Genomic DNA, 72,089 nt, shown 5'->3' with positions numbered 1-72,089 from the left:
AGTCCATCATCACCCAGCAAAAATCTGCTATCAGAATAATATCAAATTCTGCTTTCAGACAACACACAGCCCCCTTGTTTAACTCCCTAAACATGCTAAACATAATCTCACTCCACAAATTCTCTTGTGTCAACTACATTTACAAAACCCTGTTCTTAAATGCAAATCCTTGTCTGAAACTCTTCCTGGACAGATGTAATAGGACCCATTATCACCACACCAGAAATAAATATCTCTTTGATATCCCCAGAGTTAAACTTAATCTGTGTAAGCACTCTATGCAAATAAAGGGACCCAGTTTATGGAACTCACTCCCTACTGAATTGAAAAGCTGTCCAACTTTTACATCATTCAAAATCAATACTAAAAAGTACCTAATTTCATCTTCATAGTTTTTCACTTTTTGCCTTAAAATTGCACTGTATCAATTGCTACCCAATCTCCCAACCTTTATGTTCCCAATTTGAACATCTTTGCCATTGTGATCATTGCTGTTTTCTTATATGTGCTGCCAATCTGCTGTATGGTGTTTATAAATCTTGTTTATCAGTATCTTTTGCTACCCAGTCTCCCAATCTTTATGTACCCAATCTGAACATCTTTACCATTGTGATCATTGCTGTCTTATATGTGCTGTCAATCTGCTGTATGGTGTCTATTAATCTTGTTTAAATTACTAATCAAGCTGTCAATGTAATCAATCAGAGCTTTAACATAACAATGTGCTTTAATATACTTACTTATCTCTCTCATCTCATTTTTCTCTTGTAATGTATCTTTATCATTTATCAATTTTGATTGAAATTACCTACTTAAAATTATCTGCTAGATTAAGGACCTGCCCGAAACGCTGCGCGTACTAGTGGCTTTACAAGAATGTAAATACTGTACTATCCAATGTATTCTCACTAACCCAATGTACCTTCTTGTATATATATAAATAAATAAATAAATATTATACATATATAAAACGCTGAACTGTAATGCCAATCCTGACCTCAAAAGCTTCATAGAAGGTTGTAACAGAACCCATGAGCACCACACCAGAAATAAATACAGTTTTGATATTCCTAGAGTACGACTTAATCAAACTAGAAATGCTCTACAAATCAAGGGGCCCAGAATGTGGAATGACCTTCCCAACCATGTTAAAGACTGTACCTCTCTCAACCAGTTTAAGATAAAAACGAAGCTATACCTAATAAATTCCCTGTAACCTACCTTACCCCTCTATTGTCAACTAATGTCTGTTTTTTTTTTTAATGGCGCTGTTTGTCGTGCTGCTGTTTCAGCCATGTTCCCCCCTTTTTTATTTCTTTTTTTACTTGTTCTCAACTCATTTTATTCTTTATGCTCAATTAGTATTAAGCTTTAGTCATTTAAGTTTTTCATGCCTGAAACGCTTTGCGTAATAGTGGCTTTAGGCATTGTATGTACTAGCTCTATCTATAAATCCATCACTCTTTGTAAAATCTCTTGTATGTATGTACCTTACCTAAATAAACATTTGATTTGATTTGATTTTGATTTGATATAAATAAAAATGGAAATGTTCGTTTGTGCATAACGTCAAAAATTGTTATTTGCTTAGCTAAACGAACTAGAGGGTTCAGTTCCTGAACCGATTATGTGCCTCTGTAATCCTTTACACCACCCCCCACGGGATGGGTATGGGGTGCATAATAAAGAAAGAAATTGAATTGCATAACCGCTAATCTCTGAAAGTTCTTCACCGATTGCTTTGAAATGTTCACACAACGTTCCATTCGCTTCCTCGCAGGTTTTTATATACATACTATTTATTTATTTATTGAAATTGAAATAAGTTTATTGAGGTAAAATACACACAAAGGGATGAGGTATTCAATTTCTTTCTTTATTATGCACCCCATACCCATCCCGTGGGCGGTGGTGTAAAGGATTACAGAGGCACATAATCGGTTCAGGAACTGAACCCTCTAGTTCGTTTAGCTAAGCAAATAACAATGTTTGACGCTAGTTACAAAATTATCAATGTTGTATACACATGTACACACCCTCATACATACATGTACCTATATATATATACGTATACATATATACATACACATACATATCTAATCACCCACACAAATACACACATCAATAATGTTTGTGTCACAAGTGACATTACAAGAGGCTCACAACAGTCACTATACAAGGCACTTTACATCTATGGTGAGTCACACAGTTACTAGTCTTGCTGCACACCCACCCAACTGGGCGGCAGCTTTACAGTCATGTGCTCCACACCCACCCAACTGGGCGGCAGCTTTACAGTCATGTGCTCCACACCCACCCAACTGGGCGGCAGCTTTACAGTCATGTGCTCCACACCCACCCAACTGGGCGGCAGCTTTACAGTCATGTGCTCCACACCCACCCAACTGGGCGGCAGCTTTACAGTCATGTGCTCCACACCCACCCAACTGGGCGGCAGCTTTACAGTCATGTGCTCCACACCCACCCAACTGGGCGGCAGCTTTACAGTCATGTGCTCCACACCCACCCAACTGGGCGGCAGCTTTACAGTCATGTGCATGCATTACCATGCATTTTTTTTTTTTTTTTTTTTTTTTTTTTTCATTTTTGCTCAATTTGTTTTTTTTTTGTATTGCTTAGTCTTGCTTATATTTTTTGTTTTGTATTTCTATATCTTGTGTTTTGTATAGTCCATGTTTACATGTTTTTTCTTTAATCTCATTAATTGCCTAGGTTGCCTAGCCTAGCCATACTCCCTTACTCCATTGTACCCCTGTAAGCCCCTTTTGTGTTTGTTTGGTACAGTATTGTGTATATATTTTTCCCTATTTTATAGCTTATTTCTACTTATTTCTGATTCTACAATCAGCTTTTTTTATGCAGACAAGTATAGACCCAGAACTTAACCTCTTATCCACTATCTATGACAATAATCACTTTAATGATCTAAATTGCAGTTATTTTGCAGTACATGATGTAAACAATGTATTAACTCATAATCACAATATCTCTGTAATCAATTTGAACGTTAGATCCCTAGGTAAACACTTCGATGATGTTAGTGCCTTGATTGAAACTATTGGCAACAAATTCTCTTTTATTATACTTACTGAAACATGGTTGAAAGAGGATACTACTCAACTCTTTAACATGCCTAACTACTCAGCAATTCACAACTGTCGTCAACTTCAGAGAGGTGGTGGCACTGCTCTTTACTACCACCAAGAACTAACATGCTTAAAAGAAATTAGAACTAGAGACTGCTATGGGGAGTATATCTTCGCCAGCTTCAGAGTCAAGGGTGCCGAGTCTATCCTGTCTGTGGGTGCAGTTTATAGAATTCCCAACACTGATGTGTCTGAATTCAACTCAAACCTTAGAAATCTAATACTTGATAACAGACTGAACAAAAACCACCTAATTATCGCAGGGGACTTTAATATTGACCTCTGCGAGCCAGAACACCCTACTGCTGTTAGCTTCCTCAACTGTATGAATTCCTGCTTCCTCATACCCTTAATCACTAGACCTACTAGAATCACTGATAGCACTGCCACGACTCTAGATCACATCTGGACCAACATAACCTCTCCGCTTACTTCAGGTATAATCACCGATAGCACTACAGACCACTACCCCACATTTCTCTTAACTAACATTAGCACACCACCTCTAGAAACAAGGGAGTTAAGCTTTAGGCTGCACAATGAAACTGCTATAAACAATTTTATAACTGCTGCTGATAATGTCAACTGGGAGTCCGAGTTAGGTAACATAGGGGACATCAACCTAGCAGTGCAATCTTTTCTACAAACAACTCTTAGCCTTTATAACACCCACTGTCCTAGGCTTACAAAACAAGTCACAAGCAAAAGGCTTAACAATCCCTGGCTTACAAAGGGAATACTGAAATCCATTAACAAAAAACACGACCTTGAGAAGAAGTATAGGTTAGGAATTGTCTCCAAAGAATTCTCAAAGAATTACTCATTATTGCTATCTAAGATAATTAGACGAGCCAAAACTAAATACTACGAAGATAAATTTACTCAAATAAAGAGCAACATTAAACAAACTTGGAGCACAATTTCACAAATATTGGGATCAAAGAAATCTTTAAATAACAAACCGACTCTCCTGTCTAATAACGATGGTCAGCTTTCAGCCTCTGATTCTGCTATTGAGTTCAATAGGTTCTTCTCTTCCATTGGTTCATCCCTTGCAAATGATATTCCATCTTCCAGTACTGACATTAAGGACTATCTTACAGGTAACTATCCACAGTCTCTGTACCTAAAGCCTATTAACTCCACTGACGTCAATGAGATAATCCTTTCCCTTAAAACCAAGTCTGGTGCCCTTGAGGAGATACCAACTTTAATTTACAAAAAAGCCTCCAGATCTTTAGCCCCTGCTATTGCTTTGCTCTTCAACAAGTCACTTGAACTCCAAACCTTTCCAGATATTCTAAAAAAAGCGAGAGTACGCCTGTCCACAAATGTGGTGATCTCACAGATGTTAACAACTACAGACCTATATCAATCCTGCCAAACTTGTCAAAAATTTTTGAAAAACTTATATATAAGCAGCTTTACTCATATCTAGCCAAACTCAATATACTTAGCCCTTGCCAATATGGCTTCAGACCCAAAAAAAGCACTAACGATGCACTTATTAGTATGCTTAACTCGATTCATACAGCTCTTGATAAAAAGGAATTCCCTGTTGGGTTATTTGTGGACCTGCGTAAAGCTTTTGATACTGTCAACCACCATAACCTTCTTCTTAAATTACATCATTATGGAGTCAGAGGACACTCCCTACAATACCTCGAGTCCTACCTTACTGACAGGGTCCAATATGTTTCTGTGAATAATACAATTTCTCCCACCCTACCCATCAACATTGGTGTTCCTCAGGGCAGCATACTTGGCCCTCTCCTCTTTCTCATCTACATTAATGACCTTCCAAATGCCTCCCAACACCTCAAACCAATTCTATTTGCTGACGATACAACCTTCATTTACTCCAGTCCTGACCCTCTTGCTCTAAATGCCACAGTAAATACTGAGCTAAATAAAGTCCATCTTTGGCTAACTGCCAACAAACTCACCCTTAACATTGACAAAACTTTCTATATTCTGTTTGGCAATAAATCCTCTAATCAAATAAATCTCAAAATAAACAATACCCAAATTTGTAACAAATTAGATGGCAAATTCCTTGGCATTCTCATTGACCACAAGCTGAATTTCCAGGGACACATTCTAAATATATCAAAAAAAGTTTCAAAAACTGTGGGCATTCTTTCTAAGATCAGATATTATGTACCACGCCCTGCCCTGGTGACTCTCTATTACTCCCTTATCTATCCTTATCTCAACTATGGTATTTCTGCTTGGGGTTCTACTACCCAAAATCACTTACGTCCTCTAATTACCCAACACAAAGCTGTTATTAGAACAATATCCAACTCTGGCCCCAGACATCACTCGGTACCCCTACTCAAATCTCTGAATATGTTAGATATTAAGTCACTGCACATTCTCTCATGTGTATTATACATATATAAAACGCTAAACTATAATGCCAATCCTGATCTTAAAAGCTTCATAGAAGGTTGTAACAGAACCCATGAGCACCACACCAGAAATAAATACAGTTTTGATATTCCTAGAGTACGTCTTAATCAAACTAGAAATGCTCTACAAATCAAGGGGCCCAGAATGTGGAATGACCTTCCCAACCATGTTAAAGACTGTACCTCTCTCAACCAGTTTAAGATAAAAACGAAGCTATACCTAATAAATTCCTTGTAATCTACCTCACTCCTCTATTGTCAACCCATGTCTGTTATTTTCTTTTTTTTTTTAATCAACACTGTTTGTCAACCTATTGTATTTGTGCTGCTTTTTCAGTCATGTTCCCCCTTTTTTTATCTTTATTTGTATTTGTTCTCAACACTTTTTATTCTTTATGCTCAATTAGTATTAAGTTCTAGATATTAATGTTTTTCTTGCCCGAAACGCATTGCGTAATAGTGGCTTTAGGCATTGTATGTACTAGCTCTATCTATATATCAATCCATTAATGTAACATCACTTGTATGTATATACCTTACCTGAATAAACATCTGAATCTGAATCTACAGTAAGCAAATTTTGGATACTTCGCTAAGATTTCGGGCAGCACATCATTATGAATGAAGTTGTAACGTACGATTATACAATACAATACAATACAATACAATTTTATTTAGGTAAGGTACATACATACAATAAATATTTACAAGGATTGGTTGACTTATAGGTATGGCTAGTACATACAATGCCTAAAGCCACTATTACGCAAAGCGTTTCGGGCATGATAAACTTAAATGACAAGCTTAATACTAATTGAACATAATGAGTAGAATGAAAACAAGAAATGAAAACATAGATGAAAAAGCAGCACAAATACAATTATGTCGACAAACAGCGCTCTTTAAAGAAAAAAACAGACATTGGTTGACAATAGAGGAGTGAGGTGGGTTACAGGGAATTTATTAGGTAGTGTTTAGTTTTTATCTTAAACTGGTTGAGAGAGGTACAGTCTTTAACATGGTTGGGAAGGTCATTCCACATTCTGGGCCCCTTGATTTGTAGAGCATTTCTAGTTTGATTAAGTCGTACTCTAGGAATATCAAAACTGTATTTATTTCTGGTGTGGTGCTCATGGGTTCTGTTACAACCTTCTATGAAGCTTTTGAGATCAGGATTGGCATTATAGTTTAGCGTTTTATATATGTATAATACACATGAGAGAATGTACAGTGACTTAATGTCTAACATATTCAGAGATTTAAGTAGGGGTACCGAGTGATGTCTGGGGCCAGAGTTGGATATTGTCCTAATAGCAGCTTTGTGTTGAGTAATTAGAGGACGTAAGTGATTTTGGGACGTAAGTGATTTTGGGACGTAAGTGATTTTGGGTAGTTACGTTGTGTTACTTATGTTACGTTGTTGGGTTGATTAGATACACAGTGTTTAGTGAGTTTCATATTTATTTAGTAGTCCTGGATACAGCAGTGTCGTAGACGTTGAGACGAAGCCTGGAGCAGAGCAGAGAGCTGAGTGAGGCCGGAGTCGTGGAGCTCTATGTGGGAGAGCGTTGTAGCTCGATGAGGTCGTAGTCTGCTGTCAGCTCTGTGTCGAAGCTGTAGCGTCTTGGGTCGATTAGAACTGCCAACACCGAGTACTACATTCTTGACTGGAGATTGTACTGTTTTGCTATTCTCAGATCGCTGGCTTATATACGGTTACTACACCTCACAGTAAGATAGGAGGGGGGAAAAACCGTTACCTGTAAATAGGGATAGGATTGTAGTGTAGCGAGTAGATTATCCCAATAATATACTCGCTCCAAATATAGTGTTAATATTCCTGTCAACCTTTGGAGATGAATGAGGTGAGGCGTTGCCCGGACAACACGGTGAGGAGTTGCCCAAGCAATATAAGCAGCGGTGTAGCGAACATTGGACCCGTCCATTTGGTCACCACTTGGTCCGGGAGACATCTCCCGTCACGCAGGGTGCAGTCGCACCTCCACAGATCTCCAGTATCATCTATTGATACTGGTGATGGCTCAAAAGAGCCACCACTTACGGGCTATTCATGCCCGTGCCACCTTTTGGATGGCTTAATCGTCATCTTGGACACATTCATGGGAGACATCTCCCGTCACGCAGAGTGCACTTGCACCTCCACAGATCTCCAGTATCAGCTCTTGATACTGGTGATGGCTCAAAAGGGCCACCACTTACGGGCTATTCATGCCCGTGCCACCTTTTGGGTGGCTTCATCTTCATTTTAACACATTCACACGGGAGACATCTCCCGTCACGCAGGGTGCAGTCGCACCTCCACAGATCTGTAGTATCATCTATTGATACTGGTGATGGCTCAAAAGGGCCACCTCTTAGGGGCTATTCATGCCCGAGCCACCTTTTGGGTGGCTTCATCTTCATCTTCTGTTTAAAACACGGGAGACATCTCCCGTCACGCTGGGTGAAGTCGCACCTCCACAGATCTCCAGTATCATCTATTGATACTGGTGATGGCTCAAAAGGGCCACCACTTACCATTTCATGCCCGTGCCACCTTTTGGGTGGCTTCATCTTCATCTTAACACATTCACAAGGGAGACATCTCCCATCATGCAGGGTGCATTCGCACCTCCACAGATCTCCAGTGTCAGCTCTTGATACTGGGAATGGCTTAAAACCACTTACGGGCTATTCATGCCCGTGCCACCTTTTGGGTGGCTTAATCTTCATCAATCAATCAGTTCTATTCGCACGGAAGACATCTCCCGTCACGCAGGGTGCAGTCGCACCTCCACAGATCTCCAGTATCAGTTCTTGATACTGGTAATGGCTCAAAAGGGCCACCACTTACGGGCTATTCATGCCCGTGCCACCTTTTGGGTGGCTTAATCTTTATCAATCAATCGAACATTGGAGAGTCTACTTTCAAGTGTGGTCTAGAGCAGACACTTGCGAGATACTGTACCGACGCTCAGTGCGCTCAACTCACACCAAAGTATCACCGGTGTACTTCTGTATATTCGACCAAATATATATATAGTATCTTAGTGTCTGTGTTTATTTGTCACCATACTTTACGTAACAATAGTCGGCAGTCGTAACTGCCGACTTAGAGTCTCCGTGGTGTAGTGGTAAGACACTCGCCTGGCGTTCCGCGAGCGCTATGTCATGGGTTCGTATCCTGGCCGGGGAGGATTTACTGGGCGCAATTCCTTAACTGTAGCCTCTGTTTAACTCAACAGTAAAATGTGTACTTGGATGAAAAAACGATTCTTCGCGGCGGGGATCGTATTCCAGGGACCTGCCCGAAACGCTACGCGTACTAGTGGCTCTACAAGAATGTAACAACTCTTGTATATATCTCATCTCAAATAGAACCGTTACATTGGTGACCCCAGAGAGTTTCGACGATACCCAGCCCAGCGACGATACCCACGATGGACTACAACATGGACTCTCACTGGACCTCCACTGCTGCTGCTTGCTGTGGACCGCAGCCACCTGTCGTGGAACGTTGCCAACACTCTTGCCATAGCTATGATTTTCATCGCGATCATCTCTGCATTTTCATCTACTACGGCTTGCTGCTCCACGATCACTACTCACTCATCTGGCAGCTTCATCAGTAACTACATAATGTGGGATCTACAGCCTGCCCTGCCGACTCTCCGTCGCTGCCAGGGCACTGCTTGTTCTACAGGGGCGCCCACGAAAGCTGCTCTTTCGTCAGATTCATCTTCACGTTCACTGCATTCTGATACTCTGCCGACTCAAGCACTTTGCGCAGTACAGGACTTACAGCTTGCGTTTCCGACTCTTCGTCGCCTCCAGGACAATTCAGCTCTAGCAGTGATTCCCTCGTTGTCCTAACTACGTGCCTACATTACCTCCTAATGTCCTGGTGCCCGAGCCCATCCGCCCCGGATCTAAATGCTCCACCAGCGACCCAAGGACGCAACAATTATGCACATTCTTCTCTCCTGCTACACCGAGCTTGTCCACACACTGCCTACATCTTTTGGTACCAGACTACAATTTCCACAGTCAACAATGTAGTACTCGGCGTGTACAGTCCTAATCAACCCAAGACGCTACAGCTTCGACACAGAGCAGACAGCAGACTACGACCGCATCGAGCCGCCACGCTCTCGCTCCCCGAGTTTAGACACTCACAATTCTCAATCGAGCCGCCACGCTCTCGCTCCCCGAGTTTAGACACTCACAAATCTCAATCGAGCCGCCACGCTCTCCCACATAGAGCTCCACGACTCCGGCCTCACTCAGCTCTCTGCTCTGCTCCAGGCTTCGTCTCAACGTCTGCGACACTGCTAAATCCAGAGACACATCCGCCGACTACGCAGTTCACTTTTCGACCCCAATTACCAGCCGCACCACAACCCTCCTACGACGACGGACGACCTCCCAGCACAGGATCCTCCTACGACCCCAGTTAGATGACATCAGCGAAGAGGAGGAAGTTAACTTTGATGGTTATGTAACGCGAGCAGGGCGAACAATTCACCGACCAGCTAAGTTCCTTGATCAATTATTTTTCCTTTCATCCCCTGGGAGGGGGAGTTCTGTAGCGAGTAGATTATCCCAATAATATACTCGCTCCAAATATAGTGTTAATATTCCTGTCAACCTTTGGAGATGAATGAGGTGAGGCGTTGCCCGGGCAACACGGTGAGGTGTTGCCCAAGCAATATAAGCAGCGGTGTAGCGAACATTGGAGAGTCTACTTTCAAGTGTGGTCTAGAGCAGACACTTGCGAGATACTGTACCGACGCTCAGTGCGCTCAACTCACACCAAAGTATCACCTGTGTACTTCTGTATATTCGACCAAATATATATATAGTATCTTAGTGTCTGTGTTTATTTGTCACCATACTTTACGTAACAATAAAACCGTTACAGTAGCTTGTGTAATTAGTTATGCCATTAAGATGATGAGATAATGGAGCGAGTATAAGTTTACTCGCTACAAAGTACTGTTATCTGTTGTATGTCAGATAACCTTGCTTCAAGGTTATCTGACATACAACATCAACAAGAATTTTTTCCGTGGCTCTCTTCGCAATCTCATTAACTACCTCATTCAACAGTATTCCCACATGTGAAGGGATCCACATGAATCCTGAATGGTCCCCAGGACTATATATCTATAGTTAGTGGGACTATCGCCCCACATATGCGACTGAAAACTCACACCCCACAAGTGACTCGAACCCATACTGCCAGGAGCAACGCAACTGGTATCTACAGGACGCCTTAATCCGCTTGACCATCACGGCCGGACATAAGGAAGTGATAGCCGAACCTATTTGAACCACTTCCCCGCCGGCACTCGGATGGTAATCTTGGGCATAGCATTTTATTAAATCACCTCATTCTTTGGGGCACACGTGAGGAACACAAATGCGAACAAGCCTGAATGGTCCCCCAGGACTATATGCAACTGAAAACTCACACCCCAGAAGTGACTCGAACCCATACTGCCACACTATTTGATGTGGTACACTATTTATTTTCCTTATTTCTACAGTTATCAATAAGTTGACACTCTAATACATAATGTTCTAAGGTGTGGGCGTGCGGCATACTATATAATTTACACTCCTTATCTTTTTCACTGACATCAACACCGTATTGCCAGATATATTTGTATCCTAATCTTAATCTCGTGTAAATTGAATCCTTCCAAGTAGACTTTCCTCTACCATAGGTGAAGGACGAATTTGTATTTATTATTGAATAATTCTTAAGTGTGTTACTACTGTCCACCATTGCCATTCTCTTTACCATTTCTTCACCCTCTTGGATCATCTTGATTCTTGTTTTTATTTGTTTCAAGGTTAACTGACATACAATATCAACAAGGGTTTTTTCAGTGGCTCTCTTCGCTATGTCATCAACTACCTCATTCAACAGTATTCCCACATGTGAAGGGATCCACATGAATCTTACTTTATACCCAGTTTTTTCTAGTCTCTTAACATTCTCTCTACACTCTATCACAATATTCTGATATACTGGGCGTCTGCTATTTAAAGACTCTAACGCTCCTCTGCTGTCAATAAAGAAGCAAGCATTTTTACCACATTTGACTACTTCCTGTAATCCTGCTAATACACCTAGGAGTTCAGCCTGAGTTGAAGAGACATTGTCAGTTAAGCGGCGTCCAATAACAGTATCTACAGTGCCGATGTCAGTGTACTCCCTGATCAAGACTCCACATCCTGCCTTCCCATCCCTAGCTACTGACCCATCACAATATACATGTAGAGTGTTTTCCGTAGGCAGTTTTCTAATTATACAATCATATGTTGCCCTCAGCTCTCCTATTTCATACATACATTGTTTCTTTTGCAAGGGAATAATTACTACATCTACATTACAATCCTCCCATGGTGGTGTGAATTGTCTCTTAGGCACAGCAATACATTCTGTAGTAACATTATACTTTATAACATTAGAGCATAAGGTACTCATATATGCTCTCGTCTTTATCATACATTGTTCATTACTCCCCACCTTTTGAACTGAGAGGACCAATTCATTAGCTCCCCCACCTCTCATTAATCTAATGGCAGCGGCTACATTTATCTCTGGAATTCTTTCCACAATACTCTTCAGATTCAACTCAATCCTCATTATCTCAATCATAGCATTTCTTGGGCATCCTGAGATAATTCTCATGGCTTCATTTTGTACCTTCTCCAACTTGCCCATCCTACCTTTACCAAAACAAGAAATAACAGGTGCAGCATAATCAATAAGAGATCTTACAGTACTCAAGTATATAATTCGTAGCATAGGGACTCCCACTCCCTTTCCACAGCATGCCAAGGCCTTCAGAGGGTGTAATCTCTTCCGACATTGACCCAACAGTCTGTTCATTTCAGCTTCTAAACTCTCATGGGTATATCCAACGTATATGCCTAAATATTTATATATATTAACTCTCTATATTTTTACCATTTATTTTCAATATAATGGGCATCTGCCTTCTACATTCAAACTTAGTTTTGTCTTCATTAACCACCAGTCCCAAATGGTGACACAAGACAGTTGTATCCAGACCACGGTTGTGTGCGGTCGCTAGGTTGGCGCTCTTGGCGTCCGCTGATTGGTGGGAGGTGGAGTATTGCCCCACACTCTTCGTTTTTGCACGTGGTGATACAGGATATTGTGAATTTGTTCTCGATTATTGACAGCGTCGAAGAAATGGCTGAGGCGGTATGCCTAAGTGGTAGTGAGGAGGACAGACAAGATGATAACAGACCGTTTGAAGTAGTAGTGAACAAAAAGAAACGGAGAAATAATAACAGACAGCGAGACAGTGAGAGTGACGATGAGATTACAAAGAGACCAAAGAATGAGACCCTACTCAGCAAGACTCAAGACAAGCAAGACAAGACAAGAAGGAAGAGGCTGTTGTTCCCTACAACATGCCGATTGAATTTCCACCAAAAGCTAGAGTGGACGGTACGTCAATGTTTGGAATACGAACCACTTTTCAAGGAGGGTCTTCACCGGCCCTACATAACAGTTGGGACTGAACCGGCCGTGGAACGCCTCACGACGGTTGGTTTTGAGAATGTAGTGATGGTTCCTCCAGAAGAAGGTATGTTGCACACAAAGATCATGGTTTTCAAGTTTCCAACTTATTTGGATCCTGACTGTCTTCTTCTTAACAATGATAATGTTGTCTGGGCAAAGAGGAACAGTGTTCGTGGTGACAAACGAAGCCAGGTTGTTGCCTTGGTAAAGGGTGAGGCGCCGGAGAAAATTTTTGTGCAAGGATTAGGCTATAGGAACGTTGCAAAATACGTTGAGGAGCCCATACTGTGCATGAAGTGTTCACGTTGGGGACATATGGCATGGAAATGCCAGTTTGACCCCAGGTGTCGGTATTGTCGGAAAAAACACGACTCGCGAGAGTGTAGAGTCAAGATTGAAAGAAGTGAAAAAATCATCCCATTTTGTTGCAACTGTCGAGGCAGCCACAATGCTGGTTCCTCTCTATGCCCCCATGAAGCCTCATCTGAAAGAGACTAGAACGGGTCCTACAGGCAGGATAGATGTATCCTCGCAGCAAGGAAAGATTGTGCAAGAGGAACATGGAGGAAACAGTTGGACGCCAACGGCAGCCCCTATGATCAATGTGTGGGAAAAAGGGACGGAGAAAGTAAAGGCGAGCTTAGGGAAAGTACATCATGCAGTGGAAAAACTGAAACCTTGTGACGACAAGGTTCAGGACAATATGGTCACCTCTGAGGTTGGTAATCAAATTTTGGAGTATCTAAAAAAACTAGATAAGAGGATTGAGGCATTGGAAAAATTGGCTATGGAAAGTAGACGGGGTGAAGATGGTGGTGAAACAGGACGTGTAATTGAAAGTAAAACGGGACGTGAAATGGAAAGTGAAACGTGCGTAGAAGAAAGTAATGATGTGCATGACGTAACGATGATAGAGGATAGTCAGGAGAATACACTTTCTAGTAGTGTTAGCGGTGTTCAACCTCCAAGTTCAAGTTCAAGTATGTTTATTGAGATAAGCAATAAATACATCTCAAAGGGATAGAGTAGCTTAGGCTATTTCTACCCCCCCCCCCCCACTAATGTGTTTACCTCTCCAGAGGTCAGCTTGTGACCAGTGTTGCCAGATTGGGCTACAAATAGCGAATTGGGCTACTTTTAAGAGCCCCGGCCACGCTCCCAAATTTTTAATTTCGCTACTTGCTACTTTTTGGACTAATTTAAAAGCAAGATGTGCTAATTTGGGCTATTAAAGTTAAGAATGTACGATTGTGAGTTGCATAAAAGTAACTAAGATATAAATAATTGTAATTAATAATAATTGTAAATATTAATTAATACTAAATAATATTATTTAATAAATTAGTCACAATTCAATGCAGAGTTTTCTTCCAAGCACAGAAACTTGTAAATATAAATACAAGATAATAGATAGATCGATAAATAAATAGACAACTTTCAAATATTGCACCAAGTAATGGCGAGAGGAAAAAAACTAGACAGTATACATTACATTTGAAATTAATAATGGATGAATGGTAATAAATTGGTGTATGTTTGTATGTATACCAGACAAAGTCCATTTAATGGCAGAATTTAGCCATTTTGTGTAAAAACTTTTATATCTTCTATTATTAATTATAACAGTAATCGAAAAAGTCATAGTTTGTATATACAAGAGATGAAACAGAGAGCCATGAGCTAGAGCGATGTGCTGAAGTCCATAAGGAGGCCGAGCTTCCGGAAATACTTTCCTGTGATTGGCTGTTGCGGGGAATACCAACACTCTTTTATGAATACAATTTTAACAAAGAAATAGGTCCTTGTGCACAACAACAAGGTTGTTGTGAAAAAGAACAACAATTTCTGTTTTGCACCTGACAGAAATCTGCATCTAACTGAATAATTTACTCGAATAAGAGGGCAGAGCAGCGTATCATTATTTGTGTCAAGGCAACCCCCAATAATAACGTCCCAAGTTAGGTAGCCAGCCCATGTTTCTGTAACACTCGTTACATCCTGTAGTATTTAATTATCACTATATTAATATTTTTAAATACTTAACATTTCACTTTTTAGGTAGATTAAAGTTGAAGCAGAATGTCATAAGCAAGGATGGTGTGCTGAATAAATATGATTTATTAAGTGGATGGAGCCTTTAGCTGATCCCTTCCTGTGATTGGCTGTTGTGTGAATGTCAACAAAGAGTTTCTACCAATGATATGCCATTTATTATGCACCCCATACCATCTGTGGGCGGAGCTAGGAACCTCATACCCGAGCACAACAACCCACCTTATGGGTTGCTGTTTGGCTATTTATAGTGCGTTGGAAAAAAACTAGATGGCGTTAGTGGTATTTTGTGGGGTAATTTGTTATAAGTGTAATTTGATGTCAACAGATGGCGTAAGCTGTATCTTATGGCCACTATTTTGTAGGGCAAAGATATTTCAAAGGTTCAAACAGTGTTGGACAATTTCGGAAACCTGTGTCACCATATGGGACTGGTGGTTAATGAAAACAAAACTAAGTTTGAATGTAGAAGTCGCAGCCCCATTGTATTGAAAATAAACGGTAAAAATATAGAGAGAGTTAATATATATAAATATTTAGGCATATACATATTGCCCGAAACGCTACGCGTACTAGTGGCTGTACAAGAATGTAACAACTCTTGTATATATCTCAAAAAAAAAAAAATATACCCATGAGAGTTTGGAAGCTGAGATGAACAGACTGTTGGGTCAATGTCGGAAGAGATTACACCCTCTGAAGGCTTTGGCATGCTGTGGAAAGGGAGTGGGAGTCCCTGTGCTACGAATGATATACTTGAGTACTGTAAGATCTCTTATTGATTATGCTGCACCTGTCATTTCTTGTTTTGGTAAAGGTAGGATGGGCAAGTTGGAGAAGGTACAAAATGAAGCCATGAGAATTATCTTAGGATGCCCAAGAAATGCTATGATTGAGATAATGAGGATGGAGTTGAATCTGCAGAGTATTGGGGATAGAATTGAAGAGATAAATGTAGCCTCTGCCATTAGATTAAGGAGAGGTGGGGGAGCTAATGAATTAATCCTCTCGGTTCAAAAGGTGGGAAGTAGTGAACAGTGTATGATGAAGAAGAGAGTATATATGAATAAATTATGTTATAATGTTATAAAGTATGATGTTATTACAGAGTGTATTGCTGTGCCCAAGAGAAAATTCACACCACCATGGGAGGATTCTAATGTAGATGTAGTAATTACTCCCTTGCATAAGAAAAAAAGTATGTATGAAATAGGAGAGCTGAGGGCAACATATGATTGTATAATTAGAAAACTGCCTACAGAAAACACTCTACATGTATATTGTGATGGGTCAGTAGCTAGGGATGGGAAGGCAGGATGTGGAGTCTTGATCAGGGAGTACACTGACATCGGCACTGTAGATACTGTTATTGGACGCCGCTTAACTGACAATGTCTCTTCAACTCAGGCTGAACTCCTAGGTGTATTAGCAGGATTACAGGAAGTAGTCAAATGTGGTAAAAATGCTTGCTTCTTTATTGACAGCAGAGGAGCGTTAGAGTCTTTAAATAGCAGACGCCCAGTATATCAGAATATTGTGATAGAGTGTAGAGAGAATGTTAAGAGACTAGAAAAAACTGGTTATAAAGTAAGATTCATGTGGATCCCTTCACATGTGGGAATACTGTTGAATGAGGTAGTTGATGACATAGCGAAGAGAGCCACTGAAAAAACCCTTGTTGATATTGTATGTCAGTTAACCTTGAAACAAATAAAAACAAGAATCAAGATGATCCAAGAGGGTGAAGAAATGGTAAAGAGAATGGCAATGGTGGACAGTAGTAACACACTTAAGAATTATTCAATAATAAATACAAATTCGTCCTTCACTTATGGTAAAGGAAAGTCTACTTGGAAGGATTCAATTTACATGAGATTACGATTAAGATATAAATATATCTGGCAATACGGTGTTGATGTCAGTGAAAAAGATAAGGAGTGTAAATTATGTAGTATGCCGCACGCCCACACCTTAGAACATTATGTATTAGAGTGTCAACTTATTGAAAACTATAGAAATAAGGAAATAAATAGTGTACCACATCAAATTGTTTGGATGTGTGATAATGGTATAATAGACAGTATACTTAGGAGCTACAAGAATTTTACCCCAAGAATGTAACAATTATATGCTGTGCTTACTATATTAACCTGCAATGTTAAATGGGATTCTTGTAATGTTATTTGTCTATTTGTACTCACTGAATTTGTGCGCCCCTTGAGGGACTTGAAGTAGAGGGGGGGGGGGGTAGAAATAGCCTAAGCTACTCTATCCCTTTGAGATGTATTTATTGCTTATCTCAATAAACATACTTGAACTTCAACTTGAATCAGTTACATAGCTCATATTACAAGAATGTAAAATCATCAATGCTATGTATTCTCATAAATCCAATGTACCTTCAAGTATGTAAATAAATAAATAGATACATAAATAAATAAATAAACACATAAATAAATGTATGACTATTTTTTCTGTGAGATGGGAATATTAGATGAATTTATAGCTAGTTTTTTTTTATCTACGCTGTGTAGTCTGTCATACAGAATAGGGTAACAGCACATTGCTGTGTATACCTAACCTTGTTACTAATAAATAAAATGATCTTCCAGTATTATTGAGTGTATAATAACAACAATTAATTATACATTCACGAATATTGGAAGATATTCATGTGTTTTACACAGATTTTCCTAGGCATATAAATTTAACTGTTCGTTGCAATAAATTATCGAATTTAAAACTGTCTAAAATTAAATAGCAAATCGTATATATATCACTGTATATAAATATATAATATTATCTGCTAAATTAAGGACCTGCCCGAAACGCTGTGCGTACTAGTGGCTTTACAAGAATGTAAATACTGTACTATCCAATGTATTCTCACAAACCCAATGTACCTTCTTGTATATATATAAATAAATAAATAAATAAATAAATAAACTGTGAAAGAACCATTGGCAAAGGTTGTGTGCGTTCAGGATTGTTTACTCGGCACCACGTGCGTCTCGCTGCTGGACGCTTGTGTACTGCCGCTCCCTCCAGCCTCGTCGTCCCTAAAACAACAACAACACAACTCGTATACACATTTCAGTGTGTTCTCAGACTGGGTTTGTGTTCCTCTCAATGAGGAAACACACGATCCGCTTCCTTGGGTGTCAAGACAGCTGCCAAGATTGTAAAGTCAGCGGAAGGAGGTAACCCGCAGAAACTGCAGGAATCATAATAATGGAGAACCTTCACAAGTGTAAAGAATGTAAGAAAACATTCAGTCGTCGAGCAAATATGATGAGGCACATGTTGTTGCATAAGGATGAGAAACCACACGAATGTCTAGAATGTGGGAAAACATTCGGTCGTCTTGAACATTTAAACTCTCACATGATGCTGCATAAGGGTGATAAACCTTACAAGTGTTCAGAGTGTGGGAAAACATTCAGCCGTTCTACACACTTGAACACTCACATGATGATACATACGGGCAATAAACCCCACAAGTGCCACGAGTGCGGGCAAACATTTACTGAACTAGGAAATTTGAAGACTCACCAGTTAAAGCATTTGGATAAAACTTTTGAGTGTGTTGTGTGTCTGAAAAGATTCAGTCAACGTGGAGCAATGAAGAGGCACATGCTAGTGCACAAAGATGAGCTTCATAAGCCTCACGAGTGCCCAGAATGTGGGGACACATTCACTCGCCTTGAACATTTGAAGAGTCACAAGATGTTGCATACAGAGGATAAACCTCATCAGTGTCCCGAGTGTGGGGAAACATTCAGTCGTCTCGGAACTCTGAAGAGGCACTGGATGGTGCATGCGGATGACAAGGATGACACATCCCACGAGTGTCCCGATTGTGGGAAAATATTTTCTCAGCTTGGAAACATGAAAATTCACAGATTGATACATCGCAGTTATAAACGTTTTGAATGTGCTGAATGTGGGAAAACATTCAGGAAACATTACAAGATAGTAAATCACATGTCACTGCATTCATCTGATGAAGCTCACTTACGTCCTCTGTAAGAATAGATTTAAACACCTCATTAGTGCTGTATGGTAAGTCACATTTTAAATCATTTTAAATCATATGACTGATAAATGTTACTAATGTTTTAGAGTTAGAATAACATGTATAACATGTTAACATGTACTGTATATACAGTACTAAAAAACTGGGTAGGAAAGATACTGGAGTACTGTGTTTATATTTTTGGCTGGTGACGATATTTTAGGCCATTTAATTCAGATGATAAACTTCAGTAGTGTTCTGAAGGAAAATGGTTTTTGTTATAAAATGCATTTTGTTAGAATGCATGCCCTTTAACAAAATGCATTTTGTTAAAGGGAGCCGGTCGGCCAAGCGGACAGCACGCGGGACTTGTGATCCTGTGGTCCTGGGTTCGATCCCAGGCGCCAGCGAGAAACAATGGGCAGAGTTTCTTTCACCCTATGCCCCTGTTACCTAGCAGTAAAATAGGTACCTGGGTGTTAGTCAGCTGTCACGGGCTGCTTCCTGGGGGTGGAGGCCTGGTCGAGGACCGGGCCGCGGGGACACTAAAGCCCCGAAATCATCTCAAGATAACCTCAAGAAGACACCAAATGGTGTGTATGATAAATCTTTCAGTATCATTTACTTTGGCAAGATACCTTGAGAATCTACCCGAGGTGAGTCTGAGGTTTAACCACTGCACTCTGCCAAACAACAACAAATGCTGTTCTGAGAGTTGTATGTTTTTTTTTTTTTTTATTAAACTATATTTTAATGTTTTCATCACTCTGTGATTTGAAATGAAAATGGTTGAGTTTGGAAACATTTTAACATTAACTTTACCTGAATATTTGTAAAAACAACAGAAATATCTCCTTAACAATTGCACTATAAAGTTTTTGCCAAAAACGGGTGGACAGTGCAGAGGTTAATGTGCCCCGTAGTCCGGTCTCTGATTAGGATCTCCCTTGTTGGTGGTCTTGTCAACCACTACAAAAAAAAATAAAAAAAAAACACTTATAAACAGCTGATTTGGTTGTTGACTTGTAATCAGGAATCCTGAGTTCAAATCCCGGGCGTGACAGACTGCCCGCTGGTGGCTGAGTGGACAGCACATTGGACGTGTGATCCTGTGGTCCCGGGTTCGATCCCGCGTGGCGGCGAGAAACAATTGGCAAAGTTTCTTTCACCCTGATGCCCCTGTTACCTAGCAGTAAATAGGTACCTGGCAGTTAGTCAGCTGTCACAGGCTGCTTCCTGGGGTGTGTGGGGTGTGGGGAAAAAAAATAGTAACAGTTAATTGAAAGTTGAGAGGCAGGCCGAAAGAGCAGAGCTCAACCCCCACAAGCACAACTAGGTGAACTAGGTGAATACAGAGATGGTTGTGAATATTTCCTGTTATCTAATGCCCCTGTTCACCTAGCAGTAAATATGTACCTGAGGGTTAGTCAATTGTTGTGGGGTTGTATCCTGGGAAAGGTCAGTAGCTCGACCTTGGAGGACCTTGACATATGCCTTGTAATTACCTAAGTGTAATTACCTAAGTGTAGTTACAGGATGAGAGCTACGCTCGTGGTGTCCCGTCTTCCCAGCACTCTTTTGTCATATAACGCTTTGAAACTACTGACGGTCTTGGCCTCCACCACCTTCTCCCTTAACTTGTTCCAACCGTCTACCACTCTGTTTGCGAAAGTGAATTTTCTTATATTTCTTCGGCATCCGTGTTTAGCTAGTTTATATCTATGACCTCTTGTTCTTAAAGTTCCAGGTCTCAGGAAATCTTCCCTATCGATTTTATCAATTCCTGTTACTATTTTGTATGTAGTGATCATATCACCTCTTTTTCTTCTGTCTTCTAGTTTTGGCATATTTAATGCCTCTAACCTCTCCTCGTAGCTCTTGCCCTTCAGTTCTGGGAGCCACTTAGTAGTATGTCTTTGCACCTTTTCCAGTTTGTTGATGTGCTTCTTAAGATATGGGCACCACACAACTGCTGCATATTCTAGCTTTGGCCTAACAAAAGTCGTGAACAATTTCTCTAGTATATCGCCATCCATGTATTTTAAAGCAATTCTGAAGTTAGAAAGCGTAGCATAGGCTCCTCGCACAATATTCTTTATGTGGTCCTCAGGTGATAGTTTTCTATCTAGAACCACCCCTAGATCTCTTTCTTTATCAGAATTCTTTAAAGATTTCTCACATAATATATAGGTTGTGTGGGGTCTATGTTCTCCTATTCCACATTCCATAACATGGCATTTATTAACATTAAATTCCATTTGCCAAGTGGCGTTCCATGTACTTATTTTGTCCAGGTCTTCTTGAAGGGCATGACAATCATCTAAGTTTCTTATCCTTCCTATTATCTTAGCATCATCAGCAAACATGTTCATACAATTCTGTATACCAACTGGTAGATCATTTATGTAGACAATAAACATCACTGGTGCAAGAACTGAACCCTGTGGTACTCCACTTGTGACATTTCTCCAGTCCGATACATTGCCTCTGATCACAGCCCTCATTTTTCTATCAGTCAGAAAATTTTTCATCCATGTTACCTACCTTGAGGCTACCTTGAGGTGCTTCCGGGGCTTAGTGTCCCCGCGGCCCGGTCGTCGACCAGGCCTCCTGGTTGCTGGACTGATCAACCAGGCTGTTAGACGCGGCTGCTCGCAGCCTGACGTATGAGTCACAGCCTGGTTGATCAGGTTAGAAGCGGTTAGAATGTTAGAATGTTAGAAGCATACCTGTCACTCCTCCAATATTTTCCAGTTTCCAGAACAACCTCTTATGTGGAACTCTGTCGAAAGCCTTTTTTAGGTCCAGATAGATGCAGTCAACCCAACCATCTCTTTCCTGTAATATCTCTGTGGCTCGATCATAGAAACTGAGTAAATTCGATACACAGGATCTTCCAGATCGAAAACCGTACTGTCTGTCTGATATTATATCATTTCTCTCCAGGTGTTCTACCCATTTAGTTTTAATTATTTTTTCCAATATTTTGACTATTACACTTGTCAATGATACCGGTCTATAATTAAGGGGGTCTTCCCTGCTTCCACTTTTGTAGATTGGAACTATGTTAGCCTTTTTCCACACATCAGCTACAACTCCTGTAAACAGGGATGCCTGAAAAAGCAGTTGAAGAGGAATGCTGAGCTCGGGTGCACATTCTCTTAGAACCCATGGTGAAACTCGATCTGAACCAACTGCTTTGTTCTTATTTAGCTCCTTGAGCATTTTTTCCACTTCGTCTCTAGACACCTCTATGTGCTCTATGTTGTTCTCTGGAATTCTTATTGTGTCTGTTTCCCTAAAGATTTCATTTTGTACAAACACACTTTAGAACTTTTCATTTAATGTTTCACACATTTCCTTTTCATTTTCCGTGAATCTATTTCCCATTTTCAACCTCTGAATATTATCCTTTACCTGCAATTTGTTGTTTATGAATTTATAGAACAGACCTGGTTCTGTTTTACATTTGTCTGCAATCCCTTTTTCAAAATTTCTTTCTGTTTCTCTCCTCACTGCCGTGTAGTTGTTTCTCGCATCTTTGTATCGCTAGTATGTTTGGGGGTTTGGCCTTTTCCTGTATTGATTCCATTTTTGTGTCTTTTGGTCTCAGGCCCTCTCGCAATTTCTGTTGAACCAATCCTGTTTCCTAGTTCTGCATCTCTGTTTTGGTATAAATTTTTTTGTGCCTTTATCATATATTTCACAAAACTTGACATACATCTCATTCACTTCCTTGCCTAGCAACAAGTCTGTCCAATTATACTCAATAAAAATTTTTCTAAGGTTATCTTGAGGTTATCTTGAGATGATTTCGGGGCTTTTTAGTGTCCCCACGGCCCGTTCCTCGACCAGGCCTCCACCCCCAGGAAGGAGCCCATGACAGCTGACTAACACTCAGGTACCTATTTTACTGCTAGGTAACAGGGGCATAGGGTGAAAGAAACTCTGTCCATTGTTTCTCGTTGGCGCCCGGGATCGAACCGGGGACCACAGGATCACAAGTCCAGTGTGCTGTCCGCTCGGCCGACCGGCTCCCCATAAGGTTGCCATAATTTCCTCTCCTAAAGTCAGGTTTTTCAATTGCATCAACCTTCTTATTTTCTTCCAGATTATAATGCATTGCATACTTCATTCCCAAAAAGACATGGTCACTTTTACCCAAGGGAGGAAGGCACTGAATGTCAAATATTTCTTCCTCCTTCCTGGTAAATATCAAATCTAGCATGGAGGGAACGTCCCCTTCCCTCATCCTCGTAGCTTGTTTAACATGTTGATACAAGAATGTTTCCAGGATGAGGTCTACAAATTTACAGGTCCAAAAATCTTCTGTTTTAGCTTCATATGCTTCCCTGTCTATGGATTTCAAGTTGAAGTCGCCGACTATCAACAGTCGTGATCTATCGTTATCCGCTCTCGTGTGTGTGTGTGTGTGTGTAATTGCCTAAGTGTAATTACCTAAGTGTAGTTACAGGATGAGAGCTACGCTCGTGGTGTCCCGTCTTCCCAGCACTCTTTGTCATATAACGCTTTGAAACTACTGACGGTCTTGGCCTCCACCACCTTCTCACTTAACTTGTTCCAACCGTCTACCACTCTATTTGCGAAGGTGAATTTTCTTATATTTCTTCGGCATCTGTGTTTAGCTAGTTTAAATCTTTGACCTCTTGTTCTTGAAGTGCCAGGTCTCAGGAAATCTTCCCTATCGATTTTATCAGTTCCTGTTACTATTTTGTACGTAGTGATCATATCACCTCTTTTTCTTCTGTCTTCTAGTTTTGGCATATTTAATGCTTCTAACCTCTCCTCGTAGCTCTTGCCCTTCAGTTCTGGGAGCCACTTAGTAGCATGTCTTTGCACCTTTTCCAGTTTGTTGATGTGCTTCTTAAGATATGGGCACCACACAACAGCTGCATATTCAAGCTTTGGCCTAACAAAAGTCATGAACAATTTCTTTAGTATATTCCATGTAGTATTTAAAAGCAATTCTGAAATTAGAAAGTACCTTGCTCCTAGAAGGCTCCTTGGACAATGTTCTGAATGTGGTCCTCAGGTGACAGTTTTCTATCTTTTTTTTTTTTTTTTTTTTAAGATACAGGCATACCTCAGTTTAAGAGTTTAATTGGTTCCTGGAGACGCCTCGTATTCCGAAAACTCGCATTCCGAAGCTAATTTCCCCATAAGAAATAAAGGGAAATGAATTAATCCGTTCCTGACTACCCCAAAAACCCCACATCAAACTAAATTTTTATACCTAATTCATCTAAATAAACCTACAAAACTATGTTCAAGTTATTACTTACCTTGCTGTTGAATGCTGTAGGCATATGGAAGATGGTGAGGAGGTGGGAGGAAGAGAGGAGTTACTGTTTGGAAGGGGAGTCCCCTTCCATTATCACATCAGGCAGTGAGGACTTCACTGGTATGCACACTCTGGCACATTTTGCCTGCATACCACTAGGACTTGCTTGTTTTACTAAGAATTTGTCTAATGACACTTGTTTTTCCCTACATTTTAACACTTGTCTGTAGTAAGACATCACATTATCATTTAAAAGGTCAATGCAACGGCCTGCTACAGCTTTATCTGGGCGAGTTTTTTCAACAAAACTTTGCAGTTCTTCCCATACTTCACACATTTTCTTAATCAAGAAGGGACATCCTCTACTCACAGCTATTTTCTTAGGTTGAACCTTACCAATGGCTTTCTTGAGATCCATGGCAAGATATATAATGACAACTTTTATGCTCAAATGGCCAAAAAACAGCAAAAAAACTGTAAATCCTTGTGAAGAATTCAGGTGGGATAGTCACTGGACACGAGACACTGGTAAACTGAGGCGCGATCGCCATGCCACCACGCGCCAGTCGGCCTGTACACGTATCAACAAACTCGCGTCCCGAGGTAACCCTCGCCTTCCGAGACATATTTTTGGAGTAAATCCTGCTCGTCTTCCGAAAAACTCGCATACAGGGACACTCGCATTCCGAGGTACCACTGTATATACAAGAGTTGTTACATACTTGTACAGCCACTAGTACGCGTAGCGTTTCGGGCAGGTCCCTGGAATACGATCCCCTGCCGCGAAGAATCGTTTTTTCATCCAAGTACACATTTTACTGTTGCGTTAAACAGAGGCTACAGTTAAGGAATTGCGCCCAGTAAATCCTCCCCGGCCAGGATACGAACCTAGAACCACCCCTAGATCCCTTTCTTTGTCAGAATTCTTTAAAGTTTTCTCACATAATTTATAGATTGTGTAGGGGTCTATGTTCTCCAATTCCACATTCTGTAACATGGCACTTATTCACATTAAATTCCATTAGCCAAATGTTACTCCATATACTTATTTTGTCCAGGTCTTCTTGAAGGGCATGACAATCATCTAGGTTTCTTATCTTCCCTATCATCTTAGCATCATCAGCAAACATGTTCATATAATTCTGTATTCCCACTGGTAGATCGTTTATGTAGACAATAAAAATTACCGGTGCAAGAACTGAACCCTGTGGTACTCCACTCGAGTTATTACTCCAATCCGATACCTTCCTTCTGATTACGGCCCTCGTTTTTCTGTCAATTAGGAAATTTTTCATCCATGTTAGAAGCTTACCTGTCACCCCTCCAATATTTCAGTTTCCAGAACAACCTCTTATGGGGAACTCTGTCGAAAGCCTTTTCTGGGGGGAGCCCCGTTGGCTCCCCGGAGCTTTACCAGGCTGATATGCTAATGTCAGACTTAGGCATAAGTCATGTGTATGGAGTTCTAGGGCCTACCGGGGACCATGACCAGAACCTGGCCCCCCTCAGAGAGGCAAGGGGAGCAATGGCCTATAGAAACCCCCGTGTGGTTGGAAGCATTCTATGTCTGCCATCGACCGAGTCAAGCATCCAGAAAGGTAAGCATTCCAAAACAAACTCCTATTCTGGTTAAAATTGCTACCAAAAACCGAACTAGTGGATAGAACTCCCCAACAGAAAACAAGCAAACTAGTATGACATCACACGTCACCGCGCCGCTGTCTGCGCAGCTCCCTCCTCCCCGGAAGGGGGAAGGGGAAGCCCCAGACCTCTCACGCCGGCTATCCACCCATCCATTCTTCGGCTGATGCTATAGGCACCGGTTGTGTGCTACGGCTCCAATAGTTGTTTCAGCACTGTACCTAGAGTGTGGTTTCTGTCTTCTAGGTGGTGCGTGAGCTGGGAATGAGTCTCCAGTACTCGGGCTGCATGCGCCTAGGGTTCCCTTCCCTAGGTGCCCTGTAAGTACTGCCCTTGGGGCTCGGGGCCACCTTCCACAAGATCCTTGGGTTCTGCCCCAGCTAGGCGGTTTACTGCTTAATTTTCGGGTGTTCTGTTTCCCATGTTCGCCTTTGGGTAAGGGGCTGTTTTGCGGGGTTTTCTTTTTATTTTTGTTTATCTACCTGGTGAGGGGGGGGTCTGCCTTCGTTCTTGCCCCCCTGTGTCCCTTGTGTTCTGAGTATTATTCTGGTGGTTCCCCCTGCTAGGTCCCCGTGAGTACGCGTCCCGGGGGTTCAGCTCTTAGAAAGTTGTTTGGTAGCTTTGGGCGCCAGTTAGCAGTACCCTGCCTGGGATTACCTGAGCGCGAGTCCTATTACAGTGGTATCTTTGAATATGAGTGTCCCTGTATACGAGTTTTCGGAATATGAGCAGTATTTGCTTGGAAAATTTGCCTCAGAAGGCGAGGGTTGCCTCGGAACACGAGGGTATTGATACGCGTATAGGCCGACTAGCGCGTGGTGGCACGGCGATCGCACCTCAGTTTACCAGTGCCTTGTGCCCAGTGACTTTCCCGCCTGAATTCTCCACAAGGATTTCTATTTTCTTTGTCGGATTTTTGGCCATTTGAGCATAAAAGTTGTTGTTATATATCTCACCATGGTTCCCAAGAAAGCCAGTGGTATGGTTCAACCTAAGAAAATAGTGCAGCGTTTCGGGCGATCGAGGTGCAACACTGAAAAGTGTATACTCTTTTTCACTGTCCTGACATTAATTTTCGATGTACGTATTTCATTTTTGTACCAATGTGTTCGCAATAGAATGTTCTAGAAGAACATAAGTATAAAATGTCACACAAGGATACGTTAGACCTGGCACTAAATAAAAAACTATGTCGATTACACTTGTCGTGTCAACAATACAATAGTCTTACCTCGATGGTGCAATGCTATGCCGTTCTCCCAAATAGGCAATGCGGCTATTAGAGAAAACGGAAATTTCATGGCGAACATTTTCAAACTATCCCAAAATCGATCGCATAACAAATAGAGTTATAGAAATATTTTTTCTCGTGACTCATGAGCGAGTCCGCTGTGCAACCTCAACACAAAAAGTGGTAATGCTCTCGAGCGTCGTGATAAAGCTAAAGTGTTAAGAAAATGTGAGAAGTATGGGAAGAATTGCCTAGTTTTGTTGAAAAAACTCACCCAGATAAAGCTGTAGCAGGCCGTTGCATTGACCTTTTAAATGACAATGTGATGTCTTACTACAGACAAGTGTTAAATTAAAATGTAGGGAAAAACAAGTGTCTTTAGACAGATTCTTAGTAAGACAAGCATGCAAAACTTAGTGGTATGCAGGCAAAACGTGCCAGAGTGTGCACACCAGTGAAGTCCTCACTGCCTGATGTTATAATGGAAGGAGACTCCCCTTCCAAACAGTAACACCTCTCCTCCTCCCCCCTCCTCACCATCTTCCATACGCCAACAGCAGTCATCAGCAAGGGTAAGTAATAACTTGAACATAGTTTTGTAGGTTTATTTAGATGAATTAGGTATAAAATTTAGTTTGAAGTGAGGTTTTTGGGCAGTCAGGAATGGATTAATTCATTTCCCATTATTTCTTATGGGGAAATTAGCTTTGGATTACGAGTTTTTGGAATACGAGCTGTCTCCAGGAACGGATTAAACTCTTAAAACGAGGTACCACTGTATAGTAAACGCTCGGGACCCTGGGAAACCCCTGGGGGCGCGCGGGTCCAATGGATGTGACCCCGGAGTCCCCCCTCGCTTCCAGCGAGTTTGAGGATTGCTCTCACCCCTTGTCTCAGGGTGACTCTGTTTTGCCTCCGTCTGCTGCCTGTGGGGTCGGTGACACCTTTGACCTGGAGTCCTGTGAGTTTTGTTCCTCGTTGAGGCTCGGTTACCCAGTTGTGCTGACTAAGCGGGTGCAAGCAGCAGGGGCATTGCACTTTGATCCTTGGTGGTGGCAACGCTCTCATTTGTTTGCTCCTGGGAGCCCCGGGGCTCCCTCGTTTTGGTTCGTGTTGGGACTTGGGGGTGTTGGTTGCTTCAGTTCCTTCCATGCCCCCCTTCTTTTTCCCCTGGATCCCCCCTTCCTGCCTCCATCCGGTTTCTTGCCGTCTGTTGGTTCGGGGCGGGATTCGATGGTTTTGAGACTCTGGCGGTCTCGGGGAATTCCTCTTCCAGGGTAGTGACGGGACCTTCGAGCCTGTTCCTCCAGCCGTGTTGTAAGAGTCTGCCAGTCGGCTCCCTTCCTTAGTACTGTATTTCGCGGCTGCCCCGGTTTTCTGGTACGGCTGGGGCTTTGGGGGGATGGCTCGGCCCTGGGACCTGTCGTGTGGGTTCCCGTCGTGGGGTGGGGAGGGGCTGACTTGGGGGACCTAGGCCCCGTAGGACCCCACGTTTTTTTTTTTTTCTCCCCTTTAGGCGAGGCTGGCGGTTACGTGGAGTGGGGTTTTTCCTCCCCTTCGCCGTACGAGTTGCTGGGCGTCGGCCCCTCCCCGGGCTCAATTCCTTGTCCTTTGAGTCGATTGGTTCCGTCCTGTAGGTGGGTGCTCTTCTCTGTTGCTTCCCCCTTTTTTCGGACGGGGTATCTTCGTCATGTTTCCCCGTTCTTGGGGTTCTACGTGCCTTTTGGTCTTGGGTGCGACTGTGCCTTTGTGTGCCTTCGGGACTGGTGTATGCTTCTGTGTTCTCGAGGGTTCGGGAAGGTTTTCGCTACTTCCCGTATTATTGGAACGTCTGTCGGCTCCTTGTCCGGGTCACAGTATTGGGCTACTTGTGGCCCAGTTGGGCTACTGGGTGGCCCAGTTGGGCTACTCGTGGCCCGGTTGGGTTCCCATTGGGCTCCGTCTTCGTTTCGTTGGCCAGTTATGTTGTCGCTGCTTCCCCTTTTGGCTCCTGTCCTGTGTGATGGGTTGGTGGGTTGGTTTTTCTACTTACCGGTTCCCTAGGGTTGCGTTCTGTTTGGCTACTCTTCTTGTGCAGTAGTCCTGGTTGGCGCCTTCCCGCAGAGCGGTTTGTGCGGTTCGGCCAGCGTGTCCTGCGCATGCGTCGTGGGAGTTTGTTTTGGTCTGGGATGTAATTACCTAAGTGTAATTACCTAAGTGTAGTTACAGGATGAGAGCTACGCTCGTGGTGTCCCGTCTTCCCAGCACTCTTTGTCATATAACGCTTTGAAACTACTGACGGTCTTGGCCTCCACCACCTTCTCACTTAACTTGTTCCAACCGTCTACCACTCTATTTGCGAAGGTGAATTTTCTTATATTTCTTCGGCATCTGTGTTTAGCTAGTTTAAATCTATGACCTCTTGTTCTTGAAATTCCAGGTCTCAGGAAGTCTTCCCTGTCGATTTTATCAATTCCTGTTACTATTTTGTATGTAGTGATCATATCACCTCTTTTTCTTCTGTCTTCTAGTTTTGGCATATTTAATGCTTCTAACCTCTACTCGTAGCTCTTGCCCTTCAGTTCTGGGAGCCACTTAGTAGCATGTCTTTGCACCTTTTCCAGTTTGTTGATGTGCTTCTTAAGATATGGGCACCACACAACAGCTGCATATTCTAGCTTTGGCCTAACAAAAGTCATGAACAATTTCTTTAGTATATCGCCATCCATGTATTTAAATGCAATTCTGAAGTTAGAAAGCATAGCATAGGCTCCTTGCACAATATTCTTTATGTGGTCCTCAGGTGATAGTTTTCTATCTAGAACCACTCCTAGATCTCTTTCTTTATCAGAATTCTTTAAAGATTTCTCACATAATATATAGGTTGTGTGGGGTCTATGTTCTCCTATTCCACATTCCATAACATGACATTTATTAACATTAAATTCCATTTGCCAAGTGGTGCTCCATATACTTATTTTGTCCAGGTCTTTTTGAAGGGCATGACAGTCATCTAAATTTCTTATCCTTCCTATTATCTTAGCATCATCAGCAAACATGTTCATATAATTCTGTATACCAACTGGTAGATCATTTATGTACACAATAAACATCACTGGTGCAAGAACTGAACCCTGTGGTACTCCACTTGTGACATTTCTCCATTCTGATACATTGCCTCTGATTACTGCCCTCATTTTTCTATCAGTCAGAAAATTTTTCATCCATGATAGAAGCTTACCTGTCACCCCTCCAATATTTTCCAGTTTCCAGAACAACCTCTTATGTGGAACTCTGTCGAAAGCCTTTTTTAGGTCCAGATAGATGCAGTCAACCCAACCATCTCTTTCCTGTAATATCTCTGTGGCTCGATCATAGAAACTGAGTAAATTCGATACACAGGATCTTCCAGATCGAAAACCATACTGTCTGTCTGATATTATATCATTTCTCTCTAGGTGTTCTACCCATTTAGTTTTGATTAGTTTTTCCAATACTTTCACTATTACACTTGTCAATGATACAGGTCAATAATTGAGGGGGTCTTCCTTGCTGCCACTTTTGTAGATTGGAACTATGTTAGCCTGTTTCCACCCGTCTGCTACGATTCCTGTACACAGGGATGCCTGAAAGATCAGGTGAAGTGGAATGCTGAGCTCAGATGCACATTCTCTCAGAACCCATGGTGAAACGCCATCTGGGCCAGCTGCTTTGTTCTTACCGAGCTCCTTGAGCATTTTTTCCACTTCGTCTCTAGACACCTCTATGTGTTCTATGTTGTTCTCTGGAATTCTTATTGTATCTGGTTCCCTAAAGATTTCATTTTGTACAAACACACTTTGGAACTTTTCGTTTAGTGTTTCACACATTTCCTTTTCATCTTGCGTGAATCTATTTCCCATTTTCAACCTCTGAATATTATCCTTTACCTGCAATTTGTTGTTTATGAATTTATAGAATAGACCTGGTTCTGTTTTACATTTGTCCGCAATCCCTTTTTCAAAATTTCTTTCTGCCTCTCTCCTCACTGCCGTGTAGTTGTTTCTCGCATCTTTGTATCGCTGGTATGTTTGGGGGTTCGGCCTCTTCCTGTATTGATTCCATTTTTGTGTCTTTCGGTCTCTAGCCCTCTCGCAATTTCTATTGAACCAATCCTGTTTCCTAGTTCTGCATCTCTGTTTTGGTATAAATTTTTTTGTGCCTTTATCATATATTTCACAAAACTTGCCATACATCTCATTCACTTCCTTGCCTAGCATCAAGTCTATCCAATTATACTCACTAAAAAAATTTCTAAGGTCACCATAATGTCCTCTCCTGAAGTCTGGTTTTTCAACTGCTTCAACCTCCTTATTTTCTTCCAGCTTATAACGCATTGCATACTTTATTCCCAAAAAGACATGGTCACTTTTACCCAAGGGAGGAAGGTACTGAATGTCAAATATCTCTTCCTCCTTCCTGGTAAATATCAAATCTAGCATGGAGGGAACGTCCCCTTCCCTCATCCTCGTAGCTTGTTTAACATGTTGATACAAGAATGTTTCCAGGATGAGGTCTACAAATTTACAGGTCCAAAAATCTTCTGTTTTAGCTTCATATGCTTCCCAGTCTATGGATTTCAAGTTGAAGTCACCGACTATCAACAGTCGTGATCTATCGTTATCCGCTCTCGCTATAATCTCTCTCATTATTGTTATAAGACCTTCACGTTTACTATCTAGCTCCTCCTTTGACCATGTGCTGCTTGGCGGTGGACTATATGCATTTATCATCATTAGTTTATCATCCTCATAGCAGATCTCTAGTGCTATTATGTCAACTTCTTGTGGATTGGCAGTCATTATTTCCTTCACCTTTAGGTGCGTAACCGGCTCTGGCTTCTTCACTTGGCGGTGCTCCCAGGATCTTTTTGGCACTGTTGGGTCGTGTCACGTTCGTTCCTCCGTTCGACAGGTGAGTGAGTTTCTGTGGTCTGGCATCTTTCGGCCGGGTGCTGGATGCGGAGATGTTTATATACCTGTCTTTATTTAGGTATATTTATGTACAAATGAGACCGTTGGCACCGGTGACTCACTTTTTCAGCCCTTCCTGTCCCACTCATAGGCATGTCCAACCCATGCTAGAGTCATTCAGGGGGCCCACCTCTTTGTGTTATGAGGCGTGTGGGTTGTGGTGCTGGTTATATACTCACCTGGTAGGGCTCACCTGGTTGTGCTTGCGGGGTTTGAGCTCTGGCTCTTGGGTCCCGCCTATATGGAAGAACATACGGAATAGTACCAGTGGAGTGCAGTGGTGCCATAGGCACAATCTGGGAACACTGTATAAACATCAGAGGTCTGCGGATGTTAAATGTCGTAGCTGCGAGCATACTCCATATTGCCGGTACATCTGTGGACTTAAAAAGAACACTAGCCTGTTTTCGAAACGAGGTTCCGGCCCATCCTGGCTGTGGTGGGTATGTGGGACTGCGGGCCGCTCCAAGCAACAGGCTGGTGGACCAACCTCTCACAAGTCAAGCCTAGCCTCGGGCCGGGCTTGGGGAGTAAATGAACTCCCAGAACCCCTTCAAGCAGGTATCTCCGCTGTCGGTCGCCTGGTGTGCAGGTTCCTGGGCCTACTGGGTTCTGTCGTGTCTCCGTTGGCCCTGTCTGGGGTCAGCCTAGGGTCTGCCTGCACCGTTCTCTGCTTTTGCAGAGGCAAGTTGCTACTTACATGTTGCGTGTGGTGCATGTTGCTGCTGCACGTGTGCATTGGTAACGTGTTTCGCGGTGGCGTGTCCTTGTTCCTGTGTCCGGTTGTGGTGTGGCACTTTGCTGCTGTTTTGTGCCTAGGGTTTGCATATGGGGGTTTGCTTGTTATTTTTCGTGGTCTTCGGGTCACTGGCTTGGCCCTTCCGTGTGCGTGGGGTTCTGTCCATGCCTGGTTGTCCACCCCTGGTTGTGTTTCCTGGGGTTTGAGCTTTGGCTCTTTCGTCCTGCTTCTCCCCTGTCGCTTCCCTGGCATCTCCTTTGGTTGGTTTTGCCTGCTCTTGCTGCTGTATGGGGGGGGGGGGGTCAGTTTCTGCCGCTTCCCTTCCTTGTGCGTTCCCTTTGTTTCCTCCTCTGCCACAGTGGTTTTCTTCATGCGTTCCTTGGCTTCTTGGGCGTTCCTTCAGCCTGTGTCATATGGTGCGCTTATGTGTCTTGGTCTGTTTTCGTTGCTCGTACCCCTTGGTTTGGGTACTGTTCTGGTGGCAGCCTTTACGCCTTCTTCGGTTTTCCTCGCTTGCCCTGCCTGTTGGCTTTTCAGGGTCTTGCGATGTCTCGCGTCGGACCCATCGTTTCTGATCTCCTGGCGGGCTTGCTTGCATTGGGGAGCTTTCTGTTCGGCAGACGTTCCATCTCCTTTGTGCCGGTTTGGGCTTGGTGGTCGCGCTCGAGATCTTCCCGTGGCTCCGCCTTTTCCTGGGCTCGGATGGGCCTTGTCGGGGCTGATTACGTTCTGCCTCGCATGTCTCGCTTCAGGTTGGTGGTCTGGTGGCTTCAGTGTTGGTGTCTCACCTGCGTGCTTCTTCTTGGCGGCAGTATGGGGTATTTTGGCGGTCCTTTTCCTCCTGTCCCTTCTTAGGTGGCTGCGGTTGTTAGCGTCGGCTTGGTTTTCTGGTGGGGGTTGGGGGGCCATCGTCTTGCCACGTACTGTTGCCTCTTTTCGTGCGGCACTGGCGGAGCCGCTTCGGCTTGCTTTCGGTCTTGGTGTTGCTTCTACACCATTAGTAAACTGTCTCGTGCGTTGTTTCACCTCCGGCCTGTTCGTGCTCCGCTTGCACCGTCCTGGTCTCTGGTCAGCGTGCTCTGTCTTCTCCTCGGTTGGTGGTGCCCTTTCGGTTCCGGTTAGTTTTTCGTCGGCTCTTTTTCCTGTTGGCATTTGTCTCTGGGGGTCGGGTCGCTGAGCTTCTTGCTCTCCTCCGCGGGGGTTTTATGCTTCTTCGGTCTTGGCGTTTTGGTTGTTCGGTGGCAGCCGTCTCCATCTTTTCTGGCACGGGATGGGGCTGCTGCATTCCGGAGGGGTCCTTGGTTTGTTGGTGTTTGGTTGGTTGGGCCGGGGGTGTGTCGTGTTTTGTGTTCAGTGGCGGTCTTCCGCTGTTATTTGCATGCCGCAGCCTCTAGGTCCGGGGTGCGCTTTGAGTTGATGCAGTTCCGTTCTTCCCTGTTCACGGGTGAAGGTGTCCCGGGTTGTCCACCGTGTTATTGTGGCTAGCCTGCCTGTGTTCTTTCCCATGCCCGTGACGTTCGTGGCTTCGCTGCTCTTGCTGCCGTCTGGACGGCGTGTCCTTGCTGTCATTCGGGCATGGATCTTTTGGTGTTTGTCCAGGGGCCTTGCTTCTCGTTGTCTCATGTTGTCCCCTGGGCCCTTTCGGGGCTGTGTTGCCTTTGGTTGGCGTTTGCTACCGGTTGTCTCACTTCCGTTGAGGGGTGCGTGGTGTCCGCCTCCTGGTTCAGTCCCTTTGACCTTCCTCTGTGGGTGGTTAGCTCCGGGGAGCCGATAGGACTCCCCCGAGAAAACCAGCATTGAATGTAATGAAACACCATTTTCTGGGTAAGACCCGGAGGCTCCCCGGCAACCCTCCCTCCTTCCGGTCGGCGGTTTTTCGCGTGTTTTGACATCCAGCCTCAGAACTGATGGCTGGATAGCTGGCTTGAGAGGTCTGGGGCTCCCCCTTCCCCCTCCCAAGGGGGGGGGGGAATGTGCAGACAGCGGCGCGGTGACATGTGACGTCATACTAGTTTGCTTGATTTCAGTTCGGGAGTTCTATCCACTAGTTCGGCTTTTGGTAGCAATTTTAAGGGGGCGATAGAAAAGTTTCGGAAAAGTTGTTCAATGTCAACCAATATTTTTTGACTAGTTCTATATGAAAAGTGCTGAAATTGTCCCAAGTTTCAGTACTGCAGCGTAAATAGAAAGGGATATTTTTTTTTGTTTTTTCAACGTTTTTTACACATTTTCATGTTTACACTTCAGAACACACATTTCAGATATAATTATTCTGTGACACTTTTCTGACACATTAGCATATAATAAAGGATTGTTAGTTAGATAATTTCCAAAACATCTTTAGTTTTCCTAATACAAATTTTCAAAGTTCCTCCCAAAAATTATGCAAATATGGCATGTTTATTGCTATTATAAAATCAATAAATGAACTTAGAGAAAAAAGCTCTAGCAAATATAGAGACATGCCCTCCACATATACTGTGTAAGTTTCATGTAAATTGAATAAAAAGTGAAACAGTTTTGTAAAATGTTTTGTCCATGTTTGTAAAACATGGAATCACAGCATCTCCATAACCCCGGACAACATGGTTTCAGAACAGGGGCGCTCTGGCCTGTCGCAGTTGCTGGACCACTATGATATGGCATTAGATGCTATGGAAGACAAACAAAACGCTGATGTAATTTACACAGATTTCGCAAAAGCTTTTGATAAATGTGACCATGGTGTTATTGCACATAAAATGCGTTCAAAAGGAATTACCGGGAAAATAGGCAGATGGATCTACAATTTCCTGACTAACAGAACCCAATGTGTAATAGTCAACAAAATAAAATCCAGCCCATCAACCGTGAAGAGCTCAGTCTCCCAGGGTACTGTGCTTGCTCCAGTACTTTTTCTCATCCTCATATCGGACATAGACAAGAACACAACCTATAGCACTGTATCATCCTTTGCAGATGACACTAGGATTTTCATGAGAGTTGGCAACATAGAGGACACGGCAAACCTCCAATCAGATGTAAATCAGGTCTTTCTATGGGCTACAGAAAATAATATGGTGTTTAACGAGGATAAGTTCCAGCTCATGCGCTACGGAAAAATTGAAAATATAAAAACAGAAACCACGTACAAAACTCAGGCAAATCATAACATAGAACGAAAAGGCAATGTAAAGGATCTGGATGTACTCATGTCGGAAGACCTTACCTTTAAAGAACACAATAAAGTAGCCGTCACAACTGCAAGAAAAATGACAGGTTGGATAACAAGAACTTTTCACACTAGAGATGCTATACCGATGATGACACTTTTCAAAACGCTTGTGCTCTCTAGAGTGGAGTACTGCTGCACAATGACAGCCCCTTTCAAAGCTGGATAAATTGCTGACCTGGAGAGCGTTCAGAGATCCTTTACTGCTAGAATCCACTTAGTAAAACATCTAAATTACTGGGACCGACTAAAGAGCCTAAATCTGTACTCCCTTGAGCGCAGGCGGGAGAGATACATAATAATTTACACGTGGAAAATATTAGAGGGGCTGGTCCCAAACCTGCACACAGAAATAACATCACATGAGACCAGAAGACATGGCAGGATGTGCAGAATACCCCTGTTGAAGAGCAGAGGTGCAACAGGTACTCTGAGAGAGAACTCTATCAACATCAGAGGCCCGAGACTGTTCAACACGCTTCCACTACACATACGGGGCATAACTGGCCGACCCCTCACAGTGTTCGAGAGAACTGGATAAGCACCTCCAAAGGATACCTGATCAACCAGGCTGTGACTCATACGTCATGCTGCGAGCAGCCGCGTCTAACAGCCTGGTTGATCAGTCCAGCAACCAGGAGGCCTGGTCGACGACCGAGCCGCGGGGACGCTAAGCCCCGGAAGCACCTCAAGATTAAGGTAACCTCAAGGTAAACGTTTATGTCAATTGAAAAAAAAACAGCAAGTAATAAAGTCTAAGGTTCTAAAATCTCTGGCTGAGGTTGACATCAACCAGTTTTCTCCAAAATTGGCATCCTTACAGATAGGCTTACGTGCAGTCATGTGTGTAAGTTTTATGCAAATCGTCCGAAAAAAAAGAAAAAGAAACAAAAAATCTATTTTTTTTTTAACTTAAATTTTTTTCCAAGTAAACTAATTATAAGATTTGTTTAATATATGCTATTGTGATAGCAAAGAGGCATAGCTATGATTTCAGTTGACACTTTTGTTTGATAATCGTTTTTGACCATTTCGGCATAATTTTCACACCTAATTCAATATTTTTTTTCTCCCTTCCTATTTATGCTACGAAGCTGAAACTTGGACCAGATGAAACACTTTTCATATAAAACTTGTCAAAAAAGTTTGATTGAAATCGAACGAGTTTTCGTTTATTGCATTTTTGGAACCAAACTCCCCCCTTAACCAGAATAGGGGTGTGTTTTGGAATGCTTACATTTCTGGATGCTTGACCCTGTCAAACGAGAAGACGGGACACCACGAGCGTAGCTCTCATCCTGTAACTACACTTAGGTAATTACACTTAGGTAATTACTCAAAAATCAGTATGAAAATTACCTCGGCTGAAGACATTGAAAAACTTCACGCAGATATTAATAAAGTTTTCGACTGGGCATCAGAAAATAACATGATGTTTAACAGTGATAAATTCCAGGTACTCAGGTACGGTAAAAATGAGGACCTTAAACATAATACAGGGTACAAAACACAATCAAATGTGCCCATAATAGGAAAACAGTATGTAAAGGATCTGGGAATACTGATGTCTGACGACCTAATATTTAGGGAGCATAACCAAGCAAATATTGCGTCAGTCAGAAAAGTGATCGGATGGATTACGAGAACTTTCAAATCCCGGGATCCCATCACAATGGTTGTACTCTTCAAGTCACTTGTGTTGTCCCGTCTTGAGTACTGCTCAGTACTCACTTCCCCCTTCAGAGCAGGAGAGATTGCTGAAATAGAGGGAATACAGAGAACATATATATGGCACAAATAAACGTGATAAAGCACCTAAATTATTGGGATCGTCTCAAAGCCCTCCAAATGTATTCACTAGAAAGAAGACGAGAGAGATATCAAATAATATGTACGTGGAAGATATTGGAGGGCCAGGTTCCAAATCTGCACAGTAAAATATCAGTGTACTGGAGTGAACGATATGGAAGAAAATGCAGAATAGAACCAGTGAAGAGCAGAGGTGCCATAGGCACAGAGAACACTGTATAAACATCAGAGGTCCATGGTTGTTCAACACCCTCCCAGCGAGCATAAGAAATATTGCTGGAACAACCGTGGACATCTTCAAGAGGAAATTAGATTGTTTCCTCCAAGGAGTGCCGGACCAACCGGGTTGTGGTGGGTATGTGGGCCTGCCGGCCGCTCCAAGCAACAGCTTAGTGGACCAAACTCTCAAGTCAAGCCTGGCCTCGGGTCGGGCTTGGGGAGTAGAAGAACTCCCAAAACCCCATCAACCAAGTATCAACCAGGAGAAACATTTGTCACTCAAGGCCCTGCTTGTCCTCGACAATGCTCCTGCTCACATTCCAGGCTTCGAAGATGAATTGTTGCACAGATACAGTAATTTTCTCACAGTAAAGTTCCTTCCTAACACCACTCCTCTAATTCAGCCTATGGACCAGAAAATCATAGTGAATTTTAAGAAACTTTATGAAAGGGCAGTTTTCCAGAAATGTTTTGAAGTGACTGAAGCCACAAACCTCACCCTCAAAGAGTTCTGGAAAGACCATTTTAACATTTATAGTGCTTTAAAACTCGTTGACAAAGCCTGGCAAGAAGTGACCCAAAGAACCCTGATCTCTGGCTGGAGAAAATTGTGGCCTGAATGTGTGACAGAACTAGACTTTGAGGGGTTTGAGCCTGTAAATGATGTGCCTATTGTTGAGGAAATTGTTACTCTGGGCCAGCAAATGAGCTTGGAATTGGATGGTGATGATGTGGAGGAGTTGGTGGAAGAACATAACGAAGAACTGACCACCGAAGAACTCAAAGCCCTTCAAAAGGAACAGCAAGAAGACCCAGCTGAGGATGTTTCTCCAGTGGAGGAGCATGAGGCAGCAGCGAATATCCCTTCTGCAACCATTAAGAAGTGGTGTCAGATGTGGGAAGAAATGCAAACTTTTATTGAAGCGACTCGCCCAAAGAAAGCTGTAGTAGGCCGTTGCATTAATCTTTTCAATGACAATGTGGTGCCTCACTACAGACAAATGTTGCGAAGGGAAAAACAATCATCAATGGACTGCTTTGTTGTGAGAAAATCGAGCAGTGAGCCACAACTAGGACCTAGTGGTATGCAGACAAAATGGCCAGAGAACGCACTCCAGAGAGGTCCTCACTGCCTGATGTTATAATGGAATGGGACTCCCCTTCCAAACAGTTACACTTCTCCTCCCCCCCTCCTCATCATCTTCCATACGCGAACAGCAGTCATCAGCTAGGGTAAGTAATAACTTGAACATACTTTGGTAGTGTAGATTTAGATGAATTAGGTATAAAATTTAGTTTGAAGTAAGGTTTTTGGGTAGTCAGGAACAGATTAATTCATTTCCCATTATTTCTTATGGGGAAATTAGCTTTGGTTTATGAGTTTTCGGATTATGAGCTGTTTCCAGGAACAGATTAAACTCTTAAACCGAGGTACCCCCTGTATCTTTGTGCCAACTCCTGCCTGTCAGCGTGGGTAGAGCAGACCGCCACAGGAAGCTTACTTTGTCAACACTTCAATTTTGCCAAACTTCCTCTCCCTATTGCGGCTAAAATATATCGCCTACGATTTTTTATTATTTTTCCCGTGATCAGGGAACGCAAATGAACACTTTTATAAGACAATTTTTTATTTATTTATTTGTTTCTTGTGCTTGGTGGTGTTGAAGGTTATTAAGGCAAGCGCCTCCCAGTGGTTAAGGTCTTCATTTTAACCGTACCTGAGTACCTGGAATTTATCACTTTTAATATCTGTTTGTAGTTTTTTCAATGTCTTTAGCAGAGGCAATTTTCATACTTATTTTTGTGTAATCTGCAAAGGATGATACAAGGCTGTGACTTGTATTGTTGTCTATATCTGATATGAAAATAAGGAAAAGCAGTGGTGCAAGGACTGTCCCCTAAGGTACAGGGCTGTTAACTGCGCTTGGACTCGATTTTATTTGGTTGATCGTTACTCTTTGTGTTCTGTTCGATAGAAATGCAATATTCACCGTGCTACTTAACTCTTATTCCAATTGACTTCATTTTGTGTGCTATCACTCCTTGGTCACTTTTATCAAATACCTTTGCAAAGTCCGTGTATACCATATCTGCTTTTTGTTTTTCTTCTAATACCTCAGTGATTTTTCGTAGTAAGGTCATTGGTCTCCATGAAACTGGTGGTGTGACCCCCTGATCACACTCAAATAGTTATATGTGGGACATTAGTGCAACTGGTCTATAATTCTTAGCCAATTCTTTACTCCCTCTGTGTAGAGGAGCTGTGTGTGCTGATTTAAGTGCATCTGGTATTTCCTCCGTGTCCAAGCTCTTGCTTTACAATATACTGAGTGCCTGTGCTACTGGTACTTTGCATTTCCTTATAAATAGGGAATTCCATGGTTCAATGCAAGATTGAACCAGTGAAGAGCAGAGGTGCCATAGGCACAATCAGAGAGCACTGTATAAACATCAGAGGTCCGCGGTTGTTAAACACCCTCCCAGCGACAATAAGAAATATTGCCGGAACAACCGTGGACATCTTCAAGAGAAAACTGGACGGTTTTCTAAGAGAAGTTCCGGATCAAACGGGCTGTGGTGGGTATGTGGGCCTGCGGGCCGCTCCAAGCAACAGCCTGGTGGACCAAACTCTCACAAGTCAAACCTGGCCTCGGGCCGGGCTTGGGGAGTAGAACTCCCAGAACCCCATCAACCAGGTATCAACCAGGTCTGGACCCGGGGCCGAGTGCATGGGCACATTGCCAATTTCTGTTTCAAAATCTGTTATGCTCGTGTTGATATCAGTTATATTTTCAGGGGTTTCGATATCATGCATAAAGAAGTTGTCTGGATCTTCCACTTTCACGCTGTTTATTGGGCTGCTAATCTTTATCAATCTTTAGTGTCTCGTTGAAAACAGTCATACTGATTCCTCATTTCTTTGTTGTCATCTGAGAAAGTTCCATCTCCCATTCGCAGGGGTTTGATACTAGATGTAGTTTTTTATTTTGATTTTGCATAGGAGAAAAAATATTTTGTATTTCTCTGAATTTCACTGAAGGCCTTTTGCTCTCTTTGTCTCTCTTGGATTTTGTATGATTCTTGTAGTTTTAGTTCAATCGTTTCTATTTCTCTACTTAACACTTTCGCGCTATCAGGACGCATCGGCGCGTCCCGTTTCGTCTAACGCTAACGCATAGTGGACATAAAGTTGAGTCCTCTTTTAAAATATTTGTATAAAATTCAATTTTTATCCGATTTACTTTGGGTTTGTTTCAAACTGCGCGCTATGAGGCTCTCTTTCTCACCACTAGGCTGCATGGTACAATAAGTTCATGAAAGGTGTGGATAACTTCGATCAAATGGTATTTTGTCCCAAACGGGTTGCAGGTGGGTGACTTTAGCCGTTTATACTGGTAATGCTTCCCCCATATCATGTATTATATGCATATGTCTGTTTAGGGAATTTTATTCCGATCAATATACAACCAAAAATAACTGTGTGCAACAAGTATAAACTTGACAAACATAACAAAAGTAAAAACATTTCGTGTGTGTTTGACGCTCACTGATATGTTCCAGCGTTGTTTTATATTTGGCGCTATTCTAACTACGCTTTGTTGATATTTTTTACCTATGGGCACATAGAACATTCTATTGCGAACACATTGACACAAAAATGAATGACGTACATAGAAAATTAATGTCATGAGAGTGAAATAAGTATAAACTTTCACAGCGCCGTGCGTCGTCCCGTCACCGATACCGGGTAACAATTTCACCACTTCCCACACTCTTGTGGGCGGGCCGCATCATTATTCTACGCTTATATTCATATCACCGTGTTGGGAATTTCATTGCGAGTCCATTGATACCAAAATTAACGCTGTAGAACAAGTGTGGAGGTGATTACAATCCCAAGAGTAAAAACATTTTGTTGCTGATGGGCGCTCACGGCTAGTCATCTTCGTAGTTATTTATTTGGTGCTGGTATCCCCATCTATCACACCCTAACTCAAGGGTGTGACTTGAGTCACACCCTAACTCAAGTATCTTGAGTTAGGGTGTGACTCAAGTTGTCCTGCGATTCATTTTCTTCGCCTATAGAGGGAACGCCGTTCCCGCTCCAGTCTGCATCTCTTCCTCTTTTTTTCGTAGGGTATGGGGTTTGAGCATATTTCTAGAGCTACTGAGTTTATTCTTTCCAGGCACTAGTTCAGGTTTACATTTTCTAGCTGTTCTTCCCAGCTTATTTCTGTGAAGTCTTGGATTAAACTACCACCTGGTTGTTAAACAATTTGGTGGGGTTGTATTCCGGGGAACACAGGATTAAGGACTTGCCTGAAATGTTATGCATGCTAGTGGCTGTACAAGAATGTAAGAACTCTTGTACTGTATAAACAAATAAATAAATTTGCTTCCAGTTATCTTGAGATGATTTCGGGGCTTTTTAGTGTCCCCGCGGCCCGGTCCTCGACCAGGCCTCCACCCCCAGGAAGCAGCCCGTGACAGCTGACTAACTCCCAGGTACCTATTTACTGCTAGGTAACAGGGGCATTCAGGGTGAAAGAAACTTTGCCCATTTGTTTTTGCCTCGTGCGGGAATCGAACCCGCGCCACAGAATTACGAGTCCTGCGCGCTATCCACCAGGCTACGAGGCCCCTTAATTAAGTTAATATGTTTATTATTAAAATTGAATTTGCTGAATTCTGCTACCCTGGGACTCGGGCCTGGTTGTGCAGGTCTACTCCCATGCTTGTCAGAACTTCAATTAGGTTGTGATCTTAGTAACAGGTATTTGTAATCATTATGTTCCTGATCAATTCATCATTACTGAAAATGAGGTGCAACGTGTTCCCTTTTCTAGTTGGTTCTACTATTTGCTGGTTTAAGGCAAATCTGTCACACATCCATAGCAGGTCATTTGCATGTGTCTGTTCATTTAGGCTACGTCCTGGTATACTTTCCACCATATCATTTGTGGTGTTGAGCAGCTCAGTACAGATACGGTACTCAGTCGGCTACTCTATTGTGTTCTTTAAAGGTAAGGTCTTCTGACACGAGTACATAAGAACATAAGAACATAAGAACAAAGGTAACTGCAGAAGGCCTATTGGCCCATACGAGGCAGCTCCTATTCTATAACCACCCAATCCCACTCATATACTTGTCCAACCCGCGCTTGAAACAATCGAGGGACACCACCTCCACCACGTTACGCGGCAATTGGTTCCACAAATCAACAACCCTGTTACTGAACCAGTATTTACCCAAGTCTTTCCTAAATCTAAACTTATCCAATTTATACCCATTGTTTCGTGTTCTGTCTTGTGTTGATACTTTTAATACCCTATTAATATCCCCCCTGTTATGTCCATTCATCCACTTGTAAACCTCTATCATGTCACCCCTAACTCTTCGCCTTTCCAGTGAATGCAACTTAAGCTTTGTTAATCTTTCTTCATATGAAAGATTTCTAATTTGGGGAATTAACTTAGTCATCCTACGTTGGACACGTTCAAGTGAATTTATATCCATTCTATAATACGGCGACCAAAACTGAACTGCATAATCTAAATGGGGCCTAACCAGAGCAAGATATAGCTTAAGAACCACACCAGGTGTCTTGTTACTAACGCTTCGATTAATAAATCCCAGTGTCCTATTCGCCTTATTACGAACATTCATGCATTGATCCTTTTGTTTTAAATTCTTACTAATCATAACTCCCAGATCCCTTTCGCAATCCGACTTCGCAATCTCAACATCATCTAGCTCGTATCTTGTAACTCTATCGTCATTTCCTAGCCTCAGAACTTTACATTTATCAGCATTAACCCTTACACTGCTCAGGGGTCCTTGGGACATTTACACCCCTGTGTGCAAGAAAAAAAAAAATTCAAAAATTTTTTTTCGTCTTCTAAACATGTTAATTTATGTCCCCTGAGCACGGAAAAAAATAAAAAAAAAATCGTAGGTGACATATTTTGGGCGCAATTGACCGAGGAAGTCTGGCAAAAAGTGGGCGTTGACAGAGCGGTCGTCAGACCCGGTCAGCGTCACCCGCGTTGACAGAAGGGAGTTGCCACAAAGATATTATTACCTAATTGTTTCAATGTCTCCGATTGATTTTTTCTTAGTTTTTTTGCAGTAATATTATTCAATAGTGTGTATTGTAATATATTTATATAATAAAAGTGGTTAATAATCGCTATACTCAAAAGTATGATGTGCATATTAGTCATTCAATTATTATGTTTATAAAACTATAAACAAATAGTTTTGCTGCTATTACACTCTATACACAGGTTATATATAAGTATTGGTATGTTTTGGTCACCATAACGAACCACTAAGTTGGTATTAAGAGTCGAAAAGCAACGAGGAGTTACCGCCACGCACCAGCCAGCCACTCGCTGCCACTCCCTCAACACACGCACTAAACTTTCTTCCCCAACAATACCAGTTGTGGTGTTATTACGCTATATACAGACGTTATATATAAGTATGTGTATATTTTGTTCACCACAACTGTACAGCTAAGCTGATATAGTTAGTTCAGGCACTAAGAGTCGTCGCTATACACAGATGGCTGCTGGCGGCTCCCTCACTCATTCAAGGTCACACGCACTAAACTTTCTCCCCCAACAATACCATTTGTGGTGTTATTACACTATATACAGACGTTATATATAAGTATGTATATATTTTGTTCACCACAACTGTACAGCTAAGCTGATATAGTTAGTTCAGGCACTAAGAGTCGTCGCTATACACAGATGGCGGCTGGCGGCTCCCTCACTCATTCAAGGTCACACGCACTAAACTTTCTCCCCCAACAATACCATTTGTGGTGTTATTACACTATATACAGACGTTATATATAAGTATGTGTATATTTTGTTCACCACAACTGTACAGCTAAGCTGATATAGTTAGTTCAGGCACTAAGAGTCATCGCTATACACAGATGGCGGCTGGCGGCTCCCTCACTCTTTCAAGGTCACACACACTAAACTTTCTCCCCCAACAATACCTTTTGCAGTGTTATTACCCTATATACACATATTATATATAAATATCTACATGTTTTATGCACCGTAACTGTACACCTAAGCTTGTAGTGCGCCCAAAGAGTATAGTGGCCACCCTCTAAACAGCTAGACAAATTGTGCAGACGACGTCACCTCCGTCACCCATATGGCTCCTCCCAGCATAATCCTTTTGCTGTTATTACACTAATACACATATTATATATAAGTATCTACATTTGTGTTCACCATAGAGAACCACTGACCTGGTATGGTGAATGCAAACAATAACAGGTGGCCACACAGTCAGTAAACGATGCTGTCTCCCTCCGTCTCTCACCATCACTCCTCCCACAGCGCTAATTATTACAACAATCCTGCAATTATCACAACTCTGGTTATTTATATGTCATTGGTCATCTGTAATATTGTCATCGCTAAATAATAACAATTATATATTTATTTTGACATTTTTCGGCGATGCTGTGGTCACAAGCTGAACATCAATGCTGTTCGCTCATGCTGCGTGCGCCGGCCTTGGTTGCTCCAACAGTACTGTGCCTCTCACACCTGAGAATATTGCCCACGATTTTTTTTTTAAATGGCATCTGTTTACAAGAGCCCTGAGGAAGCTACTGTGAACCCCGTGTAGCTGCGGGCCATTTGAATCAGGCCTGGCACCCTATGGCGTATATATACGCCATGCGCACCATGGGACATGTTACTCAGGGCGTATATATACGCCATGCGCAGTTTAAGGGTTAAACTGCATTTGCCAATCATTTGACCATTTCAAAACCCTATCTAGATCAACTTGAAGTGATAGTGAGTCCTCCTCTGAATTAATTTCCCTACCGATTTTCGTATCATCGGCAAATTTGCAAATGTTGCTACTCAAACCTGAATCTAAATCATTTATATATATTATAAACAACAGAGGTCCCAGGACAGAGCCCTGAGGTACTCCACTAACAACATTATCCCACTCTGACTTAACCTCATTTATACTAACTCTCTGTTTCCTTTGGAATAGCCATGCCCTAATCCAAGTTAATATAGCACCCCCAATACCATGAGCCTCTATTTTTTTAATTAGTCTTTCATGTGGCACTGTATCAAAAGCTTTGCTAAAATCAAGGTACACAACATCACAATCCTTACCACTATCAACTGCCTCAACTATGCTGGAATAAAAAGTTAGCAAATTTGTTAAACATGAACGGCCATTTGTAAAACCATGTTGCGACTCATTTATTAATTTATGTTTTTCAAGATGGAGACGAATTGTATTTGCAATTATTGATTCAAGTAACTTTCCCACAATAGACGTTAGGCTAATTGGCCGATAGTTTGACGCAAGTGATCTATCTCCTTTCATAAAAATTGGTACCACATTAGCTACCTTCCATGACTCTGGCACTCTGCCTGACTCTATTGATTTATTAAATATGGTAGACAGTGGCTCGGAAAGCTCCTCTTTGCATTCTTTAAGCACCCTGGCCTGGCAAACACTTCATCCGGCCCTGGGGATTTGTTTGGTTTTAGTTTTTCTAATTGTTTAATTACATCCTCCCTGGTAACTGCTAAACTAGTCAACCTGTCCTCATCCCCACCCACATAGACTTGTTCGGCTGAAGGCATATTGTTAAGTTCTTCTTTAGTAAATACAGATATAAAATATTTGTTAAAAATACTACTCATCTCCTTGTCATTATCCGTTATTTGACCTGTCTCAGATTTTAGTGGACCTATCCTTTCCCTAGTCTTAGTTCGATATAACTGAAAAAACCCTTTAGGATTTGACTTTGCTTGCTCTGCTATGTGAACTTCATAGTTTCTTTTTGCTTTCCTAATCTCTTTTTTAACATTTCTAACCAGTTGTATGAATTCCTGTTCTAACCTTAATTCTTAATCCTTTTGTACCAAGCTCTCTTTTTACCTATAAGGTTCTTTAAATTATTTGTTATCCACTTTAGGTCATTAGTATTCGACCTATTCAATTTGTATGGTATACTACGTTCCTGTGCTTTGTTTAGAATATTCTTAAATAAGTTATATATTAAATCCACATCAAAATCCCCTTTTACGTCACCTATCGCTGGGTTCATGTCTCGCTCTAAGACCGGCCCACACCCCATACCCAAGAGTTTCCAATCTATGTGACCCAAAAAATTTCTTAGGTTATTAAAATCAGCTTTTCGAAAATCTGGCACTTTAACAGAATTTTCTCCTACAGGTCTATTCCATTCTATGCTAAATCTGATTACTTTGTGATCACTGTTCCCTAGCTCACTCCCTATTTCGATGTCATTAATTTGTGTTTCCCTGTTAGTTAACACTAAATCTAAAATATTATTTTCCCGCGTTGGTTCCTTAATGTGTTGCGTAAGAAAGCAATCGTCAATTAATTCTAGAAAATCTTCTGCTTCACTATTCCCTGTTTTGTTCACCCAGTTTATTCCACTAAAATTAAAGTCACCCATGACATAAATACTGTTAGATCTAGATGCTCTAGATATTTCATTCCATAGATGCTTTGCTTCCATTCTGTCTAAATTTGGTGGCCTATATATAACTCCTATTATAATATTATTTGCTTTTTCGTATAATTCTGTTTTCGTATAATTCTTTACAATGCTTTTCTGTGGGGAGCCCCTATGGCTCCCTGGAGCTTATCGGGCTAATGTATGTTATGTTAGACCGGGACATTAGCTAAGGAGTTCAGACCTACCAGGGACCAGCGCCAGAACCTGGCCCCTTCAGAGAGGTTTCAGAGAGCAATGGCCCTGGAAAACCCCATATGGTTGGGGTTTTTCCTTATCTGCCATCGACCGGGGTTAGGCACCCAGAAAGGTAGGCGTAACAAAACAAACCCCACATGGTAAGAAACTACAACAAAAACCGAACAGAGAGGTAGAAAACTCCCTACAATCCCAAGGAAACAAGCAAACAAGCAAACATCACACTTTACTGCCGCGCCGATCGTCCGCGCAGCCCTCCCCACCCCGGGAGGGGGAGGGGGGAGCCCCGGACCTACCGCGCCGGCTGCCAAGCTCCAGTTCGTTCGCTAATGTCAACCGGGATTGACGCTTCTCTGGCCTCAGTTTCCTAGGCGGTGTTTGCCTTGTGTGGCGTTCACTGCCGTGTGTTGTGGTGTGCGGTGGCCAGGAGTACTTCATCAGTGCCGGGGCTGTATGTGCTTAGTGGCTGACTTCCCTAAGCGCCCTGTGAGTACTGCCCTTGCGTAACAGGGTTATCTTCCCTGGGGCGTTCGGGAACCATTCCCGTAGAGGTTCTTGCTGCTCGGCATTTGCCTCGCCCTTGGGGCCAGCTGGGGCTTGGGGCCCTTGTTTGGCCCTGGGTAGGGATTGGTATTGTGCTGGTTAGGGCGTCAAGGTGTTGCGCAGCCTGCCACCTAAGCGGCGGCCGGTTTCTGTTGCCTCTGGAGACGGTGTACTTTTGCGGGGTTTTTCTTTTGTTTTTAATTTTCTTGCCTGGTGGGGGTCTGCCTAAGGTGGTTATAGTTCCACTGGTAGTGTTTGGCGGCCCTCTGCTAGGCCCCCGTGCTTGTACACGTCTCCGGGGTTTTCAGTGCTATAATCTACCCTCTTGTTATGTTTGGGTTTCTTAACCGGTTAGCAACACCTTGCCCGGGCTTCCCGTAGTTGTTACCCTACGGGCCCTGGAAACCCCTGTCTGGGCTCGGGGGACCATTGAATGTGTCTTCCGGGTTCCAACCCGTCTTGAACGGGATCGTTGGTTGCTGTTCCCTTGTCTCCGGGTGACAGTCGCCATTTTTACCTCCGTCATGCTGCCTGTTGGGTCACTGACACCTTGACCCGGAGTCTTGCGAGTGATTCTCTGCTTGTTCTCCAGTACTCTCCTGATGTTATTACTGTTCAGAGTACAGGCGGCATCCGTGTTGCAAGCTAGGTTAGGTTGCTGCAACATGCTAGGTTGGTTTCCCACTCGAATGCCCCGTGGCCGCCCCGTTTGGTTAGGTGCTGCTCGCCCCTTTCTCTCCATGTTCCCGGCTCCGGACCGTCTGCGGGTTTCGGGGTCGGGGCGGGGTTCAGTTGCGGCAGAGACTCGGGCGGTTTTCGGGGGATGCCCCGTTCGGGTTGGGGACGGAGGTTTGAGCCTGTGCCTCCTGCCAAGGCTTCTGGGTCTTACCAGCGGCCCTTTCTTGTTGCCTTTCCCATGGGCTCTTGCTTTTCTTTAAGGGCGGAGGGCTTGGAGGACGGCTCTGCCCCGGGGCCTCTGTTGTTGGTTCCCGGGGCTGTGGGGGTTGCCTGCTAGCAGTTCTGGGGCGGTTTTGCCCCTTCAGGGGTTTTTCTGCTGTTGGGCGTCGTTTTTCGCCCTTCCAGTCTGCTAGCTTCCCACATTTGCTGGCGTGTTTTTGTGTATTAAGCGTCAGTCACAGCCCCTGCTGGCGGCCATTTTCGTCTGCCGGTTTCCCGGCGTGGCCACCAGGGCGGCGTTGCGGTTTGTTTACATGCGTCTGGGTGTGCGAGCGAGCGTCTCTGGTGAGTTTTCAAAAAATTTGCAGGGTTTTTGTTCTCCTGTTGTCGTTTTTGTTTTTCTGGTGTTTTCTTGCCGTTGCCTGTTCCTCTGGGAACGTTTGGGTGTTGATTTTGGGTCTGAGCCTCTGGGTTTAGGCTCAGTGCCCCTGGCTGGTATGCTTGCTCCCACACCTTGCCCCTCGGTTTTCGGTCTGTTGGGACCGTTTTCCCCGGGCGTTCTGCTGGGGTCTGTGCTTTGCCTTTTAGTGGTGTTCTCCGCCGGCAAATGTGGTGGTTTGGGCTCCCACTGGTTCGATTCTGGGTTCCTTTGGGTTCCTTGGTTTCGTTCTGGAGGTTTCTTCCTCTTGGGCCCCCTTTTGTGGGTTCAGGGGACTTTGTTTCCTCGTGTGACCCGGTTCTGCCTTTTGGGGTTCCGGGGTCTTCCTGGCTTGCAGACTGAGCTTTTTGGGTCTTGGCACATGTTGTGGTTGTGCTGGGACTTTGTGGTTTTGCTGTCGAGGTGGGCCTTTTGATGCAGTTTTGTGCCTTCTTTGCCTGGCCGGCGTAGTGCTCTTTGCCACTAGTCGGCGGCTTGTGCTTTTACAATATATGTCCTCACCTAGTTGTGCTTGTGGGGGTTGAGCTCTGGCTCCTTGGTCCTGCCTCTCAACCTGTCCGTCAACAGGTGATTCACTCATAGGTTTTAATGATTCACTCATAGGGTTTTTACACTTAGTCCTTGTCCCACGTTTTGTTGTACTTTCTTTTAAATTAATTTTTGTAGTTCTACTTTTCCTTTTATCTAGTACAGGCAATGAATTCTCATTTTCTTCTTTTTTATTAATAATCTTTTGTCCTCTTAATGACATTTTACCAGCTCCAATTATCTTAGCATCTTCATTTTTAATTTTCTGCTCTTTATCTGTATTACCAAGAGCTGAGCCATTAGGTGTGACCACTTCTATTTCAGGAGGTTCACTCTCAACAATCATTGATAACTGAGCATCATCCTTTTCCAAGTATGCCTTTGTTGTATTTGGTTGTACTGTTTTGGATTCAAGCTGTGTTTCTTCTGTATCAACTTTGTTTTTAGGTTTGCTGGCATTACGATTTTTTATTTTTTTTGTGGGAGATTCACCAATTTCCTCACTCTTGTTACCCGATTTATTATTATAATCAATTTTTCTTTTTGATTTCCTTCTGCATTCAAGATCAGTTTCAGAATGAGATGTTTGTAATGTCCCCACATCTACAGGTGTGTTAGGCTTTCTTATTGTATGAGTAAGGGTAGGAGAACTGCCATTTTCTGAATTGTCAACTCTGTTCACAGACTTGGTGGTCGTGGTTTGATCTTCACTCATCTCTTCCTTATCACCATCTTTTACTTCAACTTTTATTTTGTTACATTCTTTGATCTTTTGTTTTTGGTTCTTCTTATCCTGTACTTTAATTTTTTCCTCGGTAGCATCCATATTTGTGTTATTAGTTTCTTGATCTATATTTGAGCTCTTCCTGTTTGGCGTCTCTTTTGCTATAGCCATTTCTGAAGCCTCATCTCCTCTTTCACCCATGTTTTCATCCTGACTTTTTTCAGTTTTCAAATCATCAAACTCTGGTGGCAAATCAAACAACTTCTGAGAGAAGTTTCCATCTTCAGACTCACTGTCACTCAGCATGTGTCCTTCACTGTCACTTAGCATTCCCTTACTTCTTGGCGCCTGCAATTTAACACAAACGGATTCATGAGTTCCGCTACCTTCACTGTCGGGCAAATCGATGAGCGAGAATGTGGCATCAGTTAACGTGGAAGAATCTGGAGTTGATTGGTTCTCTGTTGAGTGAGGTGTAAGAAGAGATGTTTTTGCAGGAGCAGCCATTCTAGACACGCGTTTAAATTGGTAAGATTTTTTATCTCTTTCTGATGCTTCTGCCTGTGGTTCTTGAGTTTTTGTTAATGAAGTTTGAGATGATGCTGCATCATTTTCTTTCTTGTAACTAGAGTTCGGGTTTGTCATGCTTGAAGGTGTCATACAGTCTTTATTTTCAGGCACAGTTGAGTCCATACTTAGTTCAAGATGCGACATTTCACTTCCATGTGAACTGTCAACATTCACTGAAGGCTTTGAAACTTTGTCTGGGGTCTCCAACTCATTTTCAATATCTGTACTTTCATCTGAATTGTAACCCTCATTCTCATTATTTGTGTATGTTTTGGGCATTTCCTGCTTTTTAATCTCTAAATTATTGACTTTAAGATCTTCTAATATTCTGCCTCTCTCTTCTTTCTTGTTTTCCTGAGATGTACCCATTTTTGTGGAGTAATTATTATCTTTTTCAGCATTTAAACATGAAGAGATGTCATCATTTAAATTTGTCTCGACTGGATTCACTAAAATTTCTGAAGTATCAAAAGCAGAATCATTGATGTCAGCATCACTAACTTTATCTTTCTGTTGGTCTGTGCCTCTTGGGCTCTGTCATGTCTACATGTGACATTGTATGGGGGTCAGCCTCGTTACTTGTGTGAGGAGTCGCCACATTACTTCTTAGTGCTTTCCCGTTCCCATTCTGACACACTAATTCTATCTGTGGCTCTTTTGGGTACTCAGTTTCCACCTGTGTCCCCTAGTGCGTGTGCCCCTTGTGTTACATAGCCTGTCCTTCTCAACCCTGTCGATTCCCTTGGGTATCTTGTATGTGGTGATCAGGTCTCCCCTCACTTCCTCTTCCAGCGAAGTGTGGTTTCATTCCCGTAGTCTCTCCTCATGACTTCGGTAGTGTACTTTTTCTTTCTGAAGGGGTTCTGTTCCCTTCTCTGTTGACTGGGCGCTGGGGGAGCAGCTTGCTCTGTTGCCTCTCGCTTGGTCCCGCTGTTGGTGGGCTCTTTGGGTTGTCTTCCGGCCTCTGCTGGCGTCGGAGGACGGCTTCTCCCCCTTGGGGGGGGGGGGGTTCAGAGCTGGCGGGGTGGGCTTCTTCCCTGCGCTTCGTCATTTCCTCTTCGTGGGTGCGTGGGGCGTGGTCGATCCGCCCCATCCTTCTGGGCTTCCCGTCTGCTCTTTGCAGTCATGAGCTTTTCCAGTCTGCAGTTCTTCTGGACTACTTCCGTCTGCGCCCTGGATCCTCTGCCCTGCTCGGAGGACTGTTGTCTCCTGTTCGGATTCTGTTAGGGCCGGGTGCATGGATGGTGGACCTGGACCTCCAGGTCACTTCTTGGCACGTTCCTCTCCAGTTTTTCTGGGGCTAGCACGGTTGGTAATTACCTATGTGTACTTACCTAAGTGTAGTTACAGGATGAGAGCTACTCTCGTGGTGTCCCGTCTTCCCAGCACTGTCATATAATGCTTTGATTATAATTGTCATATTGTCATATAATGATTGTCATATGTCATAATATGTCTTAATATGATTGTCATACAATGCTTTGGTGGTGGGGCTTCAGGTTTGCTGTTTTTATTGCATTCCCTTTTTTGTGAAGGGCACTTTGTATACTCTTTGCATCTTTACCGGATCTTAGTGCCCTGTCTGCGTCTGAGATTCGGTATCTGGCCTACCTCGACGACTGGCTGGAGTGGGCTCCCAGTCAGTCCGCTTGTCTGCTCGCCAGGGGATGGTTCTTTCCAGATCGCTGGGTTTGGTTTCCGGGTGATCTGGAGGTTTTACCTTCTGTTTCCGTCCCGGGTTCGGACCTGGGCCTTGTTTCAGGCTCTTGAGCCCCTCATTGTCTTCCCTCCAGAAGTGTTACTGTGGCTGTGGTCCCGCCTTTGGCTGTTCAGGAGGGGGTCCCGGGTTGCTCAGCGGTTGCTTGGGCGGTTGTGCGGGAGTTTGCACTTCGGCGTGCTTGTCTGCCCGCGGAGTCGGGTTTGGCTCCGGCGTCGGTTGGTTCCTACGGAGACTCCACTTCCGCCTCTTGCATTCCTTGGGTTCCTCTGGGGATCTGGTGTTGGTGCTGCGTCACCAGCTTCCTCTTTGGGGTTTTCGGGGTTCCGTGTCTTGGCAGCTCCCCGAGCCTTCGCTCGATGTGTTCACGGACGGGTCGTCTCTCGGCTGGGGCTTTGTGACCAGTGCTCACCAGGTCGGCCGAGGTTGATGGAGTCTGTCTGTCCATCGGGCTCACAGCCCGGTTCAGGTGTTCATGGCTGTCTGGTTTGCGCTTCGGAGGGTTTGGGTCACTAGGTACTCTACCATTCAGCTCTGTTTGGACTGTTCTCTGGTGGTTCTTGCCGGAACCACAGGGGGTTTGGTTAACCGTGTGGTTCGTGTCCGGGGTGTGTCCTGCGTCCTGGTGGACAGCTGTCTCGGTTCATTCCTCTTCGTGGGTTGGCCAGTCGTCGCCGATTCGTTTTGTTGGCTCTGTTGGGCTTATGGACTCCTGGCCATGGACGTCTTCGGGTCGGCGTGGTCTAGGCGTCGCCCGTTTTGTGGCGCCCTTCCCACCTGCGAGGACTTCACGGTGGAGGCTTTCGGCAGGCCTGGTCGAGGTGGGGGGTACCTGTACCTCTTCTCCCGGTCCAGCTGTTGCTTCGGGTTCTGGCTCGGTTGCAGCCCATTCCCACGAGAACAGTCCTTATGGTTCCACGGTGGCCGGCCCGGCCTTCTTTTCAGACGCTGCTTGATAGGTGTCCGTACCCGGGGCGTTTTTCCTGAGGCTTCGCCTCTTTCAGCAGGCCGAATCGGTCCTGTCCGTGACTGGTTCGGCCTTCTCTTTGGCTCTTCGCGTCTGGTATTTTGACGCTGGTATCGCCATCTCTATGGTGTTCAGGTGGCTTTGTTGCCGGTGTCCCACCTGCGAGCTTCGTCTTGGAGACTGTATGACGTTTATTACGTTTTCTCGCGTTTTGTTTCCCCTCCGGCCTGCTCATGAGTCGCCTGAGCCATCCTGGTCCTTGTTCAGGGTGCCTTCTTCTCTTCCCCTCAGTTTGTGGTAGCCCCTTCGGTTTCAGTTTCCTCCTCTTTGGTACTGGTGGTAGCTTTATTGGTGTGCAGCCTTTCTCTGTCCTGGCGACGGTCGAGACGGCTGCTTTCCGGAGGGGTTCTTGGGGTATTGGTACTTGTTTGGTTTGGCCGGGGGGTGCGTCCTGTGTTGTCCAGTTGTGCTTTTTGCTGTTGCCGGCGTACCGTGCCTGGGGATGCGCTGTGGCTGATCCGGTTCCTTCGTTCCCTGTTTTCAGGGCTCGGGTCTCCCGGGTCGTCCGCAGTTTTTTCCTTCTTCCTGCGGTCTGTCTTTGCGCCCGTGCTGTTCAGACGTTTGCAGCAACTGCTGCTGTGTTGGTGACGTCTCGGGCTCATTTCGGGCGCAGGGAATTGTGGGTCGCACAGGTTTTTGGCCGCCCATCCATATGTGCTGTCTGTTCTTGGGCGTTCTTGTTGCCTTGGGTCGCAGGTTTGCGACCGGTTGTCTTGGCTTTGCGTTGCAGAGTTTGTGGCGGCCGCCTCCCGGGTTAGCCCTTTCTTTTCCTTCTCTTTGGGTATGAAGCTCCAGGGAGCCGTAGGGGCTCCCCACAGAAAACCAGCGTTGAATGTAATGAAACGCCATTTTCTGGGTGAGCCCCGGAGGCTCCCTGGAAACCCTCCCTCCCACCGGTCGGCGGTTTTTTCGCGTTGGTTGAAGCTTAGCTTCCGAACTGGAGCTTGGCAGCCGGCGCGGTAGGTCCGGGGCTCCCCCCTCCCCCTCCCGGGGTGGGGAGGGCTGCGCGGACGATCGGCGCGGCAGTAAAGTGTGATGTTTGCTTGTTTCCTTGGGATTGTAGGGAGTTTTCTACCTCTCTGTTCGGTTTTTGTTGTAGTTTCTTACCATGTGGGGTTTGTTTTGTTACGCCTACCTTTCTGGGTGCCTAACCCCGGTCGTTGGCAGATAAGGAAAACCCCCAACCATATGGGGTTTTCCAGGGCCATTGCTCCCTGAAACCTCTCTGAAGGGGCCAGGTTCTGGCGCTGGTCCCTGGTAGGTCTGAACTCCTTAGCTAATGTCCCGGTCTAACATAACATACATTAGCCCGATAAGCTCCAGGGAGCCTCCGGGGCTCACCCAGAAAATGGCGTTTCATTACATTCAACGCTGGTTTTTTGTTTTATGTTATGATTTGACTGCATTTTGTATGTGGTTTCTGTTTTTATATTTTCATTTTTTCCCGTAGCGCAGGACCCAGGATGTCAGGTCGTCAACAATCATAATTCCCCAATCTTTTACATGTTGCTTTCCTTGTTAATTAAGTTTGACTGTGTCCTTTACCCGGTGTTTTGTTCAAGTTTCTCGTTTCCACCATACTTAAGTTCTGTACCTGGAACTTATTACAGTTAAACATTTATATTATTTTCAGTTGCCTAATCAAACACTATTAATATTGGCTTTTAATTTTTCAGTGTGTTCTACAGAGGAAATTTTCATGCTGATTTTCTTATCATCAGCAAAGGACGACACAAAGCTGTGACTAGTTTTTTGTTTACAGTACTGTAAATCCGAGATAAGAATGAGAATGAATAGTGGTGCAAGGACTGTACCTTGGGATACAGAGCTTTTCATGGCATTTGGACTTGATCTTATTTGATTAACAGTTACTCTTTGCATTCTGTGTGACAAAATTGAAAATCCAATGCCCCACTTTACCTGTTTTCCCAATTGATCTAATTTTAAAGGCTCTCACTCCATGGTCACACTTATCAAATGTCTTTGCAAAATCTGTGTAAACAGATATCTGCATTTTGTTTTTCTTCTAACGTTTCTGTGATTATCACAGAAACCCCTGCCTCATATGTTAGGAGATGCTACCCCTTGTGTTCCAACTCTTGTGTTGATTCTGGTGGTCAAGGTCTTTGACCCGGCCTCCAGGCCGGTGGTCTGGTCAACCAGGCTGTTGGACGCAGCTGCTTGCAGCCTGACATGCAAATCACATACTGGGTGGAGATTCCACCCCTTGTGTTTGGCAATTCCACCCCTTGTGTTAGGAGATTCCACCCCTTGTGTTAGGAGATTCCACCCCTTGTGTTAGGAGATTCCACCCCTTGTGTTAGGAGATTCCACCCCTTGTGTTAGGAGATTCCACCCCTTGTGTTTGGCAATTCCACCCCTTGTGTTAGGAGATTCCACCCCTTGTGTTAGGAGATTCCACCCCTTGTGTTAGGAGATTCCACCCCTTGTGTTAGGAGATTCCACCCCTTGTGTTAGGAGATTCCACCCCTTGTGTTAGGAGATTCCACCCCTTGTGTTAGGAGATTCCACCCCTTGTGTTAGGAGATTCCACCCCTTGTGTTAGGAGATTCCACCCCTTGTGTTAGGAGATTTCACCCCTTGTGTTATAATACACCACCCCTTGTGTTATGATACATCACCCCTTGTGTTATGATACACCACCCCTTGTGTTATGATACATCACCCCTTGTGTTATGATACATCACCCCTTGTGTTATGATACATCACCCCTTGTGTTATAATACACCACCCCTTGTGTTATGATACATCACCCCTTGTGTTATGATACATCACCCCTTGTGTTATGATACACCACCCCTTGTGTTATAATACACCACCCCTTGTGTTATGATACATCACCCCTTGTGTTATGATACATCACCCCTTGTGTTATGATACATCACCCCTTGTGTTATGATACATCACCCCTTGTGTTATGATACACCACCCCTTGTGTTATGATACATCACCCCTTGTGTTATGATACACCACCCCTTGTGTTATGATACACCACCCCTTGTGTTATGATACATCACCCCTTGTGTTATGATACACCACCCCTTGTGTTATGATACATCACCCCTTGTGTTATGATACATCACCCCTTGTGTTATAATACACCACCCCTTGTGTAATGATACATCACCCCTTGTGTTATGATACACCACCCCTTGTGTTATGATACATCACCCCTTGTGTTATGATACATCACCCCTTGTGTTATGATACATCACCCCTTGTGTTATGATACATCACCCCTTGTGTTATGATACATCACCCCTTGTGTTATGATACACCACCCCTTGTGTTATGATACATCACCCCTTGTGTTATGATACACCACCCCTTGTGTTATGATACATCACCCCTTGTGTTATGATACACCACCCCTTGTGTTATGATACACCACCCCTTGTGTTATAATACACCACCCCTTGTGTTATGATACATCACCCCTTGTGTTATGATACACCACCCCTTGTGTTATGATACATCACCCCTTGTGTTATGATACATCACCCCTTGTGTTATGATACATCACCCCTTGTGTTATGATACATCACCCCTTGTGTTATGATACATCACCCCTTGGTACCTGGTATCTGGTTGATACTGGGTTGATGGGGTTCTGGGAGTTCTTCTACTCCCCAAGCCCGGCCCGAGGCCAGGCTCGACTTGAGAGATTGTTTGGTCCACCAGGCTGTTGCTTGGAGCGTCCCGCAGGGCCACATACCCACCACAGCCCGGCTGATCCGGAATTTCTCTTAGAAAACAGTCCAGTTTTCTCTTGAAGATGTCCACGGTTGTTCCGGCAATATTTCTTATAGTCGCTGGGAGGACGTTGAACAACCGCGGACCTCTGATGTTTATACAGTGCTCTCTGATTGTGCCTATGGCACCTCTGCTCTTCACTGGTTCAATCTTGCATTTTCTTCCATATCGTTCACTCCAGTACGTTGTTATTTTACTGTGTAGATTTGGGACCTGGCCCTCCAGTATTTTCCATGTGTATATTATTTGGTATCTCTCTCGTCTCCTTTCTAGAGAGTACATTTGGAGAGCTTTGAGACGATCTCAATAATTTAGGTGTTTTATTTCTTCTATGCGTGCCGTATATGTTCTCTGTATTCCCTCTATTTCAGCAATCTCTCCTGCTCTGAAGGGGGAAGTGAGTACTGAGCAGTACTCGAGACGGGACAACACAAGTGACTTGAAGAGTACAACCATTGTGATGGGATCCCTGGATTTGAAAGTTCTTGTAATCCATCCGATCATTTTTCTGGCTGACGCGATATCTGCTTGGTTATGCTCCCTAAACGTTAGATCGTCGGACATCATTATTCCCAAATCCTTTACATGCTGTTTTTCTATTATGGGAAGATTCGATTGTGTTTTGTACTCTGTATTATGTTTCAGATCCTCATTTTTGCCGTACCTGAGTACCTGACATTTATCACTGTTAAACATCATGTTATTTTCTGTTGCCCAATCGAAAACTTTGTTGACATCTGCTTGTAGTTTTTCAATGTCTTCAGCAGAAGTAATTTTCATGCTGATTTTTGTGTCATCTGCAAAGGACGACATGAAGCTGTGACGTGTATTTTTGTCTATATCGGATATGAGAATAAGGAACAATAGAGGTGCAAGGACTGTACCTTGAGGTACAGAGCTTTTAACATCGCTTGGACTCAATTTTATCTGATTGACTGTTACTCTTTGTGTTCTGTTCGACAGGAAATTGAGTATCCAGCGTCCTACTTTTCCAGTTATTCCCATTGACCTCATTTTGTGAGCTATCACCCCATGGTCACATTTGTCGAACACCTTTGCAAATACACCACCCCTTGTGTTATGATACACCACCCCTTGTGTTATGATACACCACCCCTTGTGATATGATACTCCACCCCTTGCATCATGGGATGTGGCATGGATTTTTACTATTATTCGTATACATATGTAAGTTATCCATAGTATTTATGTGTGTTTCCTTTCGGTAGGGTATGATTGTGAGATGCTAGACCCACTGATATCATCGTCTGCAGACCATCGGGGCCTGTGTGATCAGCTTCACACTGCAGACCATCGGGGCCTGTGTGATCAGCTTCACACTGCAGACCATCGGGCCCTGTGTGATCAGCTTCACACTGCAGACCATCGGGCCCTGTGTGATCAGCTTCACACTGCAGACCATCGGGCCCTGTGTGATCAGCTTCACACTGCAGACCATCGGGCCCTGTGTGATCAGCTTCACACTGCAGACCATCGGGCCCTGTGTGATCAGCTTTTGCCAGTAACTGATTTATGTGCAATATAGGTTTATGTATTACATTGTAGGCCTATGTACAGTACTCATTCACTGCTTTTGTCAATTATGCATAAATAAATTGAGCTATTACACACACACACACACACCCACACACACACACACACACACACACTGTAAATTGAAGTGAAATGAACATATAAACCAACTAACATGATCATCATAGCTCTCCCCCCTACAACGTGAGTCAGCAAAATTGAATTGCACGAATCCATGGTCCTAATGAACCCCCCCCTCACCCAGTTTACTTAATTTATGAAAGAAAAAGAAAAATTCGATACTTGGATTTTTCTCTGAGGGCTCCCTTGGTGCCTCCCTGTTCCTAACCACCTTGATAGCTCAACACATCACGTCACACACTTATGTGTCATTAAAAGCCTATCGGACACCACAGGCCAAAACCTGGTCCTTTCATGAATGCGCAGGGAGCTGGGGATGCTAGATCACTGGGGGGGCCTCGTAGCCTGGTGGATAGCGCGCAGGACTCGTAATTCTGTGGCGCGGGTTCGATTCCCACACGAGGCAGAAACAAATGGGCAAAGTTTCTTTCACCCTGAATGCCCCTGTTACCTAGCAGTAAATAGGTACCTGGGAGTTAGTCAGCTGTCACGGGCTGCTTCCTGGGGGTGGAGGCCTGGTCGAGGACCGGGCCGCGGGGACACTAAAAAGCCCCGAAATCATCTCAAGATAACCTCAAGAAGATAACCACCATAACCAAGAAAGCCACCTGAAAGTTACAGCGAGACAAAACAGACACCATCAAGGTAAATCTGAACAACTCTGAAAATGAGACACATGGTAGTTAAATCATTCACTCACTAGTTAGGTTGTTCACCTGCTAGTTTGGTTATTCACCCACTAGTTAGGTTGTTGAAGAGAAGAGATTAATAGGAAGTTAGGATATTCCTATTGATCTCATTTTATGAGTTATCACTCCATGGTTACATTTGTCAAATGCCTTTGCAAAGTCTGTGTATAGCAATATCTGCATTTTGTTTTTCTTCTGAAGCTTCTGTGATTTTGTTGTAGTGGCTGAGTAACTATGACAGACAGGATCTTCCCTCTCTAAATCCATGGTTTCCTGGGTTGTAAAGTTCCTTATTTTCAATAAAACCGGAAACTTGGTTCATAATCACTCTTTTCAAAACCATTTATTATGTCAGATGTTAGTGCAACTGGTCCATAATTTTTTACCTAAGTTTTATTACCTCCCTTTGTCCTGAGGAGCTATATCTGCTGATTAAAGTACTGCTGGTATCTTGCTTGATACCAGCAGTACTTGAGGCCCCTGCTTGATATGGATCTCCCCCTGCTTGATATGGATCAAGCAAGTATTCCCTGTATCCAGGCTCTTTTTCCATATTACACTGAGCACTTGTGCTCCTGGCACTGTACTTTACATTTCTTTATGAATATGAAATTCTGTGAGTCAGGATCAGGGGCTCAGTGCATGTGCATGTTGTCAATTTCTCTTTCAAAGTCTTCTGAGTTTGTGCTAATATCAGTTGTGTATATTATCTGCAGCTTGGATGTCAGTCATAAACTTGTTTGGATCTTCAACTTTCATGCTGTTTATTGGGCTCCTTTGGACCCCGCCTGGATTTTCTGTCCTTCTGAGTGGGGGCTTACTGTTGCAAGGAGTGGAGTTTTCTTTTCCCCCCCTCTGTGTAAGATTTGGATTTGGGTTCTGCTCCTCCCCGGGTTCGGTTCCGTGTCCCTGCAGATTCTTTGGTTCCGTCTTTCCGGAGGTTTTCGGCTTCCCGCATCTCGCCGCCTGAGGTGTGGTCGGCCATTGCGGCTTACCTCCTGCGTGACCCGGAGTATGCCTCCATAATGGATCCTTCTTAGTTCAGGTTTGGATCTTTGTGTCCTTACTGGGTGCGTTATGAGGTTCCGGGGTCATCCAGGCTTGCGGACTGCCCCTTGTTTTCGTTGGATGCTTGGGACTCTTTCTTTCAGACCCGTATGTTTGAATGGCGCGAGGCGTTGACGGTGGTCCGGGTTTACCTGGGAGGTGATTTTGCATATCTTAATGAGTGCCTTTTTGCTCCTGTCCTTTTGCGGGATATTGGTGCAGTTCAGCTTCATGAGCAGGTTTCTTCCTTGTCAGCTGTTCTTGTGGCTGAGGACTTGTGCGCTCGTGTTTTTTTGGTTTCAGTTCTGCATTTCATTTTCCTCCTGGAGCTGTCTTCGGATTGGCTTGTGGAGGATGTAGAGGCACTTAGAGCTGTTCCTGGGTCTGGCGCCTTAGTCTCTGCTGCTCGTTCGTCGTCTGCTGTTTTGAATCTGTGTCGATCCTGCGAGAGGGGTTGCTGCGGTTTTTCACTGCACGTTTTGCGTGTCGACAGGCTGTTCTCGCTTCCTCTTTGGAATCCGCTTGGGCCCTGGTTCTTAGATTGTCTTCCCCTTTTTTCCTCTGCTTTTTGAGGCCTCTGCGGTTGAGTGTTATATTCAGGCTGCTTCTTCCACTTGCCATCCTATGTTTGAATTGTTGGTTATCCGGGTGAACCGGGGGGTTCCTTCCCGGTGGGTTCGTGCCAGAGCTTGTGGTTCCAGTTTATCAGGGTCGGCCACAGGTGTCGGGTTCGGTGCCAGTGCCGCCTGTGGTCCTGACTGCGCCAGATTGGTGCGATGTTCGCTTTGTGCGCAGATTGGGTTCTCGTAATTGGCAGCGGCCTTTTTGCAGTTTGCCCCATTGATGGGGCAGTGGGGGAAGAGGCTTGCTCTGTTCGCTCACACCTGGTCTCACAGTTTGTGGGCTTTTCGGGTTGTTTCTCTCGGCCTACTGTGGCGTTGTGTGGCTCCTCCTCCTTTGGGGGGTTCGGGGCTGACAGGCCAGGCTTCCTCTCCTGCGCTCTGTCGGGTCATCTTTTAGTGGGTGCGCTTGGGCGTGGTCGAAAAGACGACGTCTCTCAGGTGGGTTTCCCACCTGTTTCCAATTCTGAGACGGGACTGTGCAGACCTGCGGTTCATTCTGGATTTGTTCTGTCTGAACCCTTGGGTTTCATGCCCCTCGTTTCGGATGTCCACTTTGTCCCAGGTCTGGCTTCTGTTGGAGCCAGGCGCTTGGATGGTGTCCTTGGACCTCAAGGATGCGTATTGTCATGTCCCTATTCATCTGGGGTTCCGGGACTGGCTTGGTTTTGTTGTGGGGCGTCAGAGTTACCGCTTTCGTTGTCTCCCGTTCGAGTTGAATCTGGCACCTCGCATGTTCACACATCTTACCCGGGTAGTGGTGGCCCGTCTGCGTCTGTTAGATGTTCAGGTGTTGGCTTACCTCGACGACTGGCTGGTTTGGGCTCCCAGTCGATCCGTGTGTCTGCTCGCCAGGGATTTGGTGCTTTCCCAGCTGGCTGGGTTCGGGTTCCTGGTGAACTGGAGGAAGTCTCATCTGGTTCCCTCCTAGGTTCAGTCCCGGCTGGGTCTTGTTTGGGACTCTCGGACCACTTCCTTGTCTCTTCCTCTGGTGTCTCTCCACTGTAGTCCCGCATGTGCTTGTTTCTGGGGGGGGGGGTTCCCAGGTCGCCCCTGCGGTTGCTTGAGGGGTCTGTGCGGGAGCCTGAACTTTGCGATGTTGGTCTACCTGCTGGGTCGGGTTTGGCTTTGTCGGCTTTTCTGGTTCCTTCGGGGATGTCCCTTCCGCCTTTCGTGATCGCTGGGTTCGACCCCCGGGATCCTTGTGTTGGCTGTTGCGTTGCCAGCTTCCTCTTCGGGTTTTTCGGGGTTCTGTGCCTTGGCACCTCTCCGAGTCTTCGCTTGATGTGTTAATGGACGCGTCGTCTCTCGGCTGGGGCTTTGTGACCAGTGCTCACCAGGCCGGCCAGGAGCGGTGGGGTCTGTCCTTCCGTCTGGCCCACAGCATGGTGTGGTTTGCACTTCGAATGTTCGGATCGCAAGCGGATCGACGATCCGGCTCCATTCGGACTGCTTCCCAGTGGTTCATTGCATAAACCGCAGGACTTCGATGCGGTCCTTGGCTCTTTGGGGTTGGTATCTTCGGGAGACTCATCTGCTGAGTTCTCAGGGTTTCGCTCTCTTGGCAGTTCATGTCTGGGGGGTGTCCAACGTTCTAGCGGATAGCCTGTCCCGGTTCGTTCCCCTGTCTATGGAATGGACGGTCGACGCCGACTCATTCAGTTGGCTCTGCCAGACGTTCTGGCACCCGGAGGTGAACTTCTTCCTGTGGACTTACCAGGGGCGAGTAGCCCTCTTGGCACCATGGTGACCGGCCCAGCCATGGTTTCAGGCGCTGCTTGCCCGGTGTCCAAACCCAGAGGTTTTTTGCGGCTCCACATCTTTCAGGAGATCGGCCCGGTGCGGTACGAGACTGGTTCGCTCTTCTCCTAGAGTCTTCTCGTTTGGTGTTTTTGACTCGGGTTTATCACCATCTCTATGGTGCTCAGGTGGCCTCTCTGATGGTTCCCACTTGTGGGCTTTTCGGCGGCAGTATGACGTTTCCTGGCAGTCCTTCCATTCGTCGTTCCTCTTCGCTTTCGGTTCGGGTGGTGGTGTCCTTTCTTTCTTGGTTGTTCCAGGACCGTCATCTTATGCCTAATACTGTCACCTCGTATCATGAACTCATGCGCTATGGAAAAAATGAAAATATAAAAACGGAAACCATGTACAAAACTCGGGCAAATTAAAACAGAACGAAAAGGCAATGTAAAGGATCTGGGTGTACTCATGTTGGAGGACTTTACCTTTAAAGAACACAATTAAGTAGCCGTCACAACTGCAAGAACAATGACAGGTTGGATAACAAGAACTTTTCACATCAGAGAAGCTGTACCAATGGTGATACAGTACTTTGAAAAACGCTAGTGCTCTCTAGAGTGGAGTACTGCTGCACAATGACAGCCCCTTTCAAAGCTGGAAACATTGCTGAACTGGAGAGCATGCAAACTCCTTTTTATGATCCTTTACTGCTAGAATCCACTCAGTAAAACATCTAAACTACTGGGACCGACTAAAGAGCCTAAATCTGTATTCTCTTGAGTGCAGGCGGGAGAGATACATAATAATCTATACGTGGAAAATAATAGAGGGGCTGGTCCCAAACATTCACACAGAAATAACATCACATGAGACCAGAAAGCATGGCAGGATGTGCAGAATACCCCCGTTGAAAAGCAGTGGTGCAACAGGTACTCTGAGAGAAAACTCTATCAACATCAGAGGCCCGAGACTGTTCAACACGCTTCCGCCACACATAAGGGGCATAACTGGCAAACCCCTCACAGTGTTCAAGAGAGAACTTGACAAACACCTCCAAAGGATACCTGATCAATCAGGCTGTGACTCATACGTCAGGCTGCAAGCAGCCTCGTCCAACAGCCTGGTTGATCAGTCCAGTAACCAAGAGCCCTGGTCGACGACCGGGCCGCGGGGACGCTAAGCCCCAGAAGCACCTCAAGGTAACTTCAAGGTCAAGGTAAAGAGACTTGGGCACTTTTGGAGGAGTCCCCTTCTGGTGTGGCGATGGAGACATTCGAGCCTGGTCCTCCAGCCGGAGCTTCTGGGTCTGACCAGTGGGCCCCCTTTGTTGCTTTTTCTGCTGCTCCTGCCTTTTCTCTCGAGGCGGGGGGGTTTAGAGGATGGCTCAGCCCCTCATCCTTGTGGGGAGGTTCCCGGGGCAGGGAGGGGTTGATTTGGGGGGCCTTGGACCTCGTTGGACCCCGCTTGAGTTTTTGTATCCTCGGAGTTGAGCTTAGTGTTACTGGGAGTGGGTTTTCCCCCCTCCTCATACGAGTTGGATTTGGTGTTTACCCCTCCCCGGGTTCGGTTCTGTGATCCCGAGGGTGCTTTGGTCCTGGCTTTCCAGAGGTTTTTGGCCTCCTGCATCCTGCCCCATGTGGTGCGAGAGGCCATTGTGTCTTACCTCCTGCGCGACCCGGATTATGCCTTCATAATGGATCCCACTTCTTTCGTGTATGGAGCTTCCTGTCTGTACTGGGTTCGTTATGAGGTTCCGGAGGTGTCCTGGCTTGCAGACTGCCCTTTTTTGTCGTTGGAGGCATGGCATTCGTTTTGTTGGTTCCTCATGCTTGAGAGGTGCGAGGCTCATACAGTGGTTCAGGTTTTCCTGGGGGGCGAGTTTGAGCACCTCAGTGTGTGCTTGTTCGCCCCTGCCCTTCCTCGGGATGTAGGTGTGGTGTAGCTTCATGTGCAGGTCTCTTCCCATTCGTCTGTGTTGGTTACTGAGGACTTGAGCGCCCGTGGCCTCTTGGCTTTGGCCTTGCGATTCTTCTCCTTTCTCGAGCTGTCCTCGGACTGATTTGAGAAGGATGTGAAGGGCTTGGGGCCGCTCCTGGATCTGGTGCATTGGCCTCGGCGGTGTGTGTGCGTCGTCTGCACTTTTGAAGCTGTTTGCGCCAATTTTGCGGGATGCGGTGTCGCTGTTTTTTTGCTTCTCGTCTCGCATGTCGGCAGGCGGTGCTTGCTTCTTTTTATTTGGAATCCGCTTGGGCTCTGGCTCTTAGGCTTTCTTAGCCTTTTTGTCCGTTGCTGTTTGCAGAGTCTGGAGTGGTGCAGTATCTGCAGGCATCTTCTAGTTGTCGTCCCATGTCGGACTTGTTGGTTCTCCGGGGGGTCCGTGGAGGGTCTTCCCAGAAGGGTCGTGCCAGGGCTCGGGGGTTTCTCCCGTCGTGGTGGGACCAGTGGTTCCAGTTTTGGTGCCAGCGTGGCCTTTGTCCCCCGTCTTTGGCTCCCGTCTTCGTCTGGATGGCGCAGTGATCACGCTGTGCGTCGATGGGATTCAGTAAAAAGTGTCGGCCCTTTTATGGTTTGTCCCATTGACGAGGCGATGGGGAAGAGGCTCGCTCTGTTTGCTCACTCCTGGTCTCATGATTCGTGGGCCTTTCGGGTCGTTTTGTGCAGCCTGCGATGGCGTTACGTGGCTGGTTCCTTCTTTGGGGTTGGCGGGGCAGGCTTTTTCTTTTGCACTTAGGTCGGGTCATCATGGAGTGGGTTTGCTTTGGTGTGATCAAAACGACCTTGTCCCTCAGGTGGGTTTCCCGCCTGTTTCCGATTCCAAAACGGGACTGCGCGGACCTCAGGTCCCAGGTACCTGCTTGATGGGGTTCTGGGAGTTCTTCTACTCCCCAAGCCTGGCCCGAGGCCTGGCTTAACTTGTGAGAGTTTGGTCCACTAGGCTGTTGCTTGTAGCGACCCGCAGGTCCACATATTCACCACAGCCCGGTTGGTTCAGCACTCTTTGGAGAAAATGATCTAGTTTTCCCTTGGAGATGTCCACGGCTGTTCCGGCAATATTTCTTATGCTCGCTGGAAGGATGTTGAACAACCGTGGACCTCTGATGTTTATACAGTGTTCTCTGATTGTGCCTATGGCATCCCTGCTCTTCACTGGTTCTGTTCTGCATTTTCTCCATATTGTTCACTCCAGTATGTTATTTTACTGTGTAGATTTGGTACCTGGTCCTCCAGTATCTTCCATGTTCATATTATTTTATATTGCTCTCATCTCTTTTCTAGTGAATACATTTGGAGAGCTTTGAGACGAACCCAATAATTTAGATGCCTTATTGCGTCTATGTATGCCGTATAGGTTCTCTCTATTCCCTCTTTCAGCAATCTTCCCTGCTCTGAAGAGAGAAGCGAGTACTGAGCAGTATTCAAGACAGGTCCATCTTTTGTTGGAGCCGGGAGCCGGGCGCTTGGATGATGTCCCTGGACCTCAAGGATGCTTATTGACATATCTCAATTCATCTGGGGTTCAGGGGCTGACTCGGTTTTGTTGTGGGGTGTCAGGGTTACGTTTTCGTTGCCTTCCGTTCGGCTTGAATCTGGCACCTCGCATTTTCACACGCCTTACCCGGGTCATGGTGGCCCATTTGCGTCTTTTAGGTGTCCAGGTTCTGGCCTACCTCGACAATTGGCTAGTGTGGGCTCCCAGCTGGTCCGTGTCTGCTTGCCAGGGATTTGGTTTTTTCCCAGCTCGCCGGGTTTAGGTTCCTGGTGAACTGGAGGAAGTCCCATCTGGTTCCCTCTCAGGTTCGGATCTGGCTGGGTCTTGTGTGGGGATGCTCAGACCGCTTCCTTGTCCCTCTGCTTCGGCTGCGGTCCCGCCTTTGCCTGTTTCTGGGGGGCTCCCGGAACACGAGACTGTTGCTTGAGGGTTTGTGCGGGAGCCTGAACTTTGCCCTTATGGTCTACCTGCCAGGTCGGGTTTGGCTTCATCAGCTGTTCTGTTTCCTTCGGGGACGTCCCTTCCGCCTCTCTCGCAATCGTTGGGTTCGGCCTCCAGGGGCCTCACGCTGGTTCCTACATTGCCGGCTTCCTCTTTGGGTGTCTCGGGGTACAGTGCCTTGGCCCCTCCCTGGATAGCTCCGAGGAGCCTCCGGGTCTTGTCCAGAAAATGGAGTTTCATAACACTCAACACTGGTTTTGTGACTCTCCTCACAGGCACATACTGTACTTCAAGCAGATCTTGTATGCTTCAGCTGTCAATTGTGCTATTCACTGGGTGGCAGTTTCCCCCATTGAATGTTTGCAAGGGGGAAACTATTTGCTTTTTCCCCGGTCGATCCTCAAATTGACTGGGAAAATTGAATTGATTGTATAACTCTTCCTGCTTGTTGATTCTCTTGGACCTACTGCTGGTATTTTCGATAGTTTGAGCTTCAATGAGCTTGCGGTCTGAGTATGTAGTATTTGAGATTGTAATGTCTCTGATTAGTTCATCGTTGTTTGTGAAGATCAGATCTAGTGTGTTTTCATTCCTAGTTTGTTCTGTAATCTGTTGTTTGAGTGAGAATTTGTCACAATCTCAGTAGTTCTCTGACCTGCAGTTGATTATTTCCAGGTTGGTTTCCGGCTATAATAATATTGTTTGCCATTCTCCATCTTAACCCTTAACCACTGCACTGCTGCAAAGCGCCTTTAGGCGCTCAGAGAGTTGTGCTTTTTGTTTTTTAATTTGGCTATATTTTAATGTTTTTTAATGTTTTCATTACTATTTGTGTTTTGAAATGGAAATATTTGACTTTGGAAACATTTTGACATTAAATTTACCTGAACATTTGTAAAAATAACAAAAATATGTCCTTGTCAATTGCACCAAGACGTTTTTGCCGAAAATAGGTGAGCAGTGCAAGGGTTAAATGGCGCATGGCTATACAGAGCACCACTTGGTTTCCGAACTTTAGTTATCCGAAACTTCCAGTTTCCCGATTGGGGTTGGGGAGTCATGCTACCCGAACAAAGTTCGGGTAGGAAGGGGTCCGCCAAGCGTCACGCCGGCTTGTGGTGGTGGGTGGGAGATGGTCCAGTTTGCCCACTGTGACTTCACAGATTCACGGCCTATTATTCCTATTATTTTGAATTGCCATAAGGCTGGAATGTTCATTCTGTGCTTTTGTTTTACATATCTGCACAATCAAGAAACATCTGTGCACCATGTCGGCTCCAAATGCACGCATTGCGTCAGTGATGGCTGACCGGTGGGTGGATGGATGAGGGAGCTTAGGTGGGAGGCAGTATGAGAGAGGGAGAGAATTAGTCAGAAAGGGAGGGAGGGAGAGAGAGATGCTAGGAGGGAAGGGGAGGGAGGGAGAGATGCTAAGAGGGAGGGGGAGGTAGGGAGAGATGCTAGGAGGTAGGCAGGAAGGGATGGAAGTAGTGAGAATTAGGGAGGGAAAGGCAGGCTGGCAGGCACAGGCAGGCAGGCTGGCAGGCACAGGCAGGCAGACAGGCAGGCAGGCAGGCAGGCAGGCAGGCAGGCTAGCTTGCAGGCAGGGAGTGAGTGGTAGTCACGCGGTTGAACCGCGTGACCTTGAGAGATGGGATGTAGGGGGCGGGTGGTTTGTTGGTGGTGGGGGTGAGACCGGCTCATTCCCGAAGATAAGCCTAACACACACTACCCGTTAGCATGATGGCAGGGAGGGAGGCAGGCTGGCTGGAAAGGAAGCAGGCTGGCAGGCTGGGAAGGAGGCAGGCTGGGAAGGAGGCAGGCAGGCAGGCTGGGAAGGAGGCAGGCAGGCAGGCTGGGAAGGAGGCAGACTGGCAGGCTGGGAAGGAAGCAGGCTGGCAGGCTGGGAAGGAGGCAGGCTGGGAAGGAGGCAGGCTGGCAGGCTGGGAAGGAGGCAGGCTGGCAGGCTGGGAAGGAGGCAGGCTGGCAGGCAGGGAAGGAGGCAGGCTGGCAGGCTGGGAAGGAGGCAGGCTGGGAAGGAAGCAGGCTGGCAGGCTGGGAAGGAGGCAGGCAGGCAGGCTGGGAAGGAGGCAGGCAGGCAGGCTGGGAAGGAAGCAGGCTGGCAGGCTGGGAAGGAGGCAGGCTGGGAAGGAAGCAGGCTGGCAGGCTGGGAAGGAGGCAGGCTGGGAAGGAAGCAGGCTGGCAGGCTGGGAAGGAGGCAGGCTGGGAAGGAAGCAGGCTGGCAGGCTGGGAAGGAGGCAGGCAGGCAGGCAGGCTGGGAAGGAGGCAGGCAGGCAGGCTGGGAAGGAGGCAGGCAGGCAGGCTGGGAAGGAGGCAGGCTGGCAGGCAGGGAAGGAGGCAGGCTGGCAGGCTGGGAAGGAGGCAGGCTGGGAAGGAAGCAGGCTGGCAGGCTGGGAAGGAGGCAGGCAGGCAGGCAGGCAGGCAGGCAGGAAGCGATATATGGGTGTTGAAGTGAACCGTGAACCACGTGACCTTTGAGAGAGTGTGTGTGTGTGTGTGTGTGTGTATGGGTTTGGGGTGGGGGGTGGGGGTGGTGTGACGGTGGTGGGGGGAGAGGGGGAGGTGTGTCGGTGGTGGGGGGAGAGGGGGAGGTGTGTCGGTGGTGGGGGGAGAGGGGGAGGTGTGTCGGTGGTGGGGGAGGGACCGGCTGACTCCGTAAGCCTAACCACACTCCACAGACCTGTGACCCAGATTTGTTTCTTAAATGTACAGTACATCATCGTATATTTTAGGCAGGATGTTCCTGCAGGCTGGCAGGAAACATCCAGAGGATGTTTGCCAGACGTCTTAATAATCAGTTAGGAACAATTAAGGACTTTTATAAAGCGGATCAGGACTTCACTTATTGATGAGTACAAACAAAACACGGTCGCATTTACGCCATGAACCTGACGATTTTTTTCCCTAGAGTTTTTTTCATAAATTTTTCGGAAAAATTTCTTTTTACATTTCTAGTTTATTTTTTCCCCTCTATTTCTCGTATACGAACTTACATGTTAACCGACGGGTCTCGTCCCCAAGGGGTTCGGAAACCAAGTGGTGCTCTGTATACCATTTGACACCCACACGTGCATAAAAAAAAAAAAAAAAAAAAAAAAAAAATTCTTCCTAACCTGTTAATTTGTGTTCACTGATCATGGGAAAAATAATAAAAAAATCGTAAGTGGCATATATTGCCCGCTATAGGGCAGGGAAGTCTGGCAATAAACAGGCGCTGACTCGGCATGCGTCCCAGACAGTCTGTTGCTCGCCAGCTGTCAGGCTGGAGTTGCCACAAATAGATAATTACCTAATTATTTCAATGTCTCTGATTGCTTTTTCATAGTTTTTTTGCTGTAATATTATTCAATAGTGTGTAGTGTGATATATTTATATAATAAAATGAGTGAATCATTGCTGTACTCAAAAATATGGTGTGCATATTGTTGATTCAATTATGTTCATCAAACAGTGAACAAATACTTTGTCGGTTATTACACTATATACACAGGTTATATATAAGTATCTGCATGTTTTGTTCACCATAACGAACCACTAAGTTGCTATTATGAGTCAAAATGTAACGAGGAGTGACCGCCACACACCAGCCAGCCACTCACTCCCTTAACACCTCACTCGCCCATATTCTCCTCCCACCATACTGTTTTTTCCTTTTATTCACTATATACAGACGTTATATATAAGTATCTACATTCGTGTTCACCGTATCGAACCACTAAGTTGGCATGCTGAGTGGCAGTTCCAGTGGCAGCCCGCCACTGGCTGCTACTTCCTCCCTCCCTCAAGTCACCTGACTCACCCACATTCTCCCACAATACTGTTTTTGCTTTTATTCACTATATACAGACGCTATATATAAGTATCTACATTCGTGTTCACCATAATGAACCACTAAGTTGGTATGCTGAGTGGCAGTGGCAGCCCGCCACTGGCTGCCACTCCCTCCCTCCCTCCCTCCCTCCCTCCCTCCCTCCCTCCCTCCCTCCCTCACTCACCTCACCTGACTTGCCACCATTCTCCTCCCACCATACTGTTTTT

General features: G+C 44.7%; 1 non-coding gene across 1 annotated transcript; it reads left to right on the top strand.

Moving 5' to 3' along the window:
* The first annotated feature begins 18,194 nt into the window (after window positions 1–18,194).
* LOC123745443 (uncharacterized) lies at window positions 18,195–68,735 on the top strand. The gene is made up of 2 exons (XR_011222050.1): window positions 18,195–19,262; window positions 59,559–68,735. It is a non-coding gene; the product is annotated as an uncharacterized protein (transcript).
* Window positions 68,736–72,089: the final 3,354 nt, after the last annotated feature.

The sequence above is a fragment of the Procambarus clarkii genome, chromosome 44 (genome assembly GCF_040958095.1).
Source record: "Procambarus clarkii isolate CNS0578487 chromosome 44, FALCON_Pclarkii_2.0, whole genome shotgun sequence".
Lineage (NCBI taxonomy): Eukaryota > Metazoa > Arthropoda > Malacostraca > Decapoda > Cambaridae > Procambarus > Procambarus clarkii.
Note: the sequence above shows the minus strand (reverse complement) of the source record. Positions and strands in the feature narration are given on the sequence as shown.